Source organism: Hirundo rustica, chromosome 3 (assembly GCF_015227805.2).
Source record: "Hirundo rustica isolate bHirRus1 chromosome 3, bHirRus1.pri.v3, whole genome shotgun sequence".
Classification (NCBI taxonomy): domain Eukaryota; kingdom Metazoa; phylum Chordata; class Aves; order Passeriformes; family Hirundinidae; genus Hirundo; species Hirundo rustica.
In genome coordinates this window covers 10,548,567-10,620,655 of record NC_053452.1, presented here as the reverse complement: position 1 = coordinate 10,620,655, position 72,089 = coordinate 10,548,567, and the positions used below count along the sequence as shown (strand labels likewise).

General features: G+C 42.4%; 2 long non-coding RNA genes across 2 annotated transcripts in view; both read right to left on the bottom strand.

Annotated features, from left to right (window-relative positions):
* LOC131378515 (uncharacterized) overlaps positions 1-6,165 on the bottom strand; it is a 10,389-nt gene extending 4,224 nt beyond the window's left edge. The window contains exons 1-2 of the long non-coding RNA XR_009207659.1: positions 6,045-6,165; positions 2,565-2,717 (exon numbers count right to left, since the gene is read on the bottom strand). This is a non-coding gene — a long non-coding RNA (uncharacterized LOC131378515). The remainder of the gene's footprint in view (positions 1-2,564; positions 2,718-6,044) is intronic.
* A 21,181-nt stretch (positions 6,166-27,346) lies between these two features.
* On the bottom strand, positions 27,347-64,335 carry LOC120750490 (uncharacterized). The gene is made up of 3 exons (XR_005700017.2): positions 64,122-64,335; positions 30,726-30,787; positions 27,347-30,264 (listed from the first exon to the last, which is right to left on the bottom strand). It is a non-coding gene; the product is annotated as an uncharacterized LOC120750490 (long non-coding RNA).
* Positions 64,336-72,089: the final 7,754 nt, after the last annotated feature.

Genomic DNA, 72,089 nt, shown 5'->3' with positions numbered 1-72,089 from the left:
AATTAAAAACATGAGCTCCTTTATCCTCATGGGGAGACCACCTTGCATTTGGTTTTTCTGCAGCTTTGATCTCTCAGGTCTTACCTGGCTGAGCCTTGCAGCAGGCTCCTCCCAAGCCGTGGGATGCAGCTTGGTCTGGATGGATTGTGGAGTCCATACACATTAACTCGTGCCTGGGCTGCTCTTAATAAGGAGCAATTACACAGAACCTGACAGAACACCAAGGATGACACACTCTTCCTTCTGAGAAATGGGAGTCTCTGTAATCAGCTCCAAAATTCAATGGAAGCTCAGGACTATTCCCAGGTGCTCTCACATTTCCCTCAGAGCCTGTGGTAAGGAATAATAGCAGGTGTGTGTAGGTCATTTGGCTGCCTTAACAGATCTGGCAGCTGGACAGCTCCACAAGGCCTGGAAAAGGGAGCTATTTTATCAGATTTTAAGTTGTTTAAACATCAGGTATTAGCAGAGGATCATTACACAGTTATCAGTTTCATTAACCAGTTGCAGAGCTGACAGGTTTGGTACAGATACTCCATTTTTTCTTCTACTGCTGCTTAAATCCAACTAAAACCATTGGAACTGAATAGATCCCATGGCATGAGTACCTTTTTCAAACTGGTTTTTGTAAAAAAAAAAAAAAAAAAAGAGCCACTTACATCAAGTTTCTTATTTCCATAGATGCTGAAGAGTCTCTGAAGAGACTCATTGACATGGGAATAAAAATAAACAGTGACATGGTTCCTAGAGTGCATCCACACACTGGTTTTCCAGAGGGCTCCTGTAAGATCTCGTGTCAAGTTGCAGGGATGTGAGGAGCTGTGGCAGAGCCCCAGGGATGCCCCAGTGAGCAGGACAGGGACATCTGGAAGTGCAAAGTGCCTCCACGATGCAGTGACATGAGACTCCCAAGTATTATTGCTTTGATCTGGCCCCTGTCCTCGTTACAGTGGGAAAAAGTACAAATGGAATTAAACCGGAGCAATACTCTGAGGTGTTTTCAAAATTAAATCTTTATTTTGGAGACTCACCTTCTGAAGTTCCCTGGTTCTCCTTAGGAATTTAATGAGTTTCATAATCCCAAGCAAAGATCTTACACCAAAACTGTTATTTCATCTCCTAGGAAAATTAATCAGTGTCTTCCATCAGCTCCTACCAGCTCCATCTCTCATGTCCCTGGTAGCCCCCCCAGAAAACATTGGAAAGCACATCTACACATTTCCTTCAAAACTCAAAACAAACAGTTGATTGAAAAAAGGGGAGTTTGCAGACAAAGAACATCTTTGTTTGTTGACAGCAATAAAATGTAACTTGTCACCAGAGCTGATATGTTGTATTAATGGCTCTTCTGTGAAAACACTGGGCTGGGTGTTATAAATATTGATGTGAGCACACTGGGTTGGGAAGTGTGTGACAGATGGAAACTTTTTAAGGTGAACATAAAATCATCTTCAGTGTTTCTCCAACTTGAAACTCAAATATCCCCTTTTAATTGGAAGCCATTATTAGGTTTATCACCAGGAACAATGTTTGATGCTGATGCAGGAGATAGAGAAGGGAAAAATCTCCTTACCTGCCACTGCTGCCAGCACCCCCGAGGAACAAAACCGAGGGTAAGGTTTCCAAACGGGCTGAAGCGGTAATGTCTGTTGTGGGTTTGGGCTTTTTTATTTTTGGTATGTAAATGTCTTGATGCTCCCAGTGACAGCCTGGTTGCCATGGTTACTTGAGAACCAGCCTCTCCCTCAACCTGAGGAGCCAGACTATTTTTCTGTTCCCCACTGGATATGTCCACGTGGACACTCCCAGAAAGAACTGGTCTCTGGGGAGCAGCGGGACCAATCAGCCTCCAACACCCAGAGCTTTCAGGGAAAAGGATGTAAGAACATTTCTGATACACTACAGAAACAAAATAACTGCATCTCCCCACCCTCACCAGCCAAGTCACTCAAAGTCTCCTACACAATAAATATTAAGTTAATTCTTTTGAGGGAGGTGAGGTTCCATAAACTATCTCTGGTACAAACGCTGAAGCATCCCCTCAAGAGCTCTCAAGTAACGTGTCACTTCTCATTCCCAGCCAAAGGCTGCTCCCCGATCCAGGCAGTTGGAATTGGCCCATTCCAGAACATGCTCTGGAGTGACAGGAAAACAGGGTTTGCTGAACCACATGCATGTGCCATAAAAAGGAGCCAGCTAAACCCAGGAGAGGGCACTGAAAAAGTAATGAATATCCATAAACACACCAGCTGCTTTCTCAAAGGGGCTCAATTAAAAGATAAATAGAATTCGTTTTAGTTAGTCTATAAAGCACTGGGGGGTTTTCAGCAAGGACTGCGCAAAACCAGAGGGAGGGATTCCTTCTCCTACAGCCCTGTGTGGAGCCGCCTTGGGAAACTCCCACAAGCAAAACAAAACAAAACAAATAAACAAAAACAAAAACCGCTGGAAACCCCCAAACAACCTCAAACATTTTTTTTGCTGTCAAAGAAGAGAGGGAAGGAACAATTTTCTAATCACTTTTCAGGTGGGAACCATGGCACAGGGAGCTGGTCAGGACTCACCCTTAGAGCACTCTGTCCTGCTCAGCACAGCCGGGAATGGTCTAGATGGAGCAGAACAGTGAGGGACAGCCCCGTTGCAGCTGCAGTGTGGGAGCACAGGCAGCAGTGCTGGTCCAGAACACCCCAACATGACTTGCAGGAGGTCTGTCATTCCTGAAAAACAAAGAAAAGAGAAATCAGTTAACCCGAAGAAATTAATGTAAGGCTTAAATTTAGAGGAAATTGTAGCAAAGCAATGAGCAGCTTTGCCCTGCCCCGCCCTCTGAATGTGCAGGTCACAAGCAATTTCAGACCATGATTACTGTTTTTAATAAGCTTTAGCTTATAATTCAGCAAACACACTGCTTTGAAAAGGCAAAAAAGTACCATGAGGGAAAAGTCAGGTGCCATTTCACAGCTTACAAACAGAACACTGAAAAATCCAGTGATTTGGCCAAGTTTGTAGAGGAATTTGAGACTGCCGCAACCAATTGCTCTGCTGATGCTTGAGGCGCGGGAGCAGAAGAAGTGACTTGGAGAACACAAACAGCAGATCTGCACTGGAACAAGCACACAGGGAACATAAACGGCAAAATGGCTTTTAAAAGTATTTACAACTCACAAAGAAGAGCAACACATTTCAGGTGTTGATAAGCAATGAATTTATAGAGAAGAATTTCTGCTCAAGTATTCCTGAACAATCTGTACTGTGGAGCGCAGGTGGCAGAAATAGGAGGTCAGGCTGACCAGGGCTGGTGTGTAGGAATTCAGAACCCAGACAAAAGGGAAAATGCAGAACCTGAGCCAGAAGTACTTGAAAGATTTGTGTATAAAATGTTTTCTGTGTTAGGATTGGAGAAATGTGAAGAAATTAAATACTGACTTCTTCATCTCATGCTTTAGTTACAGAAACTCACATAATCACACCTCACACCAGTCTAATGCTATACATTATTACCATGCGTTGGCACAGTTTTATTTTTTTAGTTACAGAGAAATGTATAATGTGATTCCCTGCAGGATCTTAGAGTTGCTTTGGGGGGGGAGGACAGGGACCTATCGGAAAGCTAGCCGAGATATTGGCAGCTAATTTAACCAATGAAGAGCCAATGCGGCTTTGGAAAGGACATTTAAAACTCTCATCTCCGACAGACCGCTCTCTTTCTGTGGAAATGGCTATAATGTTAACATCGTGGGCAGCCGGGGGGCCCGGGTCAGGACTCGCTGCTGTCTGGGTGTCAGGGCCAGGCTCAGCCGGGTCTCCGGGAGCTGCTGCCAACACGGGAGCAGCCTGGGTTGAGCCCTTTTCTCCCGGCTGCCGGCGGGAGAGAAAAGAGAACAGCTCAGCAATGCCACGTGTTTGCAGCTTTGTGGCAGCTCCGAGCCGGGCTGCCCTGGATGAGACCGAGGGGTGGAAGAGAGGACATCCACCAGCCTCCGCTGTGGGCACAGGTTTGCATCTCCACAGCCCGGGGCAGGGAGCACACGGCCGCTGCAGGCATGGGCAGAGTTAACTCTTTCCTAGCAACATGGGACTTTTAAAGCGCAGCCCTTCCTTGAGAGAGAGAAGAAAGAAAACAGAGGGTGTGTAGGACACCGCATAAAGTCAGTGGATTAGAAGTGAAAGGACTGACAATATTATTGGAATAGGATGGAAGAAGTGGACATTTTTAAGTGGACCTCTCTGGGGTAAACTATGGAGAAACAGAGTGTTCTTTGTAGCATCTTGGTGTTGTTGGGGAGAATGCTAATTCTAATCAAAACTGAGAACTGATGTGATTGAGATTTGAGAACTTTGAAGTCCCTGCTCCTGGCTTAAAAGGAGGTCTCAGCCTTTGAGACGAAGATGATTTTAGACTAGGAGAAGTATTTGTAAACAGTACCCCAAATCCACTAAGAAGCTTATAGTCAGTCAAAGAAAAGGGCTGCTGATAGAACATCACAGTCTGCAAAAACTCCAGGCAGCAGCAGATGTGTGACATTGGGAGCCACTGGACTATTTTGTCTTGTGGCAAATGTCTTCATGAAACTCTAGAGAGACTCTTCTCCTAATTTTGTTTAAATAGTGAAACTGACTGAAAATCACAACTTGTGTCTTTCTGTGTTGTTTAATAAGAAAGTTAATAGTTTGTAGAGAGAGGGAAGTGTTTTAAAGTTTCATTCTGTTTTAGTTTAGGTTTTCTTTTTCTCAACTTTCTTTTTTTTTTTTTTTTTTTTTTTCATTCTTTTAGTGTGTGTTAATAAAACTATTTTGTTCATTTTTAAGCTTGAGCCTGCTTTGCTTTTCTCCTAATCTCTCTCCCACATAAAAAGAATAAAAACACTACAATTATATAGAATTTACATGGCATGGGAGACACACTGACAAATGCTCTGACATCACCGAGGAATTCTGAGGCTGGGACCAACACTGGGAACCATGGAGACCATTCCAAGTTAGCACCAAAATCCACTACAAACTGATGTCAAGGAGGTTTTAAAGAGCTGGTGTCGTAATTTCACTGAACTTTGAAATAGCAGCTCCCTCTGAGGAAAATATATTTTGAATTCTAGGAGGCAAAAATCCAGCCCCAGGATAGAAAGGGAAAATCCAGTTATTTCATCTTACCTATGGGTATTACAAAATGTTTGTTGGCTAAACTGGGGGAATTTGTCTAAGAATCTGCTATTAGACATCACTAAAAACCTCAGAACTGCTGCTGTAAAGAGCAAGGCACTCAGGGTCCAGAAAAAACCATGAGTTTTCTGAAGTTCATCTTCAAGCAATACTATTGAAATACAAATTCAGGTCTTAACACCCCAACCCTGTTCTCCAAGTGCTGGTGTAGTATAAGAACAAAAGCCCTGATTTTTTAATTGACAAGTACTTTAAAGAGGAATTTGACTGCAAAAATATAACAGAGATGCAGAGGGGAAAATGCCAGAAAAAAACCCTCTTTGACCTACTTCCATAACAAAGAACATAGATCCAGTACAGTATTTAAAAAACATGGCAATATTCCAACAAGAACTTAGTCCTACCTGGAACTATCCTCAATCCACTGAGGTGCTGTAAGGCCCCAGAAAACTCACCTGATGAGGCTTTTAGAAGGACTTGCGATGGTTCCTGTACTCTGAGTAAGACACATGGGAGAAATACTGACAAGATATTTTGAAGAGGTCAAAACAACGCTAAGGACTTTACTGGCAACATCAGAAAACCAGAGAGCTGTGGCAAAAGGCTTAGTGCAACATTCAATCAACATAAAACGCTTCTGAAAGCATTCACTTAGCGAACTAAGCCCATTTTGATTTACACAAAAATTCCAAGAAGAAGGAATTAGAAGGAGAGTGTGGTGGTTTCAGGCAGATTTTGGGAGCAACCCTCCCATGGGGCCCCCTCCCAACCCCCAACTGGTTCGGGGAAAGACTTCCTCAGAGAGTAGTGGAAAAAACCTGTTTATTAAACAGGCAAAGCACTCCCAGCACAATACCCGATGACAAGAGCTTCGTGCCACTTACGGAGGGATAACAAACTTAAAGAAAGAAGGTCTCCTCTTGAAGATAGTCAGTGTCCTCCGCTGCTCTGTCTCCGCTGGCGCTGGGAGAAAAGGAGATGTGCGGGGCTGGTCTTGGTGGGGTGGGTCCCCTGTGGAGGCCCCCGGTGCTTCCCCAGGTCCTTGGTCTGGAGAGGTTGGAACAGTTTCGATGAGAGGGCAAAAAACAAAAAAAATGGAGGGGAAAAAAAAAAAAAAAAAAAAAAGAAAAAAAAAGAAAAAAAAAAGAAAAAAAAAGCAAAAAGCTTCAGCTATTCTGCAGGGTCTAACTACGCTAGCACTTAACTAACTAACTGCTGGGGAAAAAAACAACAGAGCTTCTTTTGTCTTGCAGTGTTCCAACTCCCCCGCTTCAAGGTCACTTTGATGAGCAGAGTTTTCCTGGGGAAAAACAAACCGCGCTTGCCCTCCCCTTTGCACCCAACAGACGATTGGGGGATACACAGTCACCGTAGGACAGAGAAAGACAGAAAATATGTAGAAAATCACACACATAGCTACCAGCCCCTGGGTTCCTGCAGTGCTCAGCTGACAGGAATTGCAAGAGGCCACAGGGCCAACATGGGTGCCCTAATTACCCCTTGGCTCTCCCCCTGCGAGGGAGCCCCTGGCATTTGCCCCCTCAGGAGCCAGAGTGGGGCTCCAGGGACAGGTGTGGATTGCCTCAGCTGTGCCAGGGGCTGGTGGATGCTGCCAGGCTGGGATTCAGCTCTGGGAATGGGGTGTGGAACAGGATGAGGCCCAACCTGCCCCGCCCCACAGAATGTCTCCAGACATCCATTTTCCCAGTCTCTCACAGCCGAGTCCCTCATTCCTGGCAGCGTTGGATTGTCCTTTTCTCCAGGACTCACCTGGGGAACTCAGCACATTTTATTCAGCCAAAGCCACACCACACACCTACAGGGCTGCTGCTGGCTTGAGAAGTGGCCCTGAGGTGAATAAATTCCACAGCCCGTGACATTCCTTGTGCAGCTCCACGAACCCAGCAATGCTTTTAGCCAGCAGCACTGAGGACCAGAAGCAAATCTTTACTTTATGGATTTCCTCAGCCTTGCAGGTTGAAAGAGCACCTGGGAGCTCGAGTGACCTTTACAAGACAATCCCTATTGCCCCGGGATTTTATCACTTGGTTTGTCAGACACGGAGTGCAGTCAGATTCAAGGGGCAAGGACCCCCTGCACTGAGAGCACAAATCGAACAGCAGTTTCAGAGTCGGAACCAGCAACTGACCTCACCAAAGTATCTACAGCCCAAATCTTTGCTTTCCCAAGGCTTAAAAGTCTGGGGACTGGACAATTCCTGGAAACGTTCTTTAGGAGACAGGAGGCTCAGCCCAGCAAAGCCCTCTGCCTTGCCCTGCCTGAGACTCCCCCACAATTCATTCAGCCATCATTTCCTTTGCTCTTCCTGTCCTTTTCCTTCCCTGCTTCCCTGCACTTCTCTGTGCACAAAAGTTCAAATCAAAGGGGCTAAAGAGGAAGCCAGATCCTGCCGTCCTGTGGTCTGAGTGGTGGCTCCAACCATGCTCACTGGAGAAAGCTGGGCCCCCACCAACCTCCTGCCATCCTACAGTTAAAAAATTATCCCTGAAACAATCCTACAAGTGTTTAAAATGTGAGAGAGAGTCCTGTGATCCTGAGGAAGCAGCAGAACCTGCAGACCCTGTGTGGAGGAGAGCTTGGATCATTCCTGGTTCAGCCTCCTCAGCTTTAACAGCTCCAGGCTCAGCCCTAGTGACCATCACCCTGCTAACTTCCCTGCTCAGCTCTGATTTATGGGCTGAGTAAATCCAAGCAAAACGCGGCAGTAAAAGAAATTTGTGGGCTAATTTACTGCTTCCGTTTAGGTTAAGGGTTTTAACAGTTATTTGCCTTTATATTTTAGATAAAGATTTGTGAGGAACCAATTACCCAAGGCAGCACAAGTAGCTGTGACAGCTGAATTCAATGCATGATCTACCCTTAGAAAGCACTGCCTGATTTTCTGATAGAAAATGCTGCAGTTAAATAGAGAGGCCAGAGCCTGTAGTTTAAAATGGGGGGGGGGGGGGGGGGGAAATGAAGATAGTTCACATGGAACGTGGCTTTTGAGGATAAAAGCTTCCAAAAGGAAGAGAGGGAGATCATTACTGTATATTTATATAAAGCCAGGGCCAGGATTTTTGTGGGCTCCATTGAAGCTGTGCCAATTTGCACCACCTCTAAGGAGTTCACTACACCTCTGTCTCACTGGCACATTGCTCCAGGATTTGAACATTTGCTCATCTGAAGATTCATTATCCTCCCAGTTCAGCTCAGTCCCTTTTTTAAGACTGGGTGTGAAATGTTGATGGTTCCTGCACTTTTCCCCTGCATTAAACACCCACTGTATTCCCTGCAGAGTCTGGGAAGTTACAAATGTCTGGTTACATGGGGTGGGAAAGGACCTGACACCCAAACTGGAGCTTTTTAACTCAGCTGTGCTTTGGGTTCAGGGCTCTGCTGCCCCTCAGAGCAAAAGGCCTTTTATTGCTGCCCTGAAGGGCTGTTTGTGCTAAACCCAGCCAAGTCAGATGAATAATCTGCAATGAGTTTTGATTGATTTTGTGTCTTTTTCAGTTTGCCAGGGAACAAGGAACCAATTGCAATTCCTCATTAAAAATCACTTCTGCTTAATTCTTGCAACTCCAGTTGTGGACCCTGAATCTCAATCCTAAGCCTCGGTAAGCACAACTCTGCATTTTCCTTGTGCTGATGCTTCAGCGGTTATTAACTAGGAAGAAACCGTCTAAATAATCTGCAACACTCAGACATCTGTTGCTTTCAGGCCACTGGTGAAAATGGGTTTAGCACTGCAATATAAGAACCTTCCCAAAGTAACTGGAAAAGGGACAAGAGCCCTAAAAAAGGAGATGGTTTTGTCACTTTTAGTCATTAACTTTCTCCAGCCCCTCACTGAGCAGTGCCCAGCATCCCCCTGGTGCTGCCACAGTGGATCCTGTCAGCCTGCAGGAAATAAAGGCTGGAAAATGATTTCCACTGAAAGCAACCGGCCTTTTCCACATTGCCATACGTTAGCATGCAGCATCCAGGATTTGTGGCCGCTGGCACAGACGCTCCCAGAAGTGACACTGAAATCAGCCCCAGTTATTTGCATATTCTGGTGTAACAATAGCTGTGTGCTGAGCTGGCAGTCAGGGATTCTTGGGCACCTGCATCCACACCTCCTGCCCGGAGATCCGCAGCACAGGCACTCCGCTGGAGGAGTTTTTGGATCACAGTCAGAGATCTGGCTGATACAGATCCACACCCACAGTCTGAGTTTTCATCCATACGCTAAAAGAATTTTACTATCTTTGATTTTGCATAGGAGCCAGATCCAGAAATAACAGCGTGCCAAAATTTGGGATATTTGGGACAGGGTAAGGCACTTTAAACATTAAGCCTACATTTAAAAAGCACAAGTAACAGAAAACTACCACAGTAATCCTCTCTAGGCTTATACTCTCCCGTTCCTTCCAAGAGATTAAAAACATGCCAGATCAGAGTAATCAGAGGGTGAGAATTCCTTGTCCTACTTTCCTCTCCACTTCCAGCAGTCCATCCCACCCCAGTCATATGAAACCTTCCGCCACACTCCTGTCCCTCCCCAGTCTCAGCGAGTGCTGCAGGAACTCTGCAGCTCTGCACATTTGGAAATAGGGATTTACATCTTGTGGCTTTGGGAGGAAAGCTCCTCCCACACTCTTGGAATTCACTGTTCAAGGTGAGGCATTTTTTTCTCTGTTAGTGAACAGTGAAAAGTTTCTGAGCCCCTGCTAGAGAAATTAATTCATTAATGGCCAAGTGGATCCCTCTGTAGGTGCCAGGCACTTTCAAGGATTTATAACAAATGATACCCAACACTGCCCAGTCTCAGAGTCAAGAATTTGTGCTGCTATAAGGTAAAAAAAGCTGTTGAATCCCACCTGGGGAAAGTTCTGCAGTGCTGAAGTAAAGAGAGGAAAAGAAAAAAAAAAAAAAATCCTGCTTTTCAAACAACAAAGATTTTGATAAATATCCACCAGAAAGCTTTTACTCTTTTATATGTATTATGTCTATGATTTTTGCTTGGCTTTTCCCTCATTATCTCCAATGTACTTTTTAGGAAAAAGCTGTTCATTTTGAAAAGTGAAACGTAATATTGAATAGTTTAAAATTTCTAATGGTGCTATCCCCATTAGCTCAGGATCTGAGTAGGGAGTATTTGCCATAAATAATGCACAACATAATTCCTCTGCATTTTTTTAAGAAAACACCAACATGCTACAAAGTAACAAGAAGGAAGAGAAACACATTTCTGTAAATACATCCAATTCCTATAAACTTCCTAATCAATAACTTTTGTGATACCCTGAGTGGAACAAATGATGGTTACTGAGTATTTTAATGATTTTAGGCAGTTTCTACTCCAGAACAGACTGCAAAGAGTTTAGATTTTCTCTGGAACATTTTCTTCTACAAATTTTCTCCTAAATAATTTGTATGAACAGTTATTGCTCTTCCGAGCATTTGCGAGCACTTCCCTGAGCCTGTGATTGAATTTGAGCTCCTTCAGACAGTTTTAATTTGGTGTAACAATCAAACAGCGTAATTTCCTTTTCTTGACATAACCGTACCAGCCAAGTCTTTTTTTCTCCACGTTGCAATCCATTGCCTAATCCAGAGTGGTGGTACCCAATCTCTATGGTTTGGGAGAGCATTTAGGGACGTGCCACTTTCTAAACTGGTTAATTGCTTTCCAGAACAGAGGCAGGGATAATATCAGCTTTAATGAGTCTCTGAGTTAGCCTTTTTAGGTCATTAAAAAGTTGCTGTCGCCTCGTGTCCATTCTCTTCACTCCAGCTCAAAGGCCAGTGGCTGGTGCGGGCTGGCACCGGGCACCGGTGATGTCGGAACGTGGGGGGTGACAGTCTTGGCTCTGCCACCCTCGGAGCACCTATGGGAACCACTTCTCCAGGATCCCTCCGGTTCAGAACGCGACGCTCTGGAACCCTGAAAGATAACACACAGCCCGGCTTTTAGCAATACAGGTAATGCAAGATGTGAAAACACGCCTCTCCTAAGAATGGAAATTCAGTTGGTAAAGACAATCAAGGAGGACCCTTCAGAAAAAGGAAGAACAAATCTTACATCACATATAAACCCTGAAATTCTCTCAAGATGAATCTTCAGAAAATGCGGCATTGAAGATCTGAAGGTCAGAAGGGATTTGTAATAATGGCTTTATAGAGGGGGATGAATATTTGATTATATTCCCAATGTGTATTTCTAAAAAATATCCTAAGCAATGTATTTGAGCTACAGTTTTTTCTAAAACTGGGCAGTTTTTTGTAGAATCCCTGCTCTTCCTTCCTCCAGAGTTGTCACTCATTAACTACGACTATTTGGAGCGCACAGAACAACGGTGGTAGCTGGAAAGGGAAAGGATATAAAGTTTCTGTTTGACTTTAGAAATTTTGTGCTCTTTAATTCAGTAACTTTGTAAGTCAACATTGAACACATGAAATTGGGACCTGAGCTAAGCAGTAACGGGATACTGAATTTTCTCCTTTTATGTAGGAATTCTGTTAAGGTCAGCTATGATGGAAAACTCTTCAAAATGTTACTTAAGTGTGGTGAGCAGAGAGAAATGAGGCCCTTCCTGCTCCCATTTCCATCCATCCTGTGGTTCTTACCTGCCACATGCCTGTTACTGCTCCCAAAGCCATGTGAAATTGGAGACCAGCTGGAACTTTCTTCAGTAAAGAGGTAGTGGTGGAGGAGCAAAATATTGACAGCTTGGTTTTGTAATTGTAACTGACTTTTTTTTTTTTTTTTTTTTTTCCCCTCCATAGGGCTGTCATTTCAATTTTTCTTCAGGATTATCTTATGCCATTTATGCCTTTTCTTCAGTAATTTATTGACTCAAGTTGCCTTTGGACCCTGTTCACTATTTCTGGCTAAACCTTTCAGATTTAATGTTTTCAAACTTAATATTTTTCACTAAGAAATACTCCTGTCTTTAAATATAAACTTTGCCCAGATTTATGCTTTTTTTTTTGGATGAACTCTTGCAGGAGTCAAACCTTACACTTGAGTGTTTTGTTTAGGAAAAAAAATCCTGTTTCTCTCCTAAGGAATGAAAACTGAATAGTTCAATTACTCGTTTCAAAGCAGCTCTTCCTTCTAAAGCTTGGAAACTGCATTTCAGTGGAGGAGAGGAAAATAATGGAACATATTTATTGAACGAAGGCAACTGGAAGAAATTAGAATCACAGGGAGGGGGTTTGTTTGTTTGTTTTGTGCCCATTTCAGAGCAGACACCAGTTTTCAACAAGCTTTGCTGTTCTCACACCAGATGGCTTAATTTTTCCAATACATTATTTTCCTCGCATACATTTTCACTGCAAGTATCTTGCACATGGAAAGAGGATGGGAATGCTTTTTATTAATCTGCCAGATATCTAACTATGCACTAACTCATCCTGGCATCTGAGCCAAACTTGGGGCACCAGATGATTCAATGTGTATAGTCCCAGTACACCACGGAATAGCAGGAAGGGCTGGGTTATCCTTATTCAGTAATTACCAGAGCTACAAAAAGAGCTGTTTGCCAAAGCAATGCTTTCAAGGGCTCAATTAATGAATTAAAAATGGATATCAGCACTTTGTTGGATTCCTGGAGCAACTCCCCATTTAACAGGCAGTTGGTTTTCACCCTTGTAGAAATTTGGTGAGCTTAGGGGTTAGACAGAGCAGTGGGGCTGAATTCAGTGCTGCAGAGAAACTGCTTAGCTTCTGCAAGGGAGATAGAAATGTGCAATTAAAAACCACAACATCCACTATCCGTGTTTGTGTCGTGCTGTTTTCAGACCTGCCTTCGATCCCAGCCTCGAAGTGGAAAAACCATTTGGAAACAGCTGCAGCAAAGCAAATGCTTGTAGGGCCTTGCAGGTATTCTTAGTATTTATAATAAATAAAGGTATGAGAAACCACCACATGTACATACATCTCTCAATTTATAGTTTGTCTGAAACCTATTAGTTCCCAATTTGGCTGAAAGGAGAAAGGGATGCAGTGAAACTCATTGAGTGAAGCTCACCTAGGAAAGCTATCCAAAAGGTAGCCTGTCAGCCTTAAAACCACTTTGCAGCCCTTCCTTTGGTCATCTCAGTAAATGAAATGCCCAATCACCACTTGGACTCCACATTTCTTTCTGGAGACAGTGCTCAGTGAAGTCTCCTGAGTTCAGCAGATCACTGAAGGCACTCTGAACCTGCGATGCCTCAGCACCCATGCCCCAGCTCAGCTCTTCTCTTTTTGTAACATCCTGAATGGGCTAAAACAGTTTTCCCAGAATCCAAAATGGGCTTTCCTTCACCCCCAGAATCACAAGTACATTTTGTAGTACAACCTGATCCTAAGAGGAGTTTCTCTCCCAGCTTTTTAGCAAGAGAAATGTTCTCTTCTCTGTCTTCTCCTGTTCCCTCCTTCCCCTACTCCTCCGGGCTGAGATCCCTGTGTGTGCACACTGCCCCTCAGGACACGGTATCTTTTTATTTCCATCACATTTCTAAAGGCCGTTATGTTTTGGAAATCTATTCCTTGAACCACTGGGGCGGGGAACCAAGGGAATATCTCTGCCTTTTTTCCAAGCTCTGTTTATTGCATCTGGCCAACTTTTTACGAGTCATTTCATATTATCTTCTTGATTAAGTCAAAACACTACCTACTCTCCACTTAAAAATCTTTTTCCATCCTCCTTGCAGGATACATTTCAGGATTCATTGTTACAGGAGAAATAACCATTAGCACAGAATATTGAAGGACTCAATTATGTTCACAGCCACAGTTCTTCCTTCGAGGGTTTTCCACCAAAATGTTTGGAAGGGGAGTTACAGTTCTGTTAATTTCCCATTTTGATTTCCTCTAAATATTTCCATCTAAGAAACAAAACCAAATAAACAACTAAACCCATTTTGGTGGGTTCAGCAGGAGCAGTTCACCTTAATATTCCATGCCCCTTTAAACACAGCTTTGGTGAGCCAGGCTTTGCAGCTTAGAGTGTACCTTACACTGGGAGATCATTTTTGACTCCTCATTTAAAATAAATAAATAAATAAAAATTCCTGTTTTTTTATAACATGCTTCCAATAGTGTAATTTCTTTAGCATTTTGACCTTTCAAAAATAATCCCATTTAATGGGAAAAAAAAAAAAAAAAACACCAAAACAAAGTCTTGTGTAAATGAGGTCAGTGAGAGTAACCTATTGATAAGTCATTATCCAAAAAGCTTTAGGGCTGCACCACAATCCCAAGAAAAACTGCCCAACTACAGAAATCAAGACTGATTTTCCAGAGTCTCCACTAGCAGAGGCAACACTTGCTGTGCCTCAGCCTTCTTTGCCTAGAGGGAAAATTTTCCACCTCCCCAGGCCGTCTGAGGTGCAGGTTTCTCCAGACACAGGTCTTGGTGTGGTTCTTGGGGTGTCTGTGCAGGGCCAAGAGCTGGGCTCGGTGATCCTGCTGAGTCTCTCCCAGCTCAGCAGATTCTGTGATTCCACGCCCAGCTGACTGCTTGCTCCCAGGCCAAACCAGCCCAACCTTGGGCAGACCCTTTGGGCACTATTTCAGCTCAAACTCAATTAGGGCGTTACTGGACATGGGCTTGGCTTTCTCAGCACTGCCACATCATCTCAGGATGGATTCTAGGGAACAGGGTGGTTTTGAAGGAGACACAGATCCTGCTGCCTCAGCATTCCTAGCCCTATTTGCCATAAACAAGGAAGAAACCGACTTTAATGAGAACACGTAATGCCAATTTTTTTGCAAGTGCTAATGTTTAAATATCTGATTACATTATTAAGAATTTATTTTATTTTGGAGCCACTGTTTGACATTCTCAGAAGAAACATCAGCCTCATTAAGAGGCTGAGAAAGGCAGAAACTGAGCTTGCAAGTGAAATTTCGTTTGTTACTGATATAGACACAAACACTTAAATTGTGCCATCTGCCTGCTTGCTCCAGCATTCCAGGGGATGCTCAGGAGCTGTGTTTTCCATTAGCCTTCCCTTGGCCCATGGTACAGGACTTTGTTGCTGAGGTAGCCAATTGATATTGGCAGAAAACAGCATTTATATAGAACTGTGAAAAAGAAGAAGAGCTGGATTATAAAAAATATAACTCACAAAAGCAGCGTCGACCTTGCAAGTAGCACTGTCGGTACATCAGCAAAGGAATATGTGTTCTGAGCATTAAACGCACCAAACGAACCAAGTACATCTCTGTCTCCCAAAGGGCAAAGAGGGACCACGTTTGCTCTCATTTTTAAGGTCTCTGGTTTTCAGGTCCTTGTTTGAACAGATATCACATAAGACAAGAATCTGCCTCAAATCTCATTTTAGTTTTGTGGCCACTCTTTTCCCCTTTTTCATCTGTTCTCCATCTTACAGAGCTCATTTCCCAGCCTGGAATGAGGCTCGGCCTTCAAAATGTCAAACACAATGAAAGCAAAAAAAATCCTGCGAGGAAAAGTGTCCGTGGGGACCCGAGGGCTCCTGCACCAGCCCCAGCCAGGCTGAGCCCTGCGGCAGCGCACAGCGGGGCTCTGCCCCCAGCACCCCACGGGACGCGGGTGGCCGGGGCCGACAGCTCGGACAGGGACGCGTGTGCAGGTCGCTGTCACTGTCACACCACGAGCAGCACCAGCCTGGCACGCTGCCCTGCGAAAGGGAAGAGCCCAGAGCGTGCCAGTCCCGCTGCACAAGGACACGCGTTCCCGGCGAGGGCAGCGCACGCCGGCTCTGCGAACGAACGGGGGGAAACCAGAGCCGCTGGAAATTCTCTACGTTTTCTTCCTTTCCCTTCCTCTCCCTTTACCCCTCTCCACACAAAGAGTCACATCAGGAAAAACAACTCCTGCTGCTTTGCTGGTTTAGGATTCCCCCTCGGCGGAGCAGCCCCGGAGCTCTGGTCGGGAAGGCAGGAGGCAGCGGGGGTCCCGTGCGCCCCATGCTCCAGCCCCCGGCTCCTCCCGAGCCCTGGGAGCCCTGACGGACAGGGCTGCTGTCCAGCCGCAACTCGGAGCCCTCTGGCCGAGTCCATCAGGATATTTCGGACAGAGAACAAATAGGTAATAATAGTTTAATAATAATAATAATAATAATAATAATAATAATAATAATAATAAAAAGGTGAGACACGAAGAACTCTTCCATCACTGGTGGTTGTAACACTGGCTGATCACATAACCTCCCACTTTCTCAGTTCTATGGGACATGAACAAAACTGGGAATGGAAATTAGGTGGCTCCTTAATGAACCCGCTTGGTTTTGGAGTAGAATACTGAAGATTCCTCAGCAGCACCATCAGCTTTAATTCCCCCCAAACACCCTGTGACCTGCAGTACAGCAGGTCCTTGGCCAAGGGCTGTGGTATTTAGTACACAAGGATCTATTTGCTAAGATCTGTGTGGTTACTGAGGGAAATAAACTCCCTCTGGGAGAGTCGGGATGAGAGCATGGAAGTGGCTCAGGAGGATGAGAACACAGTGAGCAGAACAAAACACAGCCTGGTGGAAGAGAATCCCAGTAATTAATAGGATGTGATGTAAACTTGATTGATTTCACTGCACTGTTCACCAGTGATTTATCTTAATTTTATATTATTCATTAATGTATTCAGCTTGACCAGAGAATTTTATTATTTTCATTACTCACCATAAAGGAGAATTTTTTCCAAAGGAAAGCTAATTTTACACATAATCCATCATTTGAAATTAGCCCAGCAATCCTGCCTTTTACAGATACAATTAGTGGTAAATTCCTGGGAAAACTTCTTCTTGCACCCTGTGGCAGCAGCTATAAATGCTCAGCCCAGAGGGGAGGTTTAAATTGGATATTGGGGAAAATTTCTGCACTGGAATATCATCAGGCATTGAACAGGCTGCCCTGGGTGGTGGGGGAGTCACCATCCCTGGAAATATTTAAAAGCTGTGTGGATGTGGCCCTTGGGGACAGTGGTGGCCTTGGCAGTGTTGGGGGAATGGCTGGACTGGATGATCTTGGAGGGCTGTTCCAACTTAAATCATTCCATGATTCTCTGAAAACATCCCTTAGAAGCCAGTACTTACTAGCAGTGTGTAAATTCCCCCCTTTGCCCCCCTGGTACTGCTGTGCTCAGTCACTGATCTGGATCAATGGTTCAGAAACAGCTGAGCTGTGCTGACATTTCCCTCTCTAATAAAAGGAAAGGAAGTTGTGTGGCTGAGCAGGGCCAGCACAGCTGCTCTGGGGAGAGCAGAGATCGTCCTGATGTGAGCAGGATTCCTCTGATTGTGAGCAGAGGAAGCAAGAGGTGGATTCCTGCCTTCAGCACGGCCAGGAGTTTAGGGGATTTTTCCCCTTAGAGAATAAACATTCTCAAAGCTCTCTCATTGCCTGGGCCCTCCGGTATTTCAAAGGCCACTTCTGGAGCCGCTCAGAGCTGAGGAAATAAAACCACACCGACTCCTGCCAGCTGAAGGGCTCAGCCCATAAACAGCACCAAGCCTGCAATGAGTTACAGAGTCAGCAGATCTAGTACAAAAATTAAAGGTAAGGTGATTTCCACCCCCCAATAACTAGAATTATGTACAGGAGGTTTTTGTGCCAATGCTTGCATTTGTTCCTGGAATAGGCAGACAGTGTTTGATCCTCCATTAAGGGGCAAAATAAGAGAGTAGAAAGCTTTTCATGCTTCAGCACAAGAGTTTCAAGCAGGTTTTTAATATTAAAAAAGATTCAGTTTAATATGCAAGGTGTCCCGCCAGTAATTAAGCCCAGAGAGACCAGCTTCTAACGCATTGTAAGTATTAGCAAGTGCACACAACCGAATGATAGAAGGTGATTTTGCCCTTTCTGAGGAACACTGGGGTTTATTAATAAGGCCAAAAATGGTCAAGTCTGGGCAATGTCACTCTCTGCTCACAGTCAAACGTCTCAGCTTTATGGAGCTGGAAACCTTCCCTTAAAATAATGGGCCCCCTGGAATATTGATCATGTTTTTACTGTAAAAAGGCAGCAGCTGACACTCGATTTTCCATTGTCTTCCATGCTGCTCTGCAGTGACTTTAGACATGAGCAAATCCAAGCCTTTCCTAAAGGTGTTAATGGATTGAGCTCGCAATGGTTTCACCGGAATCTAGCTCAAAGGCTTGAATTTCATTTAGCAGAAGGTGTTAATAGATGGTGATATTCAGAAACTAACACTTTTTACTTCTGGATGGAAAAAAAAAAGAAATCTTTAAAATGGAGGAAAGACATTAAGCACGAAAATATCCTTCCTGATTCTAAGTAGTTATTTCCAGATAGGACAAAGGTGAGTATATATGTCTGTATGCAAATTCTAAAAGGCTCTCAGGGAAGAATGATGTTCAGGTTAAAAATAGGTGAAAAACTTGAAGGTTTCTATTTTCTGAAACATATTTCTTATTTTTTAAATCATGAATCACCAGACCATAGCCTGTCAAACTGGCCTTTAATAACAAAGAAATCAACTTTCATATTTATAAATTCCTGCTGTAACAGGAATCTCTCCTGATTCTCACTGGTTAAAGAATCCCACAACTCCTGTTGGTGATCATTGTCATGCAGTGGTAGGAATTACATGGGTAATTTTCATCCTGAGATATGAACATTTTAACTTCAAAAATAATTTGTATATCCTAAGCATTATACAGGTCTGTACAAAAGAGTGACAGGAAAAGGAATGGAACAAAATGGAAGTGAAAAATGGCTGGAAAATGGCTTTTCAGGACTTAAATTTTCTTTTTTTAACCTCTGAGCCAACCTAGCAGTAACTCATGCTCAATAAAAGCACCCCAAAGGACTTCACTGCTCCTGCACATGGCAAAATACATTTTACCATACCTCAAGACCCAACCTAGTTTCTTTCACATCATGATCACAATGAAGGAAGCAGAAATGTGGAGTTATTTTATGTGTGACGTCCATACCACCCCTGGCAATTCCACTGGCAACAGTGAAATTCCAGATGGGAGAGACTGCAGAATTCCTACACCTGCTTCAAATACAGATGGTTAAATGAAACACTCAGCTTCCTGAGAGTGCCTCCCACTCAACAGCCATGGCATTCCCACGCTCACTGCACAACAGGACCCGGGAATTGCTTTGGGAATTCAGCTACCAGGCAGCCCTTCAGCTGTCAGACAAAGGAACATTCTAGTAGGAGTTACCCCAGCTCCAGAAGGAACCTCCATAGTAAGGTCAAGGTGTCTCAATCCAATCCTTGATGGCACACTCCAGTCTTGCTTAAACTGATTGTTAGAGATTTTCTACCTCAGCAAAGTCCTGATCACTGGGTTTTAGTTTGCAATTTTCTGCCTACTTTTTTAATGAAAATTCCTTCCCTGCCATTGCATTTATAGCAAATTGCTGCAGAGTTAGTTGGCATCACAAAATCAACAGCAACGAAAAGAAAATCGAATAGATTTGTTCTGACTTGTGCTGTGAAAGCTCTCTGGAATAAAAGCACCAAATATTCCGGGCTCATCTGTGGCAGGTGGGGAGTATCACTCTGGAAATGGAACAGATGTTTGATTGCGTAGAAAGAGACATGAGAAACTGGGAAGTTTATTATTATCATCACTTCTGTGTTTGCATCAATGCATCATTGAGTGTTGCATTTCAAGAGATGCAAGGGGTTTCTGAATGAAGGTTTCCCTCTGTCTGTCCTCTGAAACACACCTTAGTCACTGCTCACTCAAAGACAACGATCTCCCCAAGGAAGTTTATTACGCCTTTGATTCTAACGTTTGTCTCTACCCGCGGCACGCAAACAGCCGCTACAAGGATTATTTGACTGAAGGTTTTTGGAAGAGAATTAATAAAGTGACACTAAACTGGGAGGTGGGTGGGTCCCTTTTTATCTTTTCAGGATCATTCAGGACTAGTTTAGTGGGAAACACAGTGGGTGTGTCACACACCTCAGAGGGACCCGGGGCTGGAGCACTGGGATGTCACAGCAGATGAATTCACTGAAGATGCAATTCTGCCTTACGTTTTGGAAACCTGGGGCAATGAAGAGTGGAAGAACTGCACTTGGAAAAGCTCAGTGAAGAACAAACCTCTCTCCAAATTCAGCTCTGTGTGTAAATATCAGTAGTTTAGGCAAAACATTCCAAAAGCTGATTTCATTTACTTTTCAAGTAGTTCCTTTCCTTTCTGGGTTTGATCATGTTCTAAATGCCCTGCAAAAGCTGTTCATGGCATTTTGGGGGTATTTGTGTGACCTTTACCAGGAGTAGTACAACCTAGGAATAGCTTCCTATAGCCAGTCAAACACTGTGCACAAAGTAGGTTGATCAGAAAAGCTGGTCAACATTTCTTAATGACAAACTCTATTCTGGTATGGTCTCTCTTTAAATTATTATTATTATTATTAATTTTTTTTGAACTGCAGCAGCATTTCTGGCAGCAGTACAGGTATTTTGAACCCTGCAAGAGGATTTTCAGTATGTACAAAACTTCTGTAAATTGTCCAGCATGACATAGTGTTCTGCTCTGGTGTTCCAGGATTTGCAGGAAGAGAGGAGGGTTTAGCCTCTTTAAGACTGAGGGAGGGAAGAATTATTCAGACAGGAAAACGAAGAAGCTGCTCAGAAAATCTCAATAACTTCATATCTGTCTTTCCCTCCACTGTACCTGCATCTAGAGCCTGTAATAAGAGTAATAAATTTCCTGACCTGCTCAGAAAAATGGATAAAGCACAAACACTCTCCTAGAGAGTGGGAGTGGGAGCTTAACAAAACAGGAGAAATGTTTTGGGGGATTGAACTTCTGAGTAAAACCTTTAAAATATTAATTAATCTTTGTTGTCAATGTAAAACCCAAACATAATTCAATGCACTGTAGAAGAAAAAACTTCTTCTTGTACTTAGTAATTCTAATATTCAAAATGTTTCTCACTGCCTAAGTGGGGAGCAAGCCTTGCCTGGGGAAATGCCTGTCACAGAGTGTTGCCCTCAGCAACACAAAATTTCTGTTCTTTCCATACATTTTTTCCATTCCAGCCTCAGTCAGGAATGCCTGGGTCACTTGGAGAGGCGATTAGGTTGCATTCCTGTTATTACAAGGAAGGGAATCAATGCTAATTCACTTAGCTTTATTTTGTAAGTGGCTAAAGAGATGTAACATCAGCCTCCGACGAGGGAGAACACTTCCTGCGTGTGTTGGAATACTAATAAGAATTGGCTCAAGGTAACCACCCAGCAAGAGCTGTTTGCTAAAGCCAATTAGTTATTAATCAGGAGCTTGCTCATTTTTAAATGTCTGACAGTTTTAAAATAAAGGAAAAATACAGCCTGGAGAGTGATAGTAAACACAGACACTGCTGAAATCAGGTGAGAAAATAAAAGTATTTAGCATAGATTTCATAATTTGAAACAGATAGTGAAGAGAGTTTCATTAAAAATAGAATCTTTCAAAACTCTGAAGAAGTTTAAATCCACCTCTGCAAGTGACTCTGCTCAACACTTGAACTTTAACTGAGGGCTTGGATACACTGCTATGGAATAGGCATGTTACAGGTTACACATTTCAGATCAAAGATCCAGGGCTGGATGGAAAAATACTCTGCAAAAATATGCACTTCTCTTCCTTGGTTTCTTCCCTGGAGGTCTCCAAGGGCTGAACACTTAATGCTGAATAACCTTTCCTGGAAATTCTTTGTAGTGGATATAAGCCACTGAGAGAGAGCCTGAACCACAGGAGAAACGACCGTCCCTCAGCCCCAGCCTCTGAGTTAGGAACAACCTCATTTCCAAATCCATCCAAAATCCACCCCAGTTTAACTGTAGAGCAAAGTCCTTTAGTGTAAATATCCTCTACCAGCAAACTCTGTGCTGCTGCAGCCACTGAGCCCTGCACTGGTCCCTAGACAACACGAGACCAAGGCAATCCAGGATTTCCAGGCTATTTTGCCTGGCATTCAGTAACACCCTGGCTGCAGTAATGACCATTCCCCCCTCCAGCTGTTCTACCCTATTCTTCCTTCAAACCCATCACTTCCAGTTTTGTTAAGGACCTACAGAGGTTTCAGTTGGCTTAAACAATCAAGTTTCCCAGGATAAGAAATCAATAACCATTTAATATTTAAGCAGCTTACAAGCCACAGCTGAACTCTGGATGTGGCAGCAGCGTTCCAACTACAGGGAAGTTTTGCAAACCCCAATGCTCGGAGCAGTGAGGTATTAACGTGGTTCCTGCTTATCTCTGTTTGGGAGGCCAGCACCTCACTCCAGAGCAAACACTGCTCGTGATGCCTGCCAGGGCTGGCTGCTTCCCCCACTGAGGGCATCCTGTTCCAGTCTGGGGCAGCATTGACAACGAGGCCGTAATGGAGAGACAACCCCGAGCCAGGCAAAGCCCCAGTGGGAAGGGCTTCGATTCCCTCTGCCCGTAAAGCAGGTACTGGGATCAATTATGCCCCAGCAGGTGATCCATGGCTGCTCTGCTCTCCCAGGATGTGTTTTGCTGTGGGCCAGCTCCTGAGAATATCTTCCGTGACTCTGCAGAAACAGAGCACTTAAGAGAGAGTTTCTGTGCCAAGTGGATAAATGCAGCCAGATGTTACGGACTGGCTGTGAGTTCAGCACCAGGAAACCGCAAAATAATACAGAGACTGTACACAACAAACCTTCACTCGGGTATTTCCTTTGGACTCAGGGGTATCCCTGCCAGGAAAGTGCTCAAAGGGCAGGTGAGGCAGGAAAAAGAGCTCAAGGGAACAGCTCCACTGATCCCAACTTAGGGGCCTTCCCCTGCATCTACGTATCTGCATTGTCACAAAGAGATAAAAACTGGAAAGTTTTCACCTCCAGTTAGTAGGTGAGAAGGAGCAGCTCAATTAAGTGTAAATATGTATATATATAAAATATCTGTCTAAAATGTTATAATTTGTAGACAAATTTGGCAGAATAGATCTCTTTTCACATCGGAGGAAGGCTTAAAAGCAAAATAATCCCTTCTCTTTTCTAAGCTGTGTGAATAGTTTAACAGTGAACACATTATGTTTTAAAGGAAATCAATGTTATTTATTCCAAGCCTTTAAGAAGAGGTAAGAAACCTGAAACAAGGATTTTCTGCAGATAAAGACTGTTGGGTCCTTGTAATCCTCGGCTTGCTTTTTCATCCCGAGAAAATGTACTCCTTTGTTGCGGATAGCTGGCTGCTCCTGAACATCCCTAATCTGTGAGGGGCTGACCAGCGGCGGCTGAGTTTGCAAGCAATGAAAGCCCTCATTAGGGATGGTTTTTGTCATCTGCCAGCACAATGAAGAGATTGCTGCCACACAATGCACTCATCAATCGGTATTGTCCTTTCCCGGGTGATAATTCTGTTTATTTTCCTACAGCTCCTCGTGGCAGGAAATAATTGAATTGAGGAGAGAGAAAACAGGCAGCTATGATTCCCTGGGGATTTCTGTGTGTCTCCTCAGTCTGCTTTTTTTCTCTAATTTCTCACTCCTGAGCTACTTGGGAGCAAGCTACACGGGGCATGTTCTCTGAGACGTGAAAAACCCCTCAACCTTTATGAACTCTTGGTTTTTAAAACTGCTTGATGACTTTCAGCTTTGAGGAGCTCCAGAACCCCCCGTGAGCGGCGGGGGATTGGGCATTCCCTACTAACTGTGCCACAGGATGGATTTCCTGCCACAGGCTGTTAAAAGCCACCCCAGTGACTCCTGTGGGGCTCTGAGGACACGCTGTGGTTTCCCCAGGCAGGAGAAATGGCAATTTTATTTAGTATTTACAGGGGGCAGCTACCAGCAGTTGTTTACAGGAGCAAATACCCGCTGACAAACAGTTCCTGGAAGTATCCAGCCTCTGACACACATTTTTCAAGGCAGCCAAGCCTGACAGGTTGTCTTTAACCCGGTATCAATCAATAGAACAGCAGCAGCAGCTAATCACACCCATCACTGCAAAGCACTGGGGAGCAGCATTTGGAGAGGCACAGCGGGCAGGAGCTGGGAATTGGCAGAACACTGCTCACAGACACTGTGACTCCAACAACCCCACGACGGGAATGACAAACCAGCAGCAGTGTCCCAGAAGGAAAGCCCCTGGAGTGACACACTCCAAATTCCACCTATCCCACAGGTAGAAAACAGATCTAGGCCTATTTTATGTTTCTGGCAGAGCAGCCTAAGTCACAATAAAACAGATTAGCTGAGAAATGGCAATAAAACTTGGTTGCCTTGCTAGTGTTGCCTCTTCCCACTGAGGATTTGAGGGGTGTTATTGCAGGGAGTGTGCAGGGACCTGCAGCTTCCAATCACTAATGGGTGCATTATGCTAAGGATAGCTGAAGTCTCCGGGATGGCGCACTGGAGATCCACCTGGCATGGGAATTTTGGTCTGAGCTCCTAACTACAGGAACTTGCTAGTAGAGTTTTCCAGGAGAAAATACGTCACTATCACATTTACTCGTCATTTACTGCTAATAGAAACAAATAACTTGCTTACTTAAAGTAATTACAAACCTCGTGCTAAGAAAAAAAAATTAAGTTATGCAAGCACAACTCATTTCTTCATCATTTTCCCACCGGCAAAATAATTAAATTACATTTTGCAGTTTTTAGGAATGCTTACTATAAATCATTGATTTTATCCTAATAACATGATTGAGCAGTCTAAAAATTTTTCAGGAGTTGCAAACGCTTTCACCACAGATTCTCACCACATAAAAAACGCAAGTGAATGTATTGAGATGGTTTTACTTGAAACTTCCTTCGTATCCACACCAGCTACAGGAGCATTTTCCAGATGTTTTTTCTTACACAAGTATTGCCAGCTTTGTCAGGAACAAAGTGACAGAGAAGAATGCAAAACTGCCTCAGCATGGTGGACAGTTTTCTTTCCCGCTGACCATGACAGCCTTTCCAGGGGAACATAAAAGAGGAGATTTTAAACAGAAGGCTTCTTTTTTGACAAGTTACTATTCTCCTATTCCCATTAAAGGAACCTGATGTCCAGACCTATCTTTTCTGAAATTCTACCTTTGTTTCCTTTCATTTGATTTCTTTCAGATTTTTTCCTAAACTTTTCTCTTTGATGCCCATCTGGAACTTAAAATGCTTTTTTTATGCTGTAATGACCCTCTTCAGAAGTTCCTGGCTCCTTAGGGAAGCACAAAGCTGTGCACATACAGATTACAGAGACTCCTCTCACCTCAGCTGCCCGTTCTCCAACAGGTTCGAGCTGATTCAGTGCTCGAAGAATGATAGAGCTGCATACATTTCACACCTTTGTCTCCACCTTCCTCCTCCTCCAATAATCTAACTCCTGGAGCATTTAATGACCAACTCCAGCTACCTTCTCAAACTTTAAATCAGCCTGTGACCACTTGCACTTGGGCTGGATTTACTGCCATTCGGATCTGCGTTGTTGTGTTTAGCTTTTCCAAGATAACGGTGTTGTTTTATGCTTTTGACATAACACAGACACGGAGATGTCTTTTTTTCATCGTCTCACAAGTGTCTCAGCTAATCAGCATTTCTGTTTCATGGTTACAGTCTCCTGGCAACAAAACTTTATCTCAAACTGCCCCTTGTTGTTTTGGAGACCCCGTGCCCAGAGCATGGTACATCTTTTCTTTTTTCCAAACACACTTAGTGCTTTTCCTTGCTCTCCTTGTGATTACCCATTGCTGGCCTGAAATAAAGCACCAGGAATATGCTAACATTTACAGACAGACAGCTCCTGTTTCTGGTTGTTCTCTAGCACATGATCCACAACTCTTTCACTGAGCAAACCCTTCCTTTACAGAAAGAAAAGGAAAAAGATAATCCCCAAACCACCAAAAAAGGCTTTGAAGGCTAAACTGTACTTTTCCAAGAGAGCATTCACAAATCCCAGCTGTTCCAGCCTTACAGGACTGTGGAAGAGGCTTACAAACTTCAAAAAAGAAATGGGGAGGCTCTTTAAGAATATATTATCTATAAATTCAAACTTTCTAACGCTGGCAGCATCAGAGAGGACACCTGCACCTCCCAGTAAGTCAGAACAGCCTGTTTCCCCTGGTCATTCGGAGCCCTGGTTGCCAGCACTCCAATCTTGTCAGTTCAGACAAAAGCAGAGACACCTTGGACCTGGCTCTCTCCCTGTCCGAGGCATTTAACACAATTTCACGCAGACATTTCTGATTTGACTGGGGGGACGAGCCTCAGCTTCACCTACATGTCACACCCCACACACATATTGATGCTTACAGAGGTTTCTTGAGTCCCGTTTCTTCAGACTCTCATGCAAAAATAAATGTGGGGTTTTTTTTGTATAAAAGCTAGACAGATAAAGTGAAAGATTCATACGGCACCAGCAAAGTGGCTTAGGTAGTCATGACAACCACGTCAGTGCTTATAAAACTTCCCTTCTTCTTAATCTTTTTTGCAGTTTAGATATAGCACACATGCGAGCTGTAAAAACCAGTATCTGATCTGCAGCAATAAAATGAAGAGTAAAATGTTCCAGCAGCCACCACAGCCAGGCTGAGACAATGACAGTTGTTGGGTGTCATGAGTTTTGTCCAGTTCCCAGAGGGACTCCTCAGTGTGTCCAGGCCTAAGAGAGACCAAGAGCCTTATCCCAGATTCAGGGGTGGGCAGGGAAGGGCAGGAAGGAGAGGGTTAACCATTTTTTAAGGGAAGAAGATCAGACACCAAACACACAAACACATTATAAATGGATTCAAATCCCCAGGTACTTACAATTTCCTTCATCATCTGATCCCAGGAGGGCTCTGCTGCTCAGCCCCAGCTCAAGGGACTGTGGGTTCCCACAAACCATCCTTCCTTGAGCAAGAATCAACATCCATCTTTTGCTTTCAATCTTCTATGCTCATGACTTTTTCACCTGATTTTCAATATGGAAATTTAAAATGCCTCCCAGCCTTATCATTCACAGGTGGAAGCCAAAGCACATCAGAAATAAACACCCCTCTCCATCCCAGAAAGAAGTAAATGGATTTGCTTTCAGCAAAAAGAGTGACTGCTGCCAATAAGACAAATCACCCCTCTCTAACCAAGTGATAAACTCAAGAAAATTGCAATGCTTTATACACTTAAATCTGCCAAGAATCATGTGTAGCTTCAAAGTAAAAAAAAAAAAAAAAAAAAAAAAAAAAAAAAAAAAAAAAAAGGCTGGCATCTAGACTCTAATAACTGAGCTCATTTTCATGTACTATTTTTCTTAATAAATACAATTTACTGAGGTAAAAAAACAAACAAACCCTTTATTTTATAACAAAATAACTATGGTCAGCACACTCATTTCTTTTTTTCTTCCTCTCAGCTGAGAAGAATAGTTCTCTGACATCTCTAAGAATCCCCCAATTTCGTGCGATGCTGAATTTAGCGTCTCCATCAGCAGTCTCAGGGAAATAGCTCCATCTTCTGGGAGGCAGCCCTTCAGTGGCCGGGGCGGCAGCGGTTCCAGCGGCTCATCCCGTCTCTTCCCGGGCTTTATCAGCGCTGTTATCAGTGTAGGATCCTTCGGCTCAGGAATCGGTCTCTCTGAGCTGGTTTGCAGTGGCAGAACTCTTAAAGCAAAGCAGAGGGGCTGAGTAAACAGTGATTTAGCAGCCGATCCATGGCAATAAAAGCACCCTACAAGACGAGCGGGCACGGCGAAGACACTCCCGAGTATCCCAAGTCCACGATGACACGTGTAAAACACAAACATCCTTAGGATGGTCCCTGCCACGAACAAGTTCCCTAGCTCCCACACAGAAATCTGTGATACCAGATATAAAATATATGCCAAGATAGCACAGCGAAAGCCTGACAGGAACCTTCTCCAGCAGGATGTTTGCTACTCGTTCTACAAAATGGGAGAAGCTGCTCTCAGGATTTGGGATGCTGCATTTAGCAGTGTACAAATGGCAGCTTGGGATGAAAGCTTTGCATATCTTTCTAACTCAAGAGCCTCACGCGGTGAATTCCCTGTCCGCGTTAATCACAAGTACCGTGTTCCACAAAGGCTGGCAATGGCTGCCCTGAGCGATGCTAAGGGAACTCGTTAGGCAGGAACCGGTGACTTAAAATTGTGCTGTTTCATCTGCTGTGATTCGGCTTTAAGCATGTAAAGTCTGACTGAAGTCAAATAACCAGATATTTACATCACTTCCCTGGGAACATTAATGCCAATTGTTGAGAATTTTCTGTTAATTCTACACAAAGTCATTATTTTAGTCTTAGTTTTCCGCCCCTTTTATGCAGATTTTGACAGCACTGGCATAACCACCTTCATCTTTAGGTTCCTGTCTATTCTGCTCATTAACTAGAGAGAGAAGAATTTAAATTACCTCCACAGGTAACTGATCTTATTACATGTCTCCACTTTTTTTTTTTTTTTTTTTTTTTTTTTTTTCCCCTGGAAAAATAATGAGCCTGAAACTAATACAAAGTTCCCTGATTGATTCCAGGGAGCTGTGCATAGTGCTCATGGACTGACCTAGAGGGAAGGGGACTCTTACAAAGCAATGAATGAGGACAAATAATCATTCTTAGAAGATGTTCAGGACAAAAACCTGTCCGGCACAGTCACCTTGTAACATTTGGAGGTGAGAGCTCTCCAAGGACACCAGTAAGAGTACATTTACCCTTCCTTCTGGGTTTGTGTGTTGGGTTTTGTTCTTTTTTTAGTTTGGTTGGTTGATTTTGGTTTTGTGTTTGATTTTTTGATTTGTGTGTTTGGGTATTTTTGGTGGGGGGAAATGTTTTGGGGTAGTCTTTGGTGTGGAGTGTTTTCATAATATTGACTTAAAGTTTTGTAGTTCCAGTTTAAGTACATTGAAAATAAATTGGTTGTAGATTTAGAACCAGGATTGGTTGGTGAAAAAGAAATCACCCCACATTTCTTATACAGCAAAGAACCCATCTGAAGATGTTCCCTTGTTTTTCTGACTGGGGAATGTCTGAGACCAGAACAGAATGGCACTAGATTGGTTTAATCATGGGCGATGTCTTGTGATTTTTCTTTCGCTAGGTGAATTGAATGAATTGTGTTGATTTCCTAAATCACACAGAACATTTTCTCTCAATTGTGCCCAGAAGACAAATATCGAGTCCCTTCTCAAACAAGAGGATAAGAGAGCAGCTTCACTCCACAAAGGATTTCCAGCCTCCATACAATGCTTTCAACCACTTTTCTTTTTTCCTCTCCTTTTCTGGCCCTTTAGCAGATAGACAGAGTCAGAGATTTATTTTAGATGTTTTCTCTCCCTTAACTCCTTCTTGAAACTTCATTCTCAGCTTCTGCTGAATTTAGTACAAAGCATTTAAAATTTTTCTAGCAGCTCTTACACCTGCAGATTTCAGGAGGATTCTGCCTTTCTCCAAGAGCTCTGCAATTCCTCTTTCAGTACAGCCAGCCCACTGTCCGTCCAGGAAGTCGAACAGAGCCTCATTTATTGAGCCACAAGGTTGTCACCCAAGGAGCTCCCTGCACCCTGCCTGAGCCGCTGCCTCCCTCAGAGGGGTGCCGGGAGCCTGTTCCTGCAGGAAACACGGAGCCACATCTGTCTGTGTCCCACAGGGAGCTGCGTGGTGCTTGTCACCGCTGTGCTTCACCCAGTGTCCCCCCCGGCCACCCCCTGCTCCTCCATTCGGTACCAGCCCAAGCGCTGTAGCGCACGGAGCCCTGGCGTTCTCCAGACTCTCTCCGCAAAGTCAGGGACAGGTCAGAACTGCCAGCCAGAAATAACTTTGTGCCGAGCTTTAATCAATGAACTTCAAAAGATTTGCTGATCCAGACTGTAAAATACGATTTTAGCTCCTCGTCCGCGGTGCGGCTTCCTGTAACGTGGACCAATAGGGAAACCCCCACTGCAGCTCCAACATGAGGTCCGTAAATAGCCAAGGCCACTAACAAGTATTTTATTAGCACTCCATAGCAGCACTGAGGTGGTTTTGCCGCTCCCACAAGCCATGCGTTGCACGAGGAGCCAAGTTTGCTTTCCCTGTTCGTCACTCATGAGGACAAAGAAGATAAGGGAGCCAAAAGAAAAGAATCCCCATCACTACTGGAGCAGCTGCTTCCCTGCCTCGAGGCTCCATTGCAGGGTTTCCTTTTCAGTACCCAGCTTCTTGGACAAGGCACTCCTGGATGTTGCACTCAGTTTAACAGCCTGTGCAATGGGAGAAGGTGGATAAACAGTGCCCAGGAACAGAGCTTTAAAATGACAGATCCCCCTATTCCCAGGGAGGGAAGGTGGAATCCTTTCCCTCTCTCCTAGGCAAAGGCTTCAAGCAGATTTCTGTCCCTCCTGGTTCACGGGATTATTCCATGTCCGGGGCTGCCGTGGTCAGGAGCAGCGTCGCCTCCAGCCATCACACGCCCCCAGTCCTGACTGCAAGTTTTCCCTTTTCCAGGGATGTCCCAAGGGAAATTCCCACCTGCCCCGTGCCTACTGGACAGAGAATTGCTCAGGGGCCTGTCAGCAAGCTTTGCTCCCTGTGTAAATGCCTTGGAGCACACCAAAGCCCTCAGCAGCCACAGCACCAGGGAGGAAGTGCCCACACATTCAGCACCACCAGGAGGAAACAGCTGAGGAGAGCTGAGCCAATACCCTGCTGAGGAGATCCATACCTGTGTTTCTTCCCCCTCAGCTCCTGCATCTCCTGTACTCAGCAGACATCAGGTGATCAATTCTGAAAAATAAAAATTCAAATATTTAAATTATAATTGTAAGTACTGTGAGGGCCTCAACACCTAACTATAAAATAAAAAAGAATCCTAAACCAAAAAAGGCAGCCCAGTGCCGTTCCTACCATGTCAGACCCACCAAGTGCCAGGGCTTTGCAATGGGCAGCACAGAGTGTCCTGGAATACCTCAGCAGAAATATCCCATTGACACAAACAAAGGCAGCATCTCACTGGCTCTAAGGTGGAGCTGACCTATGGCAGATTTTACCTCACCTGTGAATCATTTTACTGCCTGTTTTTGCCCAGCTGTTCTTCTTTGTTTTTTCATCAGGACTTCAGAAGAGTGATAATTAATTTGAAGATAACCACGGACTCCTTTTCAACTTTTCCAGACTAAAACTGAAGTTCATCCACTGGAGTCAACTGTAATTAGGCACATTTTACCACCGTGTTTTCCCAACCTCTAAAAAGGGCTATTCTCAGAGGATGAAAAATTTAATCAACTGAAAGGTCCCATGTAGGTTATAATTCCTTTTATTCTCCTCTCGGGAAGATTTGCCTAACCAAAACCTGAAGTACACAAAATGCAAGGATTTGGAATAGAAGTCTGAAAGTCGCAGTAGGAAATCCCAGAATATCCATACCTGTACGTGCTCCAAACCGTGACTATTTTATGGACACCTTTACATCAGCGCCCAGGGCAGAGTGGGGACCAACAGTAAGCACCTTTTCCCTTTTTTCTCTACCCTATCTTCCCATCAAGACAGATGAGTATAGGATGAGGCCATTAAACTTCAAAATACAGGATCTTTGTCCTCAGACACAGAACAATAGCTTAAGAATTAGAAGCTATCACTTCAAGTCATCCCAGGACTATTTACAATCATTTGAGGTTCTTAGCAAGTTGGCATGACTGACTCTTGTATGCAGCTTCCTTCCACACTCACTAAAATCATCTCATTTTGACAGAATTTCAACCAACTCTGCCCCAAACAATTTACATTTTTCCACAGCAATTTTTAAATTCTGAAACACCTGGAGATAACTCGGGAAACTTTCAGCTGTCTGTCAGGAGAGCTCTTCTAGAGATGAAATAGCAGAGTCTTCCTTGCTATGTCTTTGAGATAAGCCACCGAATGAGAACTCCAACAAGAATACGAAGTGCATGGCATTAGAAAGAGGTAGAGCAAAGGGTTCACAGCAAGTGACTGCTTTGGGGTTATTGAGGCTTCAGGAGGTTTAAATACACTCTGATCTTTGCAGCTAAGAAGGTAGCTATTGTGTTTCTGGGCAAAATGCTCTCAGTGGCTCTAAGTGATGCACTGGAAGAAAAAAATTAATCATGCACAGTTGAATAAATTTCTTTAAAAGACAGAGATAGCTCTGGTCTGACCCTCACACAGCCCAGCTCCAGCTCCTTTGTGCTCCTCTAATGGAATGAGGAGCAGAAATGCTGGTGGCTCCTGAGGGCAGCAGGGAGATAAAATCATTCCCTGCCTCGAGATAGCTCCCAGGAGAACCTACCTGGCACAGATCCCCTTGTTATCCTCAGCATTTTCTTTCCTGCCTTTCCATTTTTTAACCTACAGAATGTTTAAGTAAAGCCTGGGGGAGTTTGCTGCCGACCTCCAGGTGTTTATTTGCAAATGTATTTAGGACACTTCCCATTAAGTGTTGCTGGCGACTGACCAATAACAGATACAAAACCCTTCCTAAAAGGCAGTAGCCAAAGGACCTGAGATGGCTGGCACCACAATAATGATTGGAGAAGGGAAGGGAAAAGGGAAGAACACTGCAGTATTGTCACGTTCCCTTGCTTAAATATTCCTACCTGCTGTCTAAGCCAAGCTGAAGAGAAGCAGGTCTGGTTTACAATAAGGCACTTTCAAATATGGGTTGTTCCACTGCCATTTTGATTACGTGAGAAGTAAACAGCCTGTAAAAGGTATTTTCTCTACCCCCACTGTGGCTGTATGTACACAAGCCACAGAGGTGCATTCGGAGCCCTCTGGAAGGACATCCTTGCCATCCTATTTAACATTTTAGAGGAGAACAGACTTTTTAAAGTTAACACAGTTTGAGGGCCACTCACCTCCCACTGTAACCTTTATCTGTACACACATTTCTCCATGGAAGTACAAATAAAAATCCGTGTCAAACAGCTCAGTGTCAAAAGACCAATGAGTCATGTACTATAAACTGCAGAGGTTCCTGAGAGCTTTGTGCATCTGGAGCAGCAGCATGCAAACCATAAAGCAGAAAAAATACCCAGAATGTGCCTTTCTGCTCAACCCATTGATTTTGATTATTAAATGGCCACAGTGCAGCTCTCACCTCCTTTTTGTGCTCCCTTCTTGCAAGTGTCCTGACACTGGAGTCAGGCTGCCAGGCCTTGTTTTTTTGAGACTCCTTAATTACCAGAAGTTTTGATAGATATACAGACCACAGCAAACAGAGAAATAAATGAATGTGGGTCATAGTGGAAACAGGCAGTTAAGATTTATTTCTACTTTTCAAAAGCAATTTCTTTTTTCTAATAAAAGGGAAGAAGAAAAGTGCACATTTCAGCGTGTCAGATTTCCACACACCCTGTATGTCATGTACCAAAGTGCTGGGGTCAGTTCCTTGTGTCACAAACACATCTTAACTTGGGCAACATGCGGATTTTGGTTTATTGACAAAAAATATTGTGTTATGTGATCAATGATACAGACTTGTGGGCATAAACCCAGAAACTCAGCAACAAGTGCCTGGTTGCATTTGAAGGAAAAAGGAATGCGTCATGTGTACTTTTAATAAATAGCATAACCAGATTCACATAATGTTGCTTAATGCCACAATTTAGGTTAAATCTTACAAAATAGGAAGAAAAAGGCTGTCCAGTGTGCTCATGTTGTCGACCTAAAAACCATGAGCTCCATGATAACAACACATCAGGAATGCAGGTGACTTAGCCAAAATTCAAAGTCAAATGCTAATTTGTATCCAAGTAAACCATGATTATATATTACTAAGCCAATTTACAAACCAAGCTTAAAAGATGCATAATTAACAAGATGTCTGTTTCACATAGGTGGGGAAGAAGGTATTTTTAGCTCTCCTGTGTATCACCTACACCACGTCAGATGTGCACTCGTTACCATCACCTCTGCAGTTATCCTGCACCTTCCTGAACTGGGAAGTTGGCTCCCATCCTGTCCCAGTGGTACTAAAGACACACAACTCCTCTATGTTAACCACAGAACCTCAGCTCTCTATTTGGAAGCCCACATCTAACACCTTTTTAGCTTTCCCTTTTTAGGAAAATCTGCTTTGGGTGTCCCTGAGATGACTGCCCTAATGGAAAGTCCATTCACTTATGAAGAAACAGAGCAGTCACCTGGTCCTACACCCTCTTCCCAGAAAATACTCCACACCCCCCCCCCCCCCCTCCTGCTTTATAGGCAGGGCCTGTGTTTGAAATAGAGAGGACCCTTAAAAATGAGATGTAGCAGTTCTTGCTCTGCAAATTCTCAGGATAAATCCAGATTAATTTAATTGACTTCAGTGAAATCCTTGCAAAACATTACAGACACAAGTGAAAAGCCTGAGGATAGATGGGACGGGAATATGCTGCAAAGCTGGATGGGAAAAAGTAATCCAGCAATATGAGTGGTTTTGTGCTTTGTTTTTTCCAAAACCCTGATATGGAAAAGTGCTTCAAAAAATGAACTCTCTAAAAGCTTCAAGCATGTGATTATGCCTCATGCAAACCAGTGCAACTAAGGATATCCCTTATGAGAGGTGTGCTTTAAAGCACAAGATTAAGTTTTTTCCCTAGAATTGGATTTAATCTGTCTCACTTTTTTTTTTTTTTCTTCCTACTACAATTTCCCAGCTGTTGTTATTTATCTCCTCCCTTTCAGGGCTTGCCCTACAAATTCTCAGGAGCAGTTCTTTATACCAGTACACAGGACATTTATTTTTTCCAGCAGTTTTTATATCTAAAAAGTTTTTGACTGTAAGGAAAGCCAGAAACACCCTGAAGCCTCCCCTATATGCTCCCAGAAGCGACATTTTAATCCCCTCCTTGCACACCAATGCCTGCCAAATGCACTTGTGGGCTGGGGATGCTCAGCCAGTCTCACCAGGAGGGCGTGAAGAGCCGAAGACGATAAAGAAGAAAGCTTTGAATGTCATGTGACTGCAAAGACCACAGGACTGAACTTGCTAAGGCCAAGCTGAATTTGCCACTGGTTTATCCCTCGCTCTGAAAAGACTTTTGAAAACTAGAATGATTAGTTATTTGCACAAGTCCATTAATACAACCCTCAGTTATAGATACGTGCTTTGCATTTTTTACTGGGAATTACAATTCCCCACAGATGTGCAGGTTTGATTTCAACAACAGCTTTTTGTCATCTCAGCCCAGTTATGCAACCTCCTCTCTGTGCAAGCACAGTTCCACATGTGATTTTCCTCCAATTCTGTACAGCCTTGAAAGAAAAGCTTGTGACTAATAATTAAAAGCACGGTTCCCAAGGCTAATGCCTGCCCTTTTCACAAACTAAACATTACAGCCACTCTCCTTTTTCATTCCTGTGAGGAACTTGTTCATTAACAAATTTCCCCGTGTTCCACCTTCTTTGGGATAAACAAGAGGTGAGAACATAGGGAAAGCACATTTACCAATTTTAAATATATATATACTTGCCAGGAAGTTTTCACTACTACTGCTGTTTTAAGTCTAAAAGATAGAATATCTCCAAGAATCAAAATAATGAATTCATCCCATTTAAATCCAGTAAATTGTCACAAATCCAAGGAGTCAAGTCAAAACAGACCAGCTGAGCTATTGAGCAAGACACCAACCTACTGAGCCACGTGGAACTGAAGAAAACAAGGAGCATGTTCTCCTGCCATCCAAAAACCCAACGGCCCCCTGTGCTCCTATCCAGACCTCCTAGAAAGAGCAGCTCCACCCTGGAGAGGGATGCTGCAGGCCTGGTGGGAGGATCACATCAGTGCAGTTCTAACTTGCTGCCTGGTTGAAAAAGTGACAGCCAGTATGACTTTGCACCTTCTAGACCATTTTCCTGTCTCCCAAAAAAGGAATATACCAGGTGTAACAACTGAAAAAGTGCACATTTTTTCCTGCAGCTGCCTTTCTGAGCTGCTGAGGCTGTGCTGGCTCCTGCGGCCACAGGCTGGCACAGATCAGAGCCACCCTCGCGTCTGGGAACGTGTCACGACTGTTCCCATTTCAGAGCCTGGATTGTGCTTTGTGCTACGCGAGTCCCACACTTCACCTGCTTGTAACTCGCTCCCCTGGAACACCCTCACGGTTTTCACATTCTTCAGTTTATTCCTTACCATCTGCTAGTTGGATGTTCCAACTAAATCAAATTTCACTGCTCCAGTTCTCTTTGAAATATGCTCCTTTGCCCTTTTGTAGCTCCTCCGATCAGCTTTAGAGCATTTACTTTGCATGCAAACACCCAGCCTGTAATTCCGAGCGTTTGCTCTGATTTAAGCAAATGCCACAGCCAAGCCAGAGCATCTCTGGGGAGCAGGGGAAGCCCAGGCAGTGCTCACACAGGCCATGCATCAAGTGTCAGACTCACAGACTCCAAACTGCTGACAAACAACTGGCATTTCCCCTCACTTGTTACTGAGCAAAGAAACACTCCTGTGCACCGTCCTTTCTCCTTCAGATTTGCTTTAGCAGTGCCAGGATAAACCCAGTTTCCCTCTGGGAGAGAGCTCTCAACGGCTGCAGGGTCAGGATTGTCACTGTAGGACACAACACTGGCACACGCATTCAGCCTTGTCAGACACATCCCTTGTTGGTGGCTGCTACCCCGGTTCCTTTGATGTTTTTTTTGCTCTGGTAAATCACATTTTTGCCACAAATACATCCCAAGGAGCAGAACTGACTCTTGCCTACAAGGACAGCCTCTGAAGTACTTCGTAGTTCACCTTCCAGGTACAAAGCACCAGGTTTCGGGGCTGACTGCAAATAAGTGACATGACATTGCTTTCTCAAAATAGGGCCCAAATCCTGCTTTCACACATCCTGCTGCCACCTTTGTGCCAAGGAGGTTCCTGAATCGGACTACTAAAGATAAAGGTGGGATTAAATAAAGCAGTCCTTAAAAACCATCCACTGAGGATCTTAACATCCAACACTTTTGAAAGGGGCCCATTCATGCCGCACTTCAGATGTAGCATGAACTGAAAGCTACTGAAACATCAGCAACTGTCACAACACCTCTGCCAAATCTGTAGGTTTCTCATGCAATTAATTTTCACGTATTCATTCCCATGCCATTGGCAAAGTGAACCGCCAGCCCTTCCAGGAATATTGACATTTTGCATCCTCGCTCGTTACATTCGCTTCAGGTGATTCAAAACAACACTTTGCAAAATGCCAGTTCCTGCTATCACCTAAACCCACTCTGCAAACAAATGAGGGCCACGAAATTCCCAGCAAGGGTTTCCTGAACGACATCAGCCCCCAGTATTCTCCCGTCAAACCCACCCGTGAGCTGCCGGCTCAGCACAGGCAGGACAGAAGGCAGCCGCAACTCCAGCCTCGGAGAGCTTTGGGGATAAACTGGGAAAGCCAACTAAACCAAGGCTGCCAGCCCCACAGGAAGCAGGCCCACAGACATTTCTGAAGCAAGAATATCTTCTTATTTCCTCAAGGGCCTTTGATGTATTTTCCCCAGAAGCCTCTTTTATCACTAGCTTCATTTCCTGCTTGCTGTCCTGAACAGCCTTTTATTACTGTAATTCAATAGTAAGAGACTAAAACCAAGCAGGTAAATCAAAGGCTTATGACATTCATTATAGTGATCTTTCCCTCATACCCTCACATATAATAAAAACCTTTGCAAAGTTTGAAAAAAAAATTCACTCTGCAGTTGTTTAATTTCCCTTTTTTTTAATGTTTGTGATATGTCTCAGAAAAAAAAACCCCACTTTTAAATACCAATGTATCCTCAGGGTTTCAGGCAAATGGCTGGCTTATGGGGAACTTGGATTCTGGTCTTCAGACTAGCATGCTGGATGCAGGCAGGAATGGCAGAATGGTGCCAGAGACAGAGCAGGATGCCAGACTTGGATGAACTGGATACAGCAACTCAGAGATGCAGCCTGTACAATTTTCAGCTGCTTCTTTGATCAAAGAGTTCTTGCAGCACAGCTTTTAATCCCATCAAGTCTACATAAAGGTGAGAGCCGGTACCTCGGAAAGCAGCTTGTTACATGCTGGCACCCAGCCTGGCCTTTGGTATTTTTCAGAGACTGGAGACTGTATATTAAAAAGGTTTAAATTTCTGAAAAGCTGATTGAAAGGAACACGGCTCACCGATATTTTTCAGGCTCTGAAATCCTGGTATCAAGTCTGGTGTAGCACAGACTTATTCCTATACTGAGTGACCTTTGCCAGGGCTGTAAATCTGCCGTTTTTCAGAAATTAAGCAGTTTCTAGGAGATGTGGCAAAAGCAGACAGGTCTTCGATGCTAAACTAATTACAACCAACCTCCTTTATGACATCCAGCTATTGTGAAATCTCTATGTGATGTCAGTTGGGTTAAACACGTTCACCTGAAATTTCCCATGCACGTCTCTATTTTGAAAATAGTTAAATCAAATTTTATATTTGGCAAATTAATTGTTAAACAGCACTTGGAAACATGTTGAGTTTTCAATTTTAGTGCTATTTAAAAAGCTCACTGCACCAGCTTGTATGAGCGTCCCTGAGAGCACTTCATGTGCTAGAGATGAATTCATGTAATTAATGAGATAAAGAGATGTAATGAGATTAAGCACCTTTGGACAGCTGGACTTGTTGCTATGAAAACCTGAATTCGATTCAACCAGTGGTTATTAACTAATGTTAATAATATTAACAATGTTAACTAACGTTCCTAATAAAAGGGCTGCAATGTGGGGTGGCAACATCCACTCTTCTTGTTAACTCCAAAAACGCAAAGTCAGTGTCCGTGGAAATAATTGTGTGAACACAGAGCAAAAGAGAGGTTGTTTAGGAATGGAAATGTGGCTGAACCACAGAAATTATAGGCACTGTTAAATAGGGTTCCCAGATCGCTCTCCTGCACTTGTCTAGTCTGGAACTTGGTCCTTCTCCAAGGGTATAATTAACTATTCTTTCCTGCTTTGTATTAATCTGATCAGTTGGAAAACAGTTATGGATTTCCTGAGCCATGGAGCTGATTCCCTGTAGATGGGTTGTGAAAGGCTTTGGGAATGCACAACCACAACTGCTTTTACTTTTATTTTCTATTCAGATTATTATTATATTAAGATGCATCAACCTTCTCATTTACAAACTGCTGACCCCTATGAGCAGAAATTTACAGTACTGCTCATTAGTTTGCGTGGGCCAAGGCGGACCTTGAGAGGAAAAGGCCATGAGAAATTCTGAGGGATGTCTAGAAAAGCAAGGATGCCTCATATGGAATTTTGGTCTGTCAGCAAGGCAGCTCTGGGTGACAGGTACCAGCAGCTCTGCTGAAACATTTAATTAGTGGCTGCAATGCAGCCAATTACTCGCTATTAATTTAAAGGCTGTTTGACTCCGGTATTAACTTCATGGCCTTGACTGATTTCCAGGAGTATTTGCTGGATATGTGTGCAACATGAAAATGATCCAAGCAAACCTCCCGAATCCAGAGACACCCAGAGGCTGCCTCTGAGCATCCCCCCTGCTTTGTATCCAGTTCAGTGGCAAAAGGGACTCTATGGGAATTTCAGGCTGTACTGACCCGAGCAGTTCCATGTTTGGGCCGAAGGAAGGCAAAATGGTCTGGAGGTTTAACAAGAATTTCAGGTGAAGTTCAGTCAATCTATTTAATCTTAAATTACTCAAACTCAAAGATCCATAAAATTCACTCCTAAAACTTAATCTAATATTTGCACTGCTGTATGGGGAGTAATTACCCGGACACATTTATTTGAAGTTAATTGGTCATCTAGACCGTACCCTGCTGCCTGTTAATTACCTTGTCTATCTTGAATATGGTAAAAAACCATAAATAACTAGAAAGGCTTTGTTTCTTCATGTAAATGCCACACATCCTCTTCTGCCAGGGAACAGACAGTCATTACAGAATATCAAGGGTGCCATCTGTGTGCTTGTGCACGATGCAGGTGGGATGCACAACAAATTTGCTGTATCAATGAAGCTGAATGAGGCTTTAAGTCTTAATGTTGACAAAAATATATTAATTTGTTATTACGGCACAATGCTTTACACAGACCCCTTGAAAACAGACTTGTCACATGTCAGGAAACATCTCTGCCCATAAAAAAATAATCAAGAAAAATCTGACTTTCAAAAATAACTATTTTCCAATGTCAGTTGAGGATCTGGCTCCTATTTTTGTTATTTGTTGTTTAAGGCTGGATAAATTCTCCTGGATGCAAAGGGGACTTTCCCATTTAGGAAATGACAACTTCTCACCCAGAAAGGCCTCTTGCATTTAGCACGCTCCGTGTTCATTGAGAACCTGCTCTAAAGTCCTCCAGAATTAATAACCACTTATGATAATGGCAGATCTTAAATTAGACTGGGCTCTGTGATCCAAACATGTTATTTGTAACCAGCTCAGCAATAACTCTGTAGTGCCAGCATCCACAAGGACCTTCTTTCTTGAAGGGATTTTTTAAATGCTTACATTTTTCAACAAGTTTGTTTGGTTTGTTTCATACAAAATAAAGTTAATGACCTTTAACATGAATAGTTGAAGTTTTGGAAGAGAAAGGCTTTGCCATTCTTTCTTTGGAAGACAAGACTTTGCCTTGTTGCTTTTTTTCTCCCTCTACCTTGCACAATAGAAACATTTTCCTCTTGCCTTTTTTTGTCCCCTTTCCCTTTAAATAGAGCCACACTTTCCATTTAAAAGAACCTATGTTTTCTGTGGCAGAAAACTTCACAAAACCCCTGTACTGGAGACACAGTCTCAGCAACTCAGAACAGCCTCCACAAGTCAAAAGTTACGTCTATTTATACCAATGCAGAACCCAGGAGGAAATTTTTATTTTCTCCTCTGTTATTAAATCAGATAATCCAAAAGGACTTTGCTTAAGACTTTTGCACTCCATTGGCCGTATAGGACATCTGGAAATTAAAGTGGAAGTTATCTCCTGCAACATCTGAGCTGTGCAGGAGTAAGAGGAGGATACGATTTGTTGCTATATTACCTAAAGCTGATTTACAGATAAATCAGAACCTCAGTTGTGGGGTAAGGCGCCAAACGCAAATTTCAGCTCCTCTTATGAGTTTCACCCACTTTGCTTTGCTGAAATCTTTTTTTCAACATTAGTTTTATTTGGCCAATGTGAAGGAAGAATCAAAGTCTCAGCAAACATATCATAATATATATATTGCTTAGGTAGCTGCAAATACCAGAAGTTTCTTCTGTGCATAACTTTCCTCACTCCCAAATCTTTCTGACAAGATATCAAATTTGGAGATCATGTGCTAAAAAAACAAAACAAAACAAAACAAAACAAAACAAAACAAAACAAAACAAAACACCCAAAACCAGATTTTTGTTAAACACGGCAACTTGCAGTTTTCCCAACATATTCTGCAGTAAAAGTGTCTGATGTCTTCTCAGCACCATCTGAGTTTGGGGATTTTATTCTGTGGACCTTGCCTGAGTTGCAATAGGACTATGGAATTTTGGATTTCAATCTACAGGCTCCTTGTGTGGGATGAATTCTGCCTCAGATGGGATTCCGTGAGGAGCTCAGGTAAAGCTGGAAGATAAGGAGTAAAGACAAAGCCAAAACATGAAAGGCCTCCAAGTCTGTGAGACTAAGCTCAGAGTATTACTGGATTAAATGGAGTTACAAAATTCAGGGTTCTCACAAAGGTTTTAAAATAATGTTATCATTCCTAAATCAATTTTGAAAGGTGGCTTTTCATATATGATTAATATATTCCAGGAGCTTGGGGGTTTTGCCTCTGTTCTGCTGCTCTCTTCCACTTCAGAGTGGAAAATAAGTATAAAATAATCATAGAAAACAGTTTTAAAAATAAAACATTAACATCTATTCTCAGATTTGTCTGCTTCATCTATTTTTGCTTCCCTGAATTAATGTAAGAGTGCCTTTTTCTGAGCAGCTCTCAACATGCTTTTATTACCAATATTTGTCAGCTGCTGTTTTTTTCTTTCATGCAAACCCAAGTTTATGGATGATGAGGGAAAGCAGAACAGGGTAAAACTCAGCAGCACAAGGTACAAACTCAGGCTCAGGTAGTAATAGTTTTCTGATGCGAATGTGTGGAATAGAAAACTCACTCAACAACCATCAAGGTGATCAGAGACTGATTTTAAGCTGCCTTGCAGTGACAAAAAGGAAGAATTGAATCTATGAGAATTATTTTGAGCTTTCAATCTGCTGTGCAAAGGCCTAATGATCTCATTTGAAAAGCTGAGCAAAGGCTACCAGAGCTGTAAAAAGCTCAGCAAATAAAACAGGTCTTAAAATTACTACCTGGGTAATTTGGGAACAGAAGGAAATTTGGAACTGAGGGACCTTGGCTTGATTAGGGAAAAGGAATGGAATTGCCACTCCTTGTGTGACTGAGGGAAGGCCCAAGGAGGGAAAACAGCTCCATAAGCTGAAGTGGGAGAGCTACAGAACTTCCCAGAGGTGAATGCTCCTCACCACCACTATAGCAATCAGATTGTGGAACGGTCTCCCGAGGGGGCTGGATAGGCAGAAAGAAAGGAAAATAAAAGGTAAAACACAAGGAAAAAACCCAACCCACCAAACAGTCTCCTCCCATTAATTGCTTCTAAATTTGGGATGCTGATGGCAGCAGTAGGAAATGGAACGTGCTCATCCAAGTCCCTCCAGCTCGCATCAGCAAGTGCAGATTGCCAACAGCTCCCAGGAAGCACAACTGACACAAAGTCCAGGGCAGAGCATCAGACACTCAGCGCCACATTGTCACAATGCTTTCAGTGTCATTAATCAGGGGCTGGCACTTTTCATTTTTCCCCATGACTGGGCCTATATTTGCAAAGCATTTAAATCTGCCCGGTTTCAATATTTCAGGATGACAGAGGCTGAGCTTGCAGTAGGAAACTACTGCATGGTTGATTAGTGCTCTGATAAATGATTCCCAAGTCAGCATCCTCCTACCTGCCACACACAACAGCTCTCCCAAAAAAAACCCATTCTGCACACGGGCCACCACAGTTCCCACGGATTCGCTGAGAACAGACTCACTCTTGGCAGGGTGAATAGAAAAGTGGGAGGTTGAGATCAATGAATGAATTCATGGGGTTTGAATTGCCTGAAGGAGTAGATGCGCTTTTGAAGTCGTGGCTAATTTGGGAAGATGTGTTCACCTTAGTGGTTACCACCTTCAACATCCCTTTGTTGGCCTTTTTAAGGGTTTTGAGCATTATTTCCCATAAAATACCATCCCCAGGTCACTTCAGGCACCTCCCTGCCAGGCCCAAGTGACTGATATCTGATTTGGCTGTCTTTGTTTGGGCCTCAGGTAGAGCTCAGGGAATTAACATGCATCTTTGGGCTTGCTTTCCAAAGGAGCAGAGTGGATTTTCCCCATGAATAACCCTCTTTAATCAATTTGCCCCTGTTATGGACAAGCTTGCAGGCACAGAACGGTGCCCTATTAGAGCAGCACACGCAGCTTCGGGGCACACAAGGCTTTCCTCTGGCTGATAATGCAGCAGCAAACTTCGAGCAAAACGCAGGTCAAACACAGCTACGTTGGCTGATGATGTCAACAGATTACACAAATGACACTGGAAAAATAAGAGAGCAGCCACAAACCCAGTTACAAATTTCTGCTGTAATTCCCTATCTGCTCTAGGGCTGGCTATGAGCACAGGAAACCAGAGTACTTTATCTTCCTTTTTTTCTGCTGAAAGATCCTCATCTCATGCCAGCTAAATTGAAAGGATAGGACCCATTGGTCCTATAATTGCCATTATTAATTACCATAATAATTACTAATAATCTTGACTCTAGTGACCACATTTCTCAGTCCTTTAAAATGTAAATGTGTTACAATCCCACCAGATTATGGGAAAAACCAACACAACTAGCAGTGATGTGGAAAATCCAGGAATAATTTCTATAGCTGCCTAAACCAGTCCTTGAGGGAGGCATCTAATTATTCATGACATTTATCAGGCCTTTGTAAGGCTCTGCCATCACTGCTCCCTCTCTGAGGTACGGCGTTCTGCCGATGCCAACGCATTCCACGTTCTAAGGTAAATCCATGGATCACACTCACCCGCTGGCTCATGTCCAGAGGGAATCCCACTCCTTTGCACTGCTAAGTGCTTAGGGAGGTGCAGGAGTCTCTGCTTGCTCACAGTCGACATTTTCTTAAATCTTTGTCTGCAATGTGACACCATGATTTACTCAGCAAACAATAAATGAAGCTTCATTTCTTTGTAGTTATTTCAGAGCACATGATCCAAGTGCCACCGATTAAGATACAACACAGGACACCTCTCTGAAGAATTTATTTCCTCCATTATCAAGCCAGTAAGTTAAACAGAAAGAACAAAGATAAAAAGCTTTTCCTGACCTGTTGTCAGACAAATTCCATTTATTTTCACTGTCCCATTAACAGAACAACTGCAATTGGCAAGGAGCTGCTGGAAAGGAACAGAATCTGAGGTGGCTCCTGGGATTCAACCCTCACACCACTGAGAAGGTGCCAAAGCAGCCACTGGGAATTCTTTGCTCAGCTCATTCCCAGTCCTTTATAACAAATGCACATCACAGCACTTAGCCACAAAACTGAACTACAGAGGGATGCAAACACAATGGGAATTGGTAATCTCCCCCCCCACCATGAGTCATCTGAGAAGCCTTTAGGGTATTTGTCATCTTCATAAAAAAGTCACTGCAGCTTTAAGATCCATTATTTGCACTGAGACTCCTTAATGTAGCAGCTATTATTTTCTGCTCCTGTGTCTATAATTACATGCTGCCTAGTTAATGTTTATTAAAACAAGAATTTACTCCATAAATAATCAGCTATTTTGGCTACAAAAACAGAGGAATCAGCCAGAGAATGGGATGAAGTGGGGGACACCAGGCCAGCAATTCTGCTATCAGCTCCCTTCTCCCTTTGCCAACTTTTATCCATGTGACAATCCTTTACCTGAGCTCAAGATCAGATTTATTTTGAAGTTAAAAATAAAAAAAAAAAAAATCATCATCTTCTAGAGATCTCTCTAAGGAATTCAGGGAGAACTACCTGAAGGCTAGTTTATGAGATGTGTGCTGAGCACCTGAACGCTGCTTCCCTCTCATGTTTTTGTCCACCTAATCCCAGCTATGATGTTCCTAACTGGAACTGCTTGGTTGACTCGGGCAAGCCGGGTTTGGCTGCAGGCCTTGCTTGGATTAGCTCAGACTCAAGAACGGTGGAAATGATGAAGGTTAAAGAGAGGGTTTAACACAGCTGTTTTTAAAAAAGAGCAAAATGGGAGGGAATAGCTAATGATGCCACAGGAGACGATAAAGCCTTCAGGAAAAGGTTACGCTTTTCTCTACAAAGAGAGTATCAGGTGCTGGATCTGTCATTTCATCACTGCAGAATTTGTCCTGTGCACGGAAGCTGTGGGACCTGCCAATGGTTTGCTCAGAGCTGACACTGAACAGGGCTCAGGCTGTGCTGTTTAGGCGAGAGCTTTCACAGGCAGGTCAGCCAATGGCACCCCCCCACCTCTGGCTGGCAGGGCTGAAGGATATCTGCACATCTGCAGAGAAGTTGGTTTCCATGGATACTTCTGCCTCTAACACCTCTGAACCTGTGCTCCAGTTAAGGTCCCTCTCGTGTTTGGCACAGGCTGAACACTTTCATAAAAATAAATCAATAGCAGGAGATATTTGTAGAGCTGCTTGCAATGCTCAGGCCTGAGAAATAAAAGTTCAAAGCAACTATGGCAACAACCTAAAATGCTTTCTTTTGCAAAAAATACAAATGAGGAAAAATTTGCTTGATGGAGCAAAGAGGAAAGATGGGAAAGGAGAAAGATGCTTTTAATTTGACTAGAATTTACCAGCTGGTTATAACCATGGAATTTTAAAGTAAGGAATATGGCAAGGCAATACCTGAACAATGTGCTAACATGCAGAAAATCACTGAAAATTTTTAATTGAAAAGGAAACCAAGGGTATAGAGTCTAAGTGGAAGGAGCAGATACAGCAATGTTTGCTGTCACATTGGATTTTCTTTTCTCCAGTTCATTATTAAAGATATAAAATTGTATTAATCAATCTGATATTGATGAAACAGAGATGATCCCAAACTAAAAACATGGGAAAAAATTATCAGAAAGTAGATTATTTTCCCCAGACAAAGATATGCATTAACTAGAGCTGAGACTATGGACAAAATTTAAGAGAAAGATGTTGCTTGGCAGACCTAGTGCTAAAATACTGACCCAAAACAGAGGTAAATTGAGGCAGGTTACGTTTATACCACACGGATGCTGGAAATGTGAGGGGGGACCAGACATCTTTATCCCACGTGTTATCTTCTCTGAGCACTGCAGTTTAGATCACATCTATGTATGTTGGAGATTCCCAAGTGATTTCAATAATTAGATCTGAATTTTAGGCAGTATTGATTATGAAGATCAAGGGGTAAAGGGAGCAAAGAACAGACACACAGACTGCTTACAACAGAGGCAAGTGAAAGGTAGGAAAGAGGGTTTTCTGGGGTCCAGAGGGGCACGGAACTTTTAGAAATGGCTGCTAGACAAAAAAAAAGTACTTTTATTGGCAGTAATTAGACAATAAAACAGCAACATGGAAATTTCAGCAAAGAAGGCAGAGAATCCAATCTCCATGTAAAGATTCCTCCATAAAGAGGTGACTGTTCCTAGTCTTTTTTTCGAGGGGCATTTCAAGCCTCATATCAACTGTTTGGAATTTTAATCTTACTGTCTGTCTAGTTCAAAGATGCCATTTAAGATTTTTTTCTTTTTCTTCTTATGCAATTGACCTTTTGAACATCAAACCTGCCAGAATCAGCTACAAGAGAAATCAGCTCTTCAGCCACTGCAAAGAAAAGCATGAACCATCTACAAGTAATTTCAGCCTGCCATTGAGGCTACTCAAAAAGCATTCCAGCTCATTTGGTTTTTAAAAAGAGAAACAATCACCTTTCTTTGTTCAAAAACATTGGGGTTTCTATCAAAACATGGAATATGCAAGACCGAATGATTCTTCCTAGGTGGTAAAACAGAAAATGTTAACTGCAGCAAGACCTTCAAATCCTCATCCAACTGGCAGGGTCCTCAGTAACATGGGATTTAAACACAGGAAAATACACACAGGACCACAGGACATGGCTCTGGGTAAGATCTGAGGTTCAGAGTTAAATGGTTCCTCTCTCTGAAACCCAAAAAGAAGACATTTGCAATATTACCTTATAAACTGTAATACAAAGGACATTTTTTATGATGGCCATGACTCAACAGAAGCCAAGCGTTTTTCTTTTTTTTTTAAATAATGCATAGGAGTAAGTAACAAACCCCAGGAAATCTGCTATGGGTATAGATCAAATCCAGACCGTCTATGCTGACAGAGAAAGTTTTGAGTGTTTGAAAACAGGAAAGTCTAACAGAAACCATTTTGTGGCTTTAACTATTGCTACAAGGCACTCATGAAAATGCTATGGTACATTAAAATACATCAGCCTTAGGTTATTGCCATATTAAAATATCCCTAAGGTATAAAAATACAATCATCAAAACATTTAAAAATCACTGCCTGCCGCTTTACCTGGTTACTGCCAACCACACAGGTGGGGTTCATGTCTATGTCATTTTAACCTGATACATTTTGAGGGTTTTTTCCATCTCAATTGCCTGAAATTTATTTATTTTGCTCTGTTATGTTGTGCTTCTCATTGGCTTTTCTGAGAGAAAGAACCATACAGTTTCTGTGCTTTTCCAGGGAATTTAGTCAGAGGAAACACATCAGCTGGGAGCACAGTGAACAAAATTGCCAGTGAGGTGATGGATATCCACTGACAAAGCTGAAAAGCAGATAGCTTTTGTTTCTATTCCAACATAACAGAAGAGAAAACTCCAGTTACAACAGTCTAAACTGCTAAGGTTATTCTCAATAAATGGGATATCTATTTGGATGATTAGACTAAAAAAAAAAACAACAACAACAACAACAACAACAACAACAACAACAAAAAAAAAAAAAAACCAAAAAAACCAAAACAACAACAAGGAAAAAAAAACAAACAACCCCCCAAAAAACCCAGGCTCTTTTTAAAACTGGGTTCATCTACTAGTGAGACAACACAATAAATGACATCAGTCTAAAAAGGCAGTAAAAATAAAAGGACACAGACTCCACCAGCCCCTGGCTACGCTGACACTTTACTGCAGTTCGATGGTCACAAAAGCCATATGAACAACATACAAAAAGTTTCTCCAATATTCACCAGAACATAAAGCTCATCATGCCAATTTGAAAATAAAAGTACTGTAGCATTTTAATTGAAAAATATATGCTAGCCACTCTCCACTTTTTTCCCAACAACAATCTATCAAGGAATCCCTAATTAAGAGATGACCTCATAGCCCATCTCCAACTAAGAAGACTATGGGCTCAAACTTTTCTTAACAATTTATTTCTTTGAAGAAGGATCTAAAGATTTCAAATCGGAAGTTTTAAGGGCTTTGAACAACAAATGGTCACATGTCATGAAAAATAGAGGGGAAAATTACCAAAGTGCTTGTTTTGTATATAAAGGTCAGTGCTTCTGATCCTTTCAGATTGAAAGACACTCTTTTACCCAAACAAATCCAAAAATTAATGGGGATTTCAAGGGAAAGGAATGTATCTGCTCTGTGCAGTTGCAGGGATCTTTACTTCTCACTTTACTCATTCCATCTTTCTTTCAATGACTACTGAATAAGTGCACACTGGTCCACAAAGAACTCTGGAAGATGTACATGACTCAGATATGGAAGGAATGTGGTGGTGCCGCCCACAAAGCCATGGCAACCAACTGCAGAGGAATCTCAGACCAAGATTGCTACTTTTATATCCTTAATGGCAAATTTAATGAGAGACCAAAAAATGGCAAAATGCCAAAAATGCCAAGCGCTCATTCCTGACACCCCACAAAGCTGCTCCTTTCACAACACAGAGCTCCTGGATGCTACAATTTGGATGTCCGTTTGGGACACCCCCACTCTTCAGTGTTTCCCTTTCTGCATCTGTGTTTCCATCCCAGTGTCTGTGCTATGGGAGTTCTGTGCTGTTCAAACAGAGACCTAAAAAGTGGGGAAGAAAAATTTGTCTGGCAAGTTTTCACCTGCTTTTATGATTCAAACTCCTTTTTGTCTCCTGCAGCACAACATTATTGACCCAATCTCTTTGCCCATGGAGCAGAGAGTATTTGGATCACATTGCTTGTGTCTGCTTGCTAATCACCTCTGCTCTAATTTCTCTGATTATTTAGAGCCCTCATACTGTAAATTCTACGCGTTCAAACTCAACTTGGCATAAATGGATTACATGGGTATCACACCCAAGACAGCTGCTGGCAGCCAGGCAAACATCCCTTGTTTTATAAAATGCCTCCAAAACCCTGAAAAGAGGGTGTCTGGAGGTGCTTCTACATGGCTACAAACAATAAGCGATATTTCCCTACATGGTTACAAACAGCGGAAGCTGGAAATAATGCATGCACAGTCAGACCCCTGCCCCAAGCTTCACAACTCTGCCTTCGTTCACACACAACCTAACCCTGCAAGCTCTCAGGGTGAGACTTTCAATCCTGATCCACCTGGAGGCAAGTTCAACCTCAGCAGATTCCTCCTGGGATAAATGTGGCCGTACCTCTCTCCTCCAGCAGCAATGATAGCAGCCCATAAAGGCAGCAGAGATCCCCCACAGCAGTGGGACCAGGCAATCACCCAGTGCTTCTTGCCATCCTGTGCAGAAGAAGACTCTTCTAGGTCCCTTTCTAGCTCAGCACCAAAGAAGGACAGGATTCTTTTCCTTTACACTTGCAGAAAACTGTTTTGCAAGCTGCAGAAGTTAAACTTATATGGCATTTTGAACTTCCCTATCATTACTTAATACCTCCCATAAAAGTTACAGGTAGCAGTTTTGTCTTTATACCTACAAATAAAACATTCTTGAAGAAACCTGTCACTCTATTGGCTTTTGTGTTTTGTTTTTCCCTCTGGAAGACAATCACACTTGTCCCAAGATGAAAAAAACTGCTAAGGAATTACATTTACAACATACATATTCTTTGGTAGATACTTTAAAAAGAGGAAGCTGGTATTTTTACTCCTAAAGTCACACATAACCATTTAATCAGAAGCACCCAAATCACTTCAAATGAGCAAATGTCACTGGGCTTGTTCTGCAGGAGTTCTGTGTTTGAGCAGGTGAGCTCCCAGAGTAGCTGAGCACTGTCATTGCTGGAAACCCTGGGCTCTGACACGGGATGCGTAATGGAACTGGGAAGCTCCTGTGAGTGATCCACCTATTAGTGCCTCTTCATAGATGAAGTACTTTTCATACCAGAAATCCCTGTATTTTAACTACACTGCAAATACACTGCACACCATAATAACCATCAGCTCAACTCCAGCTACACAATGAGCAGTTATCACACCTTTCTCACACTTAAGTAAGAGGTAATTGCAGTTACATCACCCTTATCACAAAAGGGCTTTTTTGAGTAATTAATGACTGATTAAAGCACAGCCATGCTGCCTAAATGAGACATTTCGTGACAGATGAAGACTGAGGAGTGTGCCACAAACCTGTGCCATGGCAGTCATGCAGATACAAACCACAAGGCACTGTAGAAATGCTTACAAATCACCACAGAGTACTCAACTTTGATATCAATGAGGCTGATGCAGAGAACACCAGATCTTCTAATAATTCCAGATACAATATAGCATTTTGATAATTTCTCAAATAATTATCAGGACAATTTCCTATATATTTTACATCAGGGTTCTGTGATTTATTTTTTCTTAAGGAAGTTCCACACAAATGAGATAAGTAATTTTTGCATACTTTCCTCCCCAAGTTTCAATAAATGATATTTTTTAGGTGTTTTTTTTTTTTTTTAAATAAATTAAATTAAACCATTTATGAATAGTGAATGTCACTCAAAGTCACCTGGGCTTAGCAGTCTCAGTCCTAACATCTCCCTGAGTCCTTGGCATAACCACACACAGTGAGCCCACAAGTACTCACAGTTCCATTGATTCATTACTTGGGCAAAGCTGCATTTATTCTGTACAAAAATGCATTTCCATTTGATTGATACAAGAGCCATTCTACATCTGGCTAATTTTAATCCCCCTCAGAAGACAAATAAGGAAAGGAACAAGCCCAATCAAGGATAGCAACAACTGAGATGTCCATAGGTAAATAATGGATAATTTTAGCACATAATTTTAGATAATAATAGCCTGCCTGGCTGACCAGGGGGGTTTCAGGATACAAGGAAAGAGGTTGACTTCTTTTGAGAGCAACTGCTACAGAGCACTAGGGTACAAATAAAACAAGCAACAAATTCACTGATCTCTGCTCAGAGAATTCAGCTGCCCTCACACAAAAAAACCACCTTTCCCCAACAGGGCATAAAGACATTTCATGTGGCCCATCAGAGTGAACTGCAGGAGGACGCTCAGTCTGGTGGCATCACTCAGAGGACAGTGATGGGAACATGATATCCCTGGGAATTAAGGCAAAGTGCCCCCGGGAAGAGGCACTCAGTGAAGCACCAGGCATTTCCCTTCCCCTCCAGGCCCCTGGTGCCTTATCCAACCTCCCCCAGCCTTGAGGCATGTCCTAACTAGAAAGGGATTGTAGGCTCACAAGTCATAATTTATGAGCAGTACTTCTCTCGGACATGTTGAGATAAATTCCACCTTGTAGTTCTGATTGCACTGTATTTCCAGACAGGAGGCAGAACACAAATACCCTTTGAAGCTGAAAAATTTCTGCTCCCAGTGTTTTACTGTTCATTTTGTTGAGATTGTGGTATCTCTATAGCTATGACTACATCTTTCTGATTTTCAAAAACATTTCAGCCTTTGGAAAATGTCAACCTTAATTTAAGTGCAGTGTCAGAACTGGCTCCTCTTTGGGAAAATGCAGCAGACACACACACAGTTATCATCTGCCTTGAATTACCCTCAGAGGAAGTAGAATATGACCCTTTGAGAGAAGCCTTGTGATTGCAGCACCTAGATAATGTTACCTCTCTTCTCCATAAGTGATGAAAAATCGATGAGCTTGACTAAATTAATTTACTTCAACCTCAGCTCCTGTCAATAGCAAACAAATTATTTGAGCCGGGGCTCTGTTCAGCGAGCTATATAGATAGAGTCAATAACTCATCAGTAAATGCTGGCTCCAAAGTGAAGCTTCTTAGGTGTTTAAATCTCTGTCTCAAACTATGCATATTTTGTATTTAATGCAACATTTGGGTTGGTTTTCTGGATAGAACATCAACACACCTCCATTCCCATTGTTCCAGTTTAAACACAGGCTTTTCCTGAAGCACACCCAAGCCACTGTTAGCTGTCCAAAATCCAGGACTGCCTCCTCCTCTGGCAAATACCATGTCATTGGAATATGAAGTTAAAGTCCTGTATTCTTAGCTCAGCTCTCTCACTTGTCCTCTTTACAACGTGGTGGCAAGAGGTGATAGATTTAAGGTGCCTCTAAACCACACTTCTGAAGGTGCAAGAAGAGAGAAGGCTTCGAGTCTCCCACTTCCTCAGTGTGTCCTTCAGGTCACTACATCAAGGCAGACAATGCTGTTCCCTGCTTTAAGGGTGTGTAAACCAATTGCCCACAGCCAGGAAGACAAATGAGTCATTAGGAAGGAATAGCTCTGGGCTGTAATTCTCCAACAACGCTGAGCCAGGCTGGAGGTAGGTACTTCTACCTGGCAGAGAGGTAAGGCTTCACACATCCTCTTTCTGATTTCCTTTCAGCTAATGAAAGAATGCCCGTATTTCCATGCTTCAGACACACCCCATGCCTTTGGATTTAAAACACATTTTGGAGTGTCCTACAAAAACCCAACCGTGCCAAGTCAGGAAACCTCGGATCCAACCTGCTGTTGACTGAGACACCCCTTGGCTGATAGAGAAGTGGAGCACAGATCCCCCAGGACCCTGCCTGGCTCTTGGACACAGCTACTCAGCCCAGGGCTGGGGGCTCTGCTGTCAGCAGCTCATGGGACAGAAACTCGGCCTCAGATTGCTCTGAGCAGATTTTGGGGAGCAAAAAATAGCAAAGAGGCAGGGGAAAATTCAGAAGTTTATCTTGTCCTCCAGTAAATTGGCACGGAGCCATGGAAATCAATGAAACAAAGCTCATTTACAGCCCCACAGGCTCAGACCTACTGTTTGCTGAGTAATATTTGTAAGCTTCTAAGATATCTCAAAGTACAAGAATTCCTCTCCCTCCCAACAGCTGAGAGATAAATCCCTCCATGCACACATCAATTTACAACACAAATAACACCTTCCAACAGGGTACATTTACACTGCTGCTTGGCAAGGAACACCAATGCATGCAAAGGATGATCCACTGCCTGTGCTGGAGGAACCAGAGTTCAATGATATTGACTTCTGGGCAGTAATGATTTTGTCCAAGGTGTTTAAGGTTAGTCACGTGTGTAAGTGCCTTGCTGAACCCAAGCATCCATCATTTGAGTGTCTCAGGCTCTCAGATCAGCTGATCTTTCCCTGCAAGCAAACCAACCCCTGCACAAACCACCTTGTGCTATTTCCTTTTTATCAAAGTGGTAGAAGAAGAAATGGGTTTGTTGGTTTGTTGCCATTTAATTATTAATATGAAGGAGCTATTTTCACCCAGTTCTTCACCAAGTTTAAAATTTTAGCAATGAGGAGCTGCTTTAAGATACTGTGATGTAAAATGCAAACCTAGTAACCCAGACAAAACACAGTCATTAAGTTAAGGGGTTTGACAAATTTCACAGGTTTTTTTTTTTTTTTTTTTTTTCAACTCCTTCTGTTCCAGCTGACACAAGAGAGAGCACAATGGAGGGCAGAGAGAAGAGAAGGAGAAACTGCATCCTTGTGTTTTCATCATCAGAAGAGAATGGAAGGACAGTGGTGGCACAGCCAGACAGGGAAAGGTGAGCTCTGTCCATCTCTCCCAGCAGTTGTGGGATGTGGGAATTGCTACCAAGGCACTGAACACTTCTGTTTTCATCCTAACACCAGAACAGAAATTGCTGCTTCAACATTAGCTAGATTCAAATGACATTAAATGTCACTGTCGAATGTTATTTTTCCCTTGCCAGAAATATGTTCAATTAACATAAAAATCAGACATTTAACATGCAGATGAATTAAATAATTAGCTAGCTAATGCAAAGATCATCTTGACACTTAACCCTGCAGCAACAAGATCCTGGTTTGTACCGCAAACTTCCAACCCACACTCTTTCCCTTCAGTCTGGAACTTTCTGACAATTTATATGTAGAGGTATTTATCACAAGTATCTGGGCTGTTCTGCAAATCCAAACTCTGGCATGATTTGTCTGAAAACCACCTCTTTTTCTCCGAGTCTGTAATCACCACAGAATCCATGACTGAGCATCTCCTGCAGCTCTACAGCCACATAAATCACACCTGCAAATTTGTGACCCCACCGGAATCAGACAATTTGCAAAGAAGAAACCAAGAAATTAAGCTGGAATTGAAGAGCGCAAGGGAGCTACCATGAATAAACTCTTATTGCACTTGAGAAATGGAAAATAGCCCTTATTCGAAGAGCAGCTTTCTTTTTCCAGCCAAGAGAAGTAGCTTCATTGCCGAGGCAGGGGTCCCATCCCATTAAAAGCTGCCCTGGACACCCCTGGACACATCTGTAATTGGGAGTGCTCAGGCCTTGTTTGCTGTGAACAAACCCCAGCAGATATTGGCACCAGAAATTGCTGCCATTCATTTGATAGGTCTTTACTTGGGCTCTTGCTGCTGGCAATGTCTCTCCCAAATAATTAAAAATGAAGAATGGCTTCTCTGTTGGCAATTCCTCTAAAAAAATGAGATATTTGGAAGCATAGTCCTTGAAAGCATGCTGGCCTTATTACTGGAGAAAAGATGACATTGGGCAGAGTCTGAAGCACTGTAAAATGCTCATCCTTGCTCTAATTTCCTTAAAAAGACGCCATCTCAGAATTTTCAAAGTTATTTGGGGGCTGCAAAATGATTAAAATGAAACTTTGTTTAAGGAAAGACAAATGTAGCCACAGAAATGAATACAGGATGGGGAATAAATTTTTAGAAATTGAACAGATCTCTTTGGGGACCGGTTTTGTTTGGTTTTATCCCAAAGTGGAAAACTTGAATACTGTGCATTAAAGAGCATCCATATTTTGGTAGAATCCTGCCTGGATACTTGTGCCAGTAATTATTACTGTCAGGCAGGATAAAGTACTTTATTGAATTTGTCTGCATTTTCTGCTCTCTTCGTTGAGGCCATTTTGGCTGTAAAGTCTCACATGGAGTTTTCCCCAAACCCCAATTAGCTGGAAGTATTTAGGCAAGAGGGAAACAGCTGCTTCCAACAGGAAAGCTCACTGAATATAAGATGCTTCTAAACCTTGTACCAGCTTCCCTCCCAAACTCCACTTTTTCTCCTTATTTCCCTTACATAAATCTTGGGGAACAGAGCAGGCGGCAAAAATGGGGGAAAATATGGACTGGATTTTGCCCGGACATCAGGATGGGGGCATAACCTGGACTGGATTTTACCTAGAAATTGGATTGGAATCTAGACTGGAACAGTTCTACAAGTTTTGCATGGATCATCCATCAGTAGATATCTAGAATGCCATTCCTTTGAAAGCTCTGTCCAAATTTTGGCTTGGATTTTCATTTAATTTTGCAAACAGAATGGAATTTTTCACCTTTATGAGCCTGATCTTGCTTTCACTAATGCCAACAGAAAGAAATTAATTTCCACAGGAGCAGCCTCTCAATTTTCATTGCTAATATCATTGCACATCTGGAAGTCTTTCATCTGCTGCAAGAGCAGAGCCACAGGTATTTCTCACTGAAGCCAATGGGAAACCTTGTCCCTTTTGTTTTAATGGATTTTCCAACACCAGATTGCCCCATTGGTTTTGTAAGATGCAAGGACCAGGAGTTTTAAGAAAACCTTAAGATCAACAATGTGCTTAACATAAGCCAATCCACCCACCCTTTATATTGCTGTCTCCATTCTCATCTGCAAAGAGCCCTGATTCCAAGTCTACACATTCCCAAAAATCCCACAACAAGACACTTCCATTGCTCTCTCATCTGCTGCATTTCCCATTTTATAAAGCCACAGGATTGTTATGGAGATCCATGCTTAGATTTTTAGCAGCTCCAGATGTGAAGGGGTGGTTTATGACTTCTGGGAGATGAACTGTAAAATCCCAATGTGCTGATTTTAACATCCCACCCTTCCTCTCAAGGTTTAGGATGAAAGACAGCCCTTCACCCATGATGTCCCTCCAAGAAGAATGATGGAAATCAGCTCTTTGCTGTCTCAGAGACACAAGGCCAAGTTCTCCTGCTAAAAAAGCATCTCCATGGAAACAAGTAGCTGCTCTACCCCTCCGGCCTAAGGCAAGCAGGGCTAGAGAAAACCACAGGAGTTCTGCTGTTCCTCAATTAGGAATTAAAACGGCCATGGCCAATATTATTACTCCATGCACTGTTCTTCTGCCACAGACAGAAATTTTTTCTCTGCTTTAGAGGAAGAGGCCGTGGAGACAGCCATGCTCTCACAGCCCCCACCCCCCACCAATAAATTCTGGGATTTTGGTTTTTCTTTGTTTTCTAGTGGTTGCCAGGATGAGCTCAGCTACTCCAGCCAGACTCCGTTTTTGTTCCTGATGGTTCTGGCAGCTCAATGGCAGGCAAGGTTGAATATTGAACACAATTAGCTGCTCCACACAGAAATTAATCCCAGCTATCTTCCATTTAGTGGAATCTCCTTGCAATTAAAAAGCACTTCTGAATGAAGTGACTTGCAGCCAGGAATAAAAATTTCCCTGATTGTTGTTATCGAGGGACACATACTCATTCCAGTTCAGAGCTATGTGGACAGAATGCGAACAGCCGGAATGCAAAAACAAATCACAAAGCAGATCAAAGGAATTTTTTACTACCATCACCACCAAAAAACCTCCAAACAAACAAAAAACCCAAACCCAACCAACACCATCCCAAACCTGGCATTTCATTTTAGAACAGATGTTTGAAAAACAGAAGTCAAATACCATTTGATTAGGGGCAAGCAGGTCACTGCTAGATGAGCACAGTCTCCTTCAGTCCATGGAAAACTGCGTTCAACTTTTTCCATAGAAAATTGCATTCAACTTTTCTGTGATTTAAGGAACATTTGACAATATTTCTAACAAGGGAAAACCAACCAACCAGCCCTCAAAAGCTTCAGGTTTCCTTCTCAACAGATTCTGGTGTTGCATTGACAAAGTTTCTCCAGAAGAGCTGAAGGCTTGAGGGGTTTTCCTTTTTGCAGCCTCCCTGCAACAACCCAAATCAAACCCATATTTTTGGCTGTAAACCACTCTCCACTCAAGCACAGATTTACCTCTACCAGCATCTGATAAGATTTGGGGGCTGAATTATGACTTGACTTTGTTCAGACATCCAAGCTGAAGTTGTGGTGAGCTCTTGGCATGAGGTGTTTCTGTATCATTTCCTATAGATGGCTGATTGATCCCCTCATGCTCACATTCATTAACTTCAGCAGAATTATTTTTATGAAGAATACTTGTATGTTGCTCAATCTGCTTCCTGTTTAGAGGAAAACAGCCACTCTTAAAAACATTTTTAATAATTTCATTTTTTTCAGAGGTATTCAGATAGCTGCTGTTAAAAAAAAAAAAAATAAAGCTCCTGCTCTCTGTGGAAAGACAGCAGGGGAGAGAGATTTACAATGAGATTTTGTAAGGAAAAAAGGCAATTAAGACTGGAAGTAGAAGGTTAAAAAAATTAGATACCTCAGCCGGGTATTTGATCAGAAGACATATTTTTGTTTGTCTGACATATAAAACCAGGTATTGGTTTGCAGATATCTGTAGAACCCTGGTGAAATAAATGCAGCTGAATCAAAGATACCAGCTGATGATAAAAATCCATCACATCTGGTGCACTCTGAGGGAATATTAAAGTAGATAATGAGCAATATAGATCACTGTGACGGTGCTGCTTTATGTAATCCAGCAACAGAGATCTTGTCCCTTCACATGCCTGAGAGCTGCTTGCGCTGGTGCTAAGCAGAGCTGTCACCGCTCCCCTGCCTGAGGTTTGTTTAGTGTAGGGGGATAAAGGAAATAAAAACCCCGACCAAACCCAAACACCAAACCCGTTTTGATTTAAGGTTTAAACGTGCCAGCCTATTGGAAAGGCTTGACAGGTGATTAAATGTCTTGCTGTTCTGACTGCAGGCACAGGGGAAATGCTTTTCTTTCAGGACCACGGAGTGTATGTTGTGCTGTGCAGCCCTCAGGGAAACAGCTGAGGGAGGAAGGCATTACACAGAAGAGAACAGGCTTATTCAGTTATGAACCTGGATCTGCCATAGGAAACTAAAAGCTGGAAGCAGTACGGGTTTGGGAGAAAATATGGCATAGTACAGATTATAATGGGTGATATGTAATTCATAATAATTGAAATAAATGCAGGATAAAATACTTCAAGCACTTGAAAAACTCTGTTCTGAGTAACTTTAGAAGGCAAACGTGTGCATTTTGCCCCCAAAGTGGCTTTCTTCCCACCCCACACCCACGAGGTGCACGCACGGGAGGGCACAGGCCCTTCCAGCAAAGATCTAATTGCAGCTTCTGCCGGAGTGAGGGGTCCCCTTCCACGGGAGCGAGGGAAAGGCAAAGCCTGTGGCCCCAAGCTTGGAGGGGATTCATTACCACACCAAATGGCTGAGGAAGAAAGTCTGCAAAATGGCTTTCACTCCCAATAGCACCTCATTAGCAGCACAAACTGTCGTGATAAAGAATTCAAGTGCATTCAAGCCAACCAACCCTCTTTAATGTGCCAGACATAGTTTCTTATGTTAAATAATATATTTCTCCCACACAGCAGCAGGACATCTTACCTACTTTCAAGCTTTTATAAAAATCACAGTATTTGAGTAATTCCCATCATATCAAAGAACATTTTTAATATCAGCTGGAGGAAAGGGGTCACTCTCATTGCTGGCAGTTTCTGCCATCAAAGTGGATATAATTTGATTCACATAAAACATGCAGTGCAACTCTTTGGAGAATATAGATCTCCAAACATGACACTAAACACTCAACAGAATCCACAATAACACTCCAGCACTATTTTGAAGTGAATTATTTGAAGCCATGTACCAACTGCTATCTCTAAACCCACTAGTTTACACACACTTGTACTTTGGACACAATCCTCAGATCAATAGTACTCACCCAAATAATTGTTTTTAAGCTCTTCAACAAGAAATTCCCTCCACTGCAAAGTGTGCTCCCAGATAAAGATGGCAGAGAGGATGTTCCAAGACTGTATCTGCTCTGACTTGATGGGGAATGGCACAAAAGTAAACACCAGAGGCAAACAACCAGCCCAACATGAAGCACACTGAAATGAAGGAATATGATTTATACCACAGAAAGCCATTCTTAGCCCCCTTTATGAAATATTTAACTCCTCTGGTTCAGAGATTTCAGGGATCTGACAGGAGTTTTTTATACAATATATGGAAGTCTGTGTTTGTGCCACATGTAATTGGAAAATGTTGGCAGGGTGCACTCTTGAAACCTGTTGGCTGCAGTCTCAGAGCCCAGGGATGGAAAACAATCCATACAAAGGACTGGCAGCATCAGGTTTGCTCAGCAGGGTTACAGGAAGGTCTTTAGAGAGCCCAAGTCTGTTCTTAGCAACAATGGCATGGCTCTGTGCAAGGCCCAAGACATCTGCTGTGTTTTGGGACATCTATTAAATCCCAGCTCGGCAGGACTCTCTCATTTATAAAGGTATTCGCTCTGCGTGCACAATTCCTGCTCCAGGGGTAAGAGATACTGCCACTCCTGTCAGCAGCACACTGCAGTCTGGGAGCTGGGGATCCTTGAGGATCCTAAAAATGGATTGTTACACATGGAAAAACAAAGACTACATCAATCCACTGGAAAAGGGTAATGCCTGGTAGAAAATAAACCAGCCAAACAGCTGAAAATCTGAGCTAATGAATCTGTACTTGTCTTTCCAAACTGCCACTGCATTTGGATCAACCAGGTTTTGCAGCCAGGCCACAGAAGCAGATATTCCCCAAAACTCCCAAACCAGCTGGCTTCAGCAGCTTTGATGCAAGAATTTCTCTTGTGATTCATTCCTTCCAGCTGATAATAATTCCTGAGGGGAAGCAGAACTATTGGCCTTCCATCAGAGAACGCCAACATGGCAGTAATGGCTTCAGAAAGAAAGATTATGCAGATCACTGTTTTGCAAGTCCATGTCTTGAGTCACTGGTGTGATTGATGCTGAAGGGCCTGGCCTCCTGCATCTCAGCATTTACCACGGGAACAGCAGCTCCAGGGAGCAGAAAGGCTAATTCCAGGGATGCTGACTTTTAATCACTGACTTGTTTTGCGCTGCAGGTAAAGGGTTTCAGTACAACCCTCTCACTGGCTGGGCACAAAGTAGTTGATCACAATTAACAAAATTACAACATCAGGCTGGTTAAGATTTTTCTAACCTGGGAAAAAATGTTAGCCAATGTTTGGATTAGATTGTATTTTAAAGAAAAAAGAAAGGGAAAAGTACCAAAGAGGATAATAGCCCAAAATTATTTTTCAAAGAGCCTGGAGATGGCCAAACTTCAGCTGCCAGATATAGCTAGATCATAGCACTATCAACACCAGCTAAAAGCTGCAATTTTATCCTCCCTTCACATAGCCATATTCCCAGATCAAGTGCCAGAGGCTCTGTAATTGCTGACGTGGGTGCTCAAACCCAAGCCCTGCAGAGCACCATTTTACATTGGGTGAAGCAAATTAAGCCCTCCAGCCTGGGGTGGAGGCAGCAGCAGAAATCAGGGTGAGCTGAGAACCCAGTTTCCCTTTGGGAAATGTTGGGCTCCATTGCCAGCAAAGTCAGGGGTACGGAAGCAAAGCCTCTTATACACCTTAAATCCCTTGTGTAAGAGAAGGGCAACACCAGAGCAGATTCTGAACCAGCACACATTCAAGGACTTCATTAACTCAGTCCCAGAAAGGCACTACTCATAGCTGCACAAAAAGTTCTTTTCTGGGGGGAGGAAAAAATATGTCGATATTAGCATCTCCAAAGTCACAAATAACGTCTCATATTTCTAAGTATATAATTAATGACTGGGATTTATTGTAAAAAGTAAAGGCCACTATTATAATGACTTCACTAAAAGTCATGAAATATTGTGGAAATGAAAAACTGCAGAGTTCTCTGGCACATTTGACTTGGGAATGGGCAATATATTTGCAAGTAAAATCAGTTTAAGGTATTATATAATTGGATGAATAATCAAAAAATGCTCATTAAAGCATCAAAGGATGCTGATATAGCAAAATGCTCTTCTCTGACCTTCAGTGCTTTGCATTGTCCATTTTGACTGTTTCTTGCCGCCTGCCAAACTGAATAAATCCCAACTTTGGAACTACTCCTCAGCAACCCCCGCTTTCAGCCATTTCCGCCATCCTTTAAAAATGTTCTTTTTTCCCTCTAAGAGGTGCCTGTGCAGTGGTGGGTCCTTGTGAGCTCACCCTGGTTCACTGATGTAAGAAGTCATTTCAAAAATGAAACCATTTACTCAACCTACTAGTGATCAGTAGTTAGATATGGGGCAATGGGGCAATTAATATTAAAATATTGTTGTTCTAAATTTTTTTTTTTTCCCCCAGAATATCATGATACTACCATAGAAAGCTGATCTCCAAAGAACTGAATCTCTGTGGTCAGAGTTAAATGCATCTTTTAGACATGATTCTGTGAGATGACAACCTAAGTAAGCACCTGTAACAGCTATTATTCTGTTAGTCATAATTTCAATCAGCAGGCATCAAACATCATTAGCTGTGACAGCTTTGGGATTTTGAGATTTTTTCTAATGAAATACAGTCTTAATGGAATACTGCGAGGTGTATTTGTAATTATGTATCAGCTTGGCATTTGTCTTTTCCTCCAGGGAATACAAAAAGACAGAAGATGTAAAGAAAGATGACAAAAAGGAAGCCCTACAATAACTCTCAACAGAAAGGAAAGGATAGGAAAAAAAGCAGAACTACAGATCTTAAGCTACCAAAAGCTAATAGGACTATATTTTAACACCTCTGACTTTTTTTTTTTTTTTTTTTTGTAGTTTCTTTTTCAAAACAGAAGTAGCTTAGATTTGCAAGTTCTAGGAGGAAAAGGTTCAAGTGGTAATGATGAATAATATGTGGTAAGAGATTGTTTTTTAATAAAGAAATCCAAATTTATTATTAAAAAATACCATTTTATAGGTTTAAAAACTCATATCGTGCCTGACCATGCACCTACCAATTTCCTTTCGTTGTGTATTATTTTTGGTAGATGTCTTAAAATGGGCTTTTAATACAAAACCACTTTAGCACTGGTTCTATACCAAAACTTTAGCTGCTCCAACTTAGGTCCCCACAAACCATTAAACACATGTTCTGTTCATTGAAACAACATCACAAAAGATATTATTAATTTTCCAACTAGCGAAAAGATTTTCATATTAAAAATGAATGCAAGCAGATACCAGTAATGATCCATTTCATAAGCAAGTCATACCGAGGAAGAAAACATTAACTCTTGCATATTTTTCCTTGCTGTTTACATTTAAACTTGGTAAGTGTTTTAGGAATATTTAATACACATGGTGAAAATGCCATTAACACAACTCAAACCCTTCCTCTAAGGGCCCAACTGCACCATCATTCCCAACTGAGCCCGTTAACTGCAGCTGCCACCACCCAGTACTTTTGCAGAGCAGAAGATAAAAGCCATGCCTCATAAAAAGAGGCAAATGGTTCATTATTAATTTTTATAGCAAGATAAACCACTGCAAATTGCGTTTTTGGTTACTATGCTGGAAAAATCTCTTCACATATGATCCAAGAACAGTAAGAACTGCTTTGTTTTGAGCTGCAGCATTTCCACCCTCACTCAATCAGGCAAGAGAGACCTTTTCTGTCTTATAGCTAACACTTCTTCCCTTCAGTCCTCCATTACCAACATTTGGGGGGGAAAAAACCCAAAACCTACAAACAAACAGTTCCCCCTTGCTTAAGGACCTTCTGTTGGAGTCCAGGGCATTCCTTTGGAGGGTCAGGGACATGGGCAGGGGGGTCTGGGACACCAGCCCAGAGCTCAGAGAGACACTGGCTTTGATTTCAGTCCATGGGAAAAACTTCCTACACTGAGAGAAGGTTTACATGCCACAAGAATGTGAGAAATAGTAGTTTAGCTTATCACAGAATGAGAAAATAATAGTTTTAGGTTCCTAGCATTGAAGTGAATGGGGACAAGATGGAGAATCTGGGGCGTTGTCTCCTTCTCCTTCTTCTTCCCTCACTCCATTGCTGCATTGACGTGGCACAAAGTAGTTAGTGAGGATTGGGTCAAAGTAAAGATGACCTTTTTAGTAATAGTGATAGACATTGGTAAGAAATAGTAAATAAGAAATACGTAGTAATTAGTATAAAAGATAAGGACAGCCCAGCTCGGGGGGAGACGTGAGGAATCCATGCAGCTGCGAACATCTTGTCGGACTCCGAGAAAATTGTAAGATAAGAAACAATAAACGAAGTATGCAACCTTGAAAAATCTAAACCTGAGAACTCCGTCTCTTCCTTCGGCTCGGCTCGGAGCTGTGCAGGGAAGCAAGGACCCTGAAACCACCTCAATGTTGGGGTAAGCCCCCAACACCTTCTTTTTCAACGGTATGGCACAAGAAAGCAAGTTTTTCTTAATTTAAATATTTTAACAGATCAAACCTGCTAACAGGCAACAACAACAACAAAAAAGGGAAAAACACAAGCACAAAACCCCCACCACCAAAATCCAGCACTTTCAAACACCCAGAATATGAAATTAAACTTCATAAACCTCATGAAGCATGAACATACACAGCCCTCAAATTCAGAAAAAACCACAAATGCCTCCAATCCAAACAAGAGCTCCCTTTTCCTGCCCAACCCAGATCCCCACAAGAAGCTGCCTCAGGCGCTTACCTGGCTCCCGCCCTCACCGAGAAGCGGCAGCTGTCCTCGGCCATGAGGGACCCAGGGACAGGAACATCCCACAGCCACAAGGCAATCCAACACCAGGGATACCCTCCAAAGGGAGCAGAACTGCCCTGTTTGGCTGCCAGAGCCGGGATGTCGCCGGGCCGGGGAGCAGCCCCAGCTGCAGGTGGTGCATCCTCAGCGCTCCTGGGGCTCCACCACAGCTGAGGGGTTACCTGATTGCATATGTGGCAATCAGACCCTTGATTTTTTTTTCACCTGTTCTTACTCTGCAGTTTTGGGTTGGTTTGTTTGTTTGTTTTTTGTTTTTGTAGTCTTTGCACCATCTCCATAAACTGTGTTTAATCCGGAGTATGTAATTTGTTTCCTTTGACAATGAGGGAGATAATACTCTGTTTTCTATAGTAAATCCTTGTACCAAACGTCAGACGAGTTGCTTGCTTTACTCACACAGTTTTCATTCTGAATAAAATTAGCTCTAGAAACCTATCCAGGGCTACATCCCTTTGACACAACAGAGGTTTTTCAAGTGTTACTTGTCTTTCACCTCAGTCCAAACAGATTTACTGAGCTCAGCAAATGCAGGACAAACCCCCTTGTCTGTAGGTGAACCACAGGCTGATAGAGGGACCTGTGAAATCAGTGAATCCTTGTCCTGGGTTGACTTTGTGACTTTGTGATACTTCTGTCTCGAATCATCTGTTCTGTTTATATTGGAAATTATGTTCTGTACCTTTACAACTGGCTCCGAGAGTGAAGGGGTGGAAGGAAGAAGCACACAGTTTGTTTTCAGAAATTGCTCTCACTCCTCCACATTCTGCTGCTGGACTGTGTTCTTTGCAGCACGGACAGACAGTGGGACAGAGATCTCCTTTGCTTTCAGTAGGTTTAGCTAGCTGAGGCAGAGAAGTTCCCTGGACTATATTTTTTTTTTTTTCTTTTTTCTCTTTTTCTTGGGACTGTTTAAACCTGTCCTGGACTGAAAAACCCAGGGAGACACCCGGATCTCCCACCTGTGGCCCACCAGGGCCCAGGATGGCATTTTCCAACGCTGGAGGGACTGATAAGAGACTGGGTGAGCTGAGCTGCAACTCATGGCAAGGACATTCCAAGTTTGCCATCCCACTTCAGAAAGAGAGATTTTGTTGTCTCATATTATTCATTTCTTATGCTTGTGGGCACTTTGTTTGTTGAATAAATAGTTTTTTCCACTTTTATCTAAGGAGACTTTTTCCTGGACCAATTGGGGTAGGGGTGCTTGGGGTTTATTTTTCCAGAGGGACCCCATTTGGAAGTGTTCTCCCAAATTTGCCCTAAGCCAGGACAGTCCTGAAAGAAGAGATGCCCCAAAGGCCCCTCTGTCCGCTTGGCCATACAGTCAGGGATGATCCAGCCATTTAAATACTCCTGCAATGAATAAAAGGCAGCAATGGTCATGTCTGAGAACTGCCATCATGTAAGCTGACAGAAATGATTCAATAGAAATGGGGAAAAGATCAAGGAAGTGCTGCGAAGGTTTTGTTTGCCTTTTTTTTTTTTTTTTTTTTTTTTTTTTTTTTTTTTTTTTTTTTTTTTTTTACTTTGTACATATATCCCAGATGGATTGGGTAGGACTGTGGCCACATGAGACAACTAAGTGTAGGTTTATTAAATCCACATGTAACCAATGCCACATGTGCCATGAGTTAGCCAGGTGTATGTATGTGTGAGGGCTGTGTTCACTGCATTCTATGTTATTTCTTGTAGAATGTCACAAAAAATAAAGTCTACAGGCTTTGGTGGTTTCTCCTGTAGCAAACCCATTGTCTGCATGGCTGTTTCCCTTTTATCCTCTAATGCAGCAGGCCCTTTCAGGGTACAGATAATATTTCCCATCCTTACTTTGAAAATGCTTCACTGACCATCCTTAGACCTTGATCTACTCTCCTTAAGTCAGTAAGAGTGTTTTTGGTCCTTCAGTAGGGCTCAGAAGAATGAAGCTTCACTTTAAAGTCTTCACTGAGCCAACTTGGAATGGTTTTCTCTTCCCTCACTTGTGTGAAGTCTTGTGGTTGCTGCATTCACAGTGATTTAGGGGAAAACCCACATGAAAAAATCTCCCAGTGGAATCAAGAATGGTAAGGGTTCTAGAAATGTGATACCAAGTGTCGTTACTGGAGGCTGCAGCATTTATAATTTTGTCTTGGGGAAAAGTCCACTCAGTGACTTACCTGTAATGGGGGATGGTATAGGGAACAAGAGAAGCTTCCGTACAAAGGTCTGGAAATATGCATTTACCCAGACCAAAAGAAAAATGAAAAATAGGCCTTAAAAGACAAATGAGTTTAAAAAATCATTTTCCTGGCCCAGAATTTACTATGAATAGATCTTTTCAGACTTAAGCAGCGCTAAGAAAGTACATGCTTCTCTGAAGCCAGGTTTCAGCTAAAAAAAGGCATTTCTTTATTTCTCCTTCTCTTGTAAGCTCTGACTCCTTTCTGTTGGATCTGCCCCTTCCTACCCTAAGTAAAAATTTAAGAAAAAGGAGTGGAGCTGGACAAGTCTGGTAGTTGGGTTCAATTCTAACATTTGTAAAGACAGGTTTTTTTTATCAGAATGGCATCCACAAACTGAGAAAACAAACTAGAAATCTAACAACAACAACCACCTTTGTGGTTTTATCTGACAGATTGAAAGAGGCGTGAAAATAGCCTGCCTCTCTAACATCCCTTTCCTATGTCAACTCACTTGGAAAACAAAAAATCTTTACACTAAATAAAGCTCATGGAATGTATTCTGAAGTCATCTCCCTATATTTAAAACAGATTTCCTTCTCATGTCATGCTGAAATGATGTCAAACATGATTTTGACTTGAACCAGATTAGAGAGCTGGCAGCAGTTTCAGTGCTTGCTCTGCCAAACTGGATTTACCTGGAATCAGAAAGTCTTGATGGTGCAAACTGAGAAAATCAATTTTGTAGCTGTGATGGTTATGGGCTACAAAATACATTCAACAGTTAATAATAATACTACTACTAATAGTAGTAATAATAATAATAACAACAACAACAACAGAGTGAAAATACATTATTCCTTACCTAAAAGCCTAGGATCAGTTTCTGCAAGGTAATCAAGGCTGAGCTGGAGAATTCTGCTCCATCATTTCTATCATTATTGACTGTGTCGGATGTGTCACTTCTCCAAACATGTTCCCATACTTTGTATAACTTTTGTAACCTATCAATCACTGTGTTGTTTCTTGTTAACAGAGACCAATTTTTGTCAATATACTGCTAATCAATATGTTACAAGAGTTGACTGCAGCTGCAACAATCCCGAACATTTATTAATTGCATCAGAAGAAAGGCTGAGTATAAAAGCTGTAAACTCACCCCAAACACCCACAGGCTTCTAGATTTCATCCAGTTTAAATTTGCATGCAAGGGCTTTACCACAGAACTAAGGATTTATGTACTGCTTACTTGCTTTGAATGAATTACCAGCAAAAGTCCAATTTGGCTTAAAATGTCAATGAAACTCAGCCACGAAACTGATGCCGTGTTTTTAAACACTCCAAGTATTACATTTGTTTATCAGGCTTTATTGAAAGGAACTCTGCACTCAAGCCCAGGGCAGAGATAATTGCTTAGGGTCTATGACAGGATGTTAATTCACTTCTGCAGGGGAGAGGGATCTGTGAGGGTCCCTCGTTTTACAAGTGCAACTACAGTGTACATGTCAGCAGAACTCCTAAGGGCCATAGCTTTGGAGTGCCACAGGGCTGGATGCACTCTCCATGCTGCTTCCTCTTAGCTCTTTCTGATATTCTCTAGAGAGCTACTGAAAGAAAAAAATAACATTTCAAACACTTTATTGGACAACCCCAGAAGCCACAGACAGATGTCTGTGAGCATGTGTGAGTGAAAGCCCACCTGCAGAGCTGTAAAGCACCTTCTTTTAAAATTAAGGTGATTTTTCTCCATCCTTGGAGCTGCTTAACATAGCCAGTATTTCTAAAGAGAGAGAATTCTGTCCCTGAAGAGCTGTTCTTCCAGCTACAAGTTGGAAATCCAGCCCTGGAGCAAAACATGGATTCTTAAGTGCAAAGATGCCTGAGTTCCTCCTGTCTTTCAGGGGATTCTGCTAGGCAATATGTTCATGTGGGATTAAGAGGCTTTAGTGCACAGCTCCTTGAACTTACAAATACAGCCACAAAAATCACACAAGGCACTGGTTTTTGTGTCATCAGAGTGCTACCGTTCCCTACACCAAATCATGGCAATGATTTTGGCCTCATAAAAACAGTGCACGGACACTGCTCATTTCATGGATTCATTTAGAGTAATTTAGGTTGAAAAAGACACTTAGGATCATCAAATCCAACCAGTGCTTCCATCCCATGCTGGAACTCACTGACAGGATTTCTTTATGTTAGCTGCCAATATTTCAGTCTGGAGACAGAATGAGTGGGTCATTCTAATGCCAGGCATTCACTGACAGAATGACAATTACTGGGGCTAGGATTTGGGATTCATTCAGAACGCTTTGCCTCCCTGCCTGATCGACAGCTCTTTACACTATTAACAGGATGAAATATTAAATGGAAAGCAGTAGACTGGAGTTAGCTGCTTACCATGATTCTGGTTGAGAAACACAAGGTGACCTCACAATTTTAAACATGACAAAATGTTAAAATTTTGAATTCCCAACTGTTATTTAACTTCCCTTCAATGCTAGCTCTGTCCCCTTAATCTTCCTTGATTAGAGGCATGGACTGTGATCAGATTGTCTTTCCATGGGAATGGAGAGAGCATCTGATACACTCTTGGCTCTGAACCCCACTGGATTTCCCTGAAATGCCCTTCACTAGAGACCATTTCCTGGATATCTCTTCTTCATTGCAGTGTTTCCAGTCGTACATCCTTATATATGGATGACTTGTTATTTTCATATGGGAATCTTTGCCAGGCTGCTGTGTTATCAACAAGGAAAGGTGACAAACCACACCAATGCTCTGCAGAAAGGGTCAGTGTGCCTGTGACTCACAGATTTTGTTTAGAGAAATGGTTTAAAACTGAGTTAAGGTAATTGGGCTGAGCACAGGGAAGGGGTGAAAGGGCTCCTCACACATGAGACTCAACTCTGATTTTAATGCAAAACCCCAGAACGGTACCGCCACTTAAAAAAGGTAACCTGTATTTGGAATGATAAAAAGCCATTTAAAAGAAGCTGGGTAGACTGAACAGGAAGAAATAGATTAATAGATCTCTGTGTGAGCATAATTGATTTTGGGCATGTACTCCACAAACCCTTCACCAATGATTTATCTTCATTTGGGGGGTATAACACTGAGTTCAATCAGGTCCTCAGAGAGACATTCATCAAATGCATCATCAGCAAAAAGAAGGACTGCCTTCTCTTTCTATTTTATCTTTCCTTTTGCTTTCATATGACTGAAACAAAACAGGAGATCATTTTTCTTCTAAAAATAAATAAATCACTGCTAGTTATTGAAGTAATTCTGGGACAAGTAACCCACCAATATATATAACAATAGAATTTTTCCTGAACCATGAATTTTCCCTTTCTCTGGGTGGCAAAACAGCAACCAAGAAAGTTTGGAAAGACATGAGGCAAAGGCTGCAGTAAGAGGCGTCAACAGGCTTTGGAAAAGGTGGGGATAAAAAAGAACTAGAGGGAATTCATCAGGAAGCTGCAGGCAGGATTAAAATTACCTTAAACATTCAAATATGACAAAAGAGGATGGAATAAAAACATAACAGTCAGGCATGAAATGTAAAAATAAATGTCACGCTATGTCCCAATCACTGCCTTTTTGATTTATCTACTTTTTCTGCACTTACTTAACTGTAAATTCTGAGGAAGAGCAATACAATTCTTTGAAATCACATTTAAGAAACGCATGGACAGCATCTGTTTCTGGGTGTGTAAGCTCATTGAAATAGGCACCTCATTTATCACATTCCACCCATTGAGGTTTTTTGTGACATTAAAATAATACTGAACTCCATCAGGGCAGAAAGAAAATGGCAGTTTTGGAAACATTTCCCCCACTGCTTCCCTTGCTTTGCATAATTTTTTGGCTAATCGGGTGGTTGCAGGGGATACCTGTGATTAACACAGGGTTCAGACATTTGCAGTTCTGTACCTTCTTCCTGATGGTGATTCAGACACACGGAAAAGCTGAGGTAGGAAGGCATCTTTGGTGATCCCACAGTCCAAGCACCCCTCAGAGCACAGTCAGAACAGGTTACTTAGGACTGTGTCCAGTTGGACCAAAAAACCCCACAAACAAACAAACAAACAAACAAACAAACAAACAAAAAAAACCAACAAAAAAAGCCCTTAGAAATCAACAATTGGAATTCCCTGAAAATCAAATTATAGGCACTGCCTCCTGCCGTGACAAGATTTTGCATTCAAAGCAGCACAGGGCTGCAAAAAACAAACAAACAAACAAACCAGAAAGAAAAACAAAACTCAGAAAAACCCCACCAAAAAAAAAACCCCAATCACTCTTTCTCTCAAGTTCAGAAACCCAGAGCTGCAGGTAGAATTGCCAGTAAGCACTGAAATCACACTGCCAGTCCCTATACTTAATCTACAAAAAATAATGAAATGTGATTAGTTACAATGAAATGCAATCCCCATGTAATTGAGACAGATTCAGATTTAATTCATCTTTGCAAAAGAGTTGGAAAACTTGATGGTGAAAAAGGTATTTTTTCTTTCATAAAACAGCTCCCAGAATAAGAAAGTCTTTTTTTTTCTGTTTCTTTTTTTTTTCTGTTTAAAAAAAACAAAACAAAACAAACCCCCTAAGCTGAAAAGAAATATCCCTCAACAATGGGAAACCTGATCCTGCATGAAAATGTAAGCAGTATAGGAATTGAATCAGTAAAATATCTTCAGCTTCTAAAAGACTGAAAATTTGGAATCATTCTCTGGTATTTTCCTGGAAAGCTTAACAGCACAGTGAAGGGCAAGATTTTCTTGAAGTTCTGTTAAAGCATCCTAGACAAAATAACAGGGTTTAGGCAACTATTCCTGTGTTATCTCTTAGATCTGAGAGGGTAAAGTGCTTATTGCTTCTGGCTCAAATGTGTGTGGAATAACAAAACAATGTGTCTGTGAGTGGCACAGGGAAACAGCTGGGGATGGGAATTCCTCCTCCAGCCACTGGCTGGTTTTCTTTCTGGTTCTGGGGCAGATCTCTTGACAGCTGGGATCCATACTCCACTTCCCTACGTGTTACATACAAGGGACGTGGGTTTTGGTGCCACTGGGGCACTGCTCCCCGACATGTTTGGGGGACCTAAAAGCAAAGGTCTTTTTAATAACTAAGGTGAATTTTATTGCAACAAAGCAGAAATCAATCTGATTTTAAAACCAGAAATACTCCCATTTGTGATCATCCAAGGAGTTTGTGACAGAAACCACATTCTATGACATCGATGGCCAAATGTTTTGCTCTGAGATTATCTATGCAGAATAATCGCATTCAACCTTTAGTCTGCAATTTTTTGCAGACCAATACATTTCAAATCGACAATTTCAAAAGGCCAAACACATTGTCAAAACCTGCAAGTAATTAAAATTAAAAACAATACAGATCAACTATTTCTCCAAGGCAGTTGCCATGAACTGATCACTGAACTGTCTTTTGTGTGTGCAGAAACCTCAGCTACACAATACCCTGTTAGTACTCTGCAAAGAAGTAGGAAAATGTAGTTTTTTTCACTATTAAAAAATCTATCAAGAATTATGGTCCTTGCCTTCTATTTTATGAATATTTAAAATCTGTAAGTGCACTTTTTATGTTCTCCATCACTTAATACCACAATTCCCTTTGCGTTGAATGTGCTGATTTATTCCCGCTGACACCAATAATAGGTAATAGAAAAGACACCACAGCATTATTAATTACCGCGGGTGTTAATTAGATGTTACAC